This window comes from Elephas maximus, chromosome 2 (assembly GCF_024166365.1).
Source record: "Elephas maximus indicus isolate mEleMax1 chromosome 2, mEleMax1 primary haplotype, whole genome shotgun sequence".
Taxonomy (NCBI): Eukaryota; Metazoa; Chordata; class Mammalia; order Proboscidea; family Elephantidae; genus Elephas; species Elephas maximus.
Window position 1 is genome coordinate 94732856 of NC_064820.1, and position 72089 is coordinate 94804944.

Consider the following 72089-nt stretch of genomic DNA (forward strand, 5'->3'; position numbering starts at 1 on the left):
GCTAGTATTTTAAGAGATAATTCCTTAAAGCAGTTACCTGTGGAAAAAAGTGAATTCTCTATCAACTTCTGTTTCTGAAAGTGAATTTCGAAAGCACTGAAACCAAGAGGTAACACTAAAAAAAAAAAAAAAAGCTCCTGAAAACTCTGATTTGACTGTAGGGGTGCTGTGGAGAGAAAAGGTTGAAAGAGTGCGGACTGCATTTGCAGAAAGGCTGGAGGGAAATGTTTGGCCATAGAAAACTGTGATTTCAATGTGTGACGACTAGGAAAGAAAGAGAAAGTAGAATGGAATTTTTTCATTTGCTTCTCCGGGCATTTATAATAAAAGAAAGAAAATATGTTACCATGCGATGAAACCAAATGAAAGTGGCACTCAGAAAAAATAGGAAGGTCATTCCTTGTCAGGCCTAGCATGTGAGAGCAACTTCACTTTCTTGAGTATCCTGGTTATTATTAATATTATTTTTTTGGCCATAATCATGCTAAATGCATTCTCTACTTATACAGTGATTAGTATATACAGAACCCCTTAAAAGTAATATAAAATTTTACATTTTTTGTCTTTTGGGGAGTTCTCCACAGTCCTTTCTGTCAATAATTCACTCATCAATGTGCAAATTACTTACCTGTTAAACAGAATGTGATAGATTGAGGCTCCTTCCATAAATAAGTAAGGAAACACAGGAACACAGGAGCATACAGAAAAGTAAAGATAGGATGAATAGACAAGGAAAGGGGTTTATCATGTACATGCCTGATGTTTACCAGTTGAACTAAAAGAGAAAATCTTTGTGTGTGGAAAACCTAGCATCTTGTGGTGAGCAAAGGATTTTTGTGGCAGGTTGAGAATTGGCTAATGGTGTACGGTAGTAGAAATGGAAGGAGCAGAGGGGTTGTACCAATTTACAGCCTACCAGCAATGTGTGAGAGTAGTGCTGTCAGATTTTAAAAAAATTTTTATTTTGTAGTGATATCTTATTATGGTTTTAATAATATATCTGTGTTTATGAAGTGCCTATTCTTTTGCCCATTTTAAAAAACATTGAGTTGTTTGTCTTTTTCTTACAGATTTGTAATAGCGCTTTGTGTAATTTGGATATAAGTCCTTTGTGTATAGTTGTATTACATTTTTCTCCTAGTCTGTGGATTGTTTTCTTGCTCTTTGAATGGTGTCTTTGACAAAAAGCAGGTCTTAATCAGTCTCTTCATTTATGGTTTGTGCTTTTTATATTTAAGAAAGGTTTTCCTACCTTACAGTCATGAAAATATTCTTCTATGTTTTCTCCTATAAGTTTCATTGTTTTACCTGTCACATTTAGGCCTTTGATCGGTTATGAGTTACTTTAGTGTATAATGTGAGGAAAGGGCTAGGGTTCACTTTTTTAAATATAGATATCCAGTTGATCCAGAACCATTTATTCAAAAGATCATCCTTTCCCCATTGAAGTAAACCTTTATCAAAAATCACATAATTGTATTTGTGTACTGATTCCTCATATTCTTTTAAACATAATAATTGTTTGAGTACAAAAATACATTCAATTGGTAAAAAAAAAAAAAAAAGCTAAAAAAACCACTAAATAAATGAAGCTAATTTCAAAAGGGCACAAAAATGCATATGATGAAGAGTAAAAGCAAACATACACTCCACACTGTTCACCACCACTCCGTTCTTTTTTTAGAAGCAATTCCAAGAGTCAATGCCTCAATGCGTCAAACTTCTCTCTTTAGTTTTCGAGGGTCCTGATAAAGGAAAGCCCTTTTTTTATTCCAAAACGCATTCCTGATTCTAATTGTAATGCCTTTTTGAGTTAGTTCTGATACTGGGTTTCTAGGTGTGTTCCAACACAATTTTTAAAAGTCTGTTTTCTTTCAGTCTTTCAAAAAGCATGTAGCTGGATTTTTTTACAACCCAATTAGACATGCACTTTATTTGATTATGGGAATTTAACTTATTTATGTTTATTGGGACTAAATTTATCCTGCCATTTTACTTTATGTTATTTACTACACCTTTTTTTTTTTGCCTTTCTTTGTTTTCTTTCTTGTTTTAGTAGTTTATAAATTATACATCTTATTGCCCTTGATCAAGTTCGCTTCTTTTTCCTTTTTCCCCCTTACTACTTACATGTTGATTATTCCAGATATTTATCTATAATTTTAATTCCAGATTATTATTAATTTTAAGTCTAAACAATTAGTTTGTGTTAACCTGAAGTATATCTGTTTTTTTTTGCATGCAACCTCTGAAGTTATTACCCTAGAGCAAATCACCACCATTTCTGCCTGGACCACCCCAGTAATCTATAACTGGTCTTCCTATTCACTTCCATTCTTTCCCTCTGCAATTCCTCTCTAGTAAATTCTATTTGCCACGTAGAAACGAGAGTTATCCTTTTAAAATGTAAGCATCTTACCACACTTAGAGCAAAATCTTAAGTCCTTATCATGGCCTACAGGCTTTATCTGATCTCTCCTCTCTGGCTACTTCTCCAACCCCACCTACCAACCTCACCTACCATGCTTACTCTGCTTCAGCCCCTAGGACATCGTTGCTTTTTCTCAATTCAGCAAGCAAACTCCTGCCTTCGGGTCTTTGCGCTTACTCTTCCCTCTGCCTAATATGCTTTTCCCCCAGATGTGCAGTTGGCATGGTCACTGATTTATTTCAGGTTTTTTTAAATGGCATCTCCTCAAAAAGGCTTTCTCTGATCACCCTTTCAAAAACCTGCGTTAAATAAACTCTAGTTCCTCACTATATTTTATTCTTCAGGATACTTATCATTATCAGATATATATCGCCTATTTGTTTATTGGCTTGTTTCTTGTCTGTCTTCCATACAGGATTGAAAGCTCCATGAAAGCAGGGACTTTGTTTTATTCATTGTTGTATCCCTGGTGCTTAGAACAGTGCCCAGTAACTAGTAGGCACTCAGTGCATTTTGTGTAAATCAATGAATACATGAATAAGTGAATGAATGAAAAACTCCAGAGCTAATCTCAACTTTTGCAGGTGCCCTTTTTTGTGTATCAGTGTGATACTATCTGCCTTCCATTTGTTGTGTTTTTGTGGATTCTTTATATTTTCTTGTTTGCCAAGTTGTTTTCAAGTAAAGTTATGAGAATTTTTTTTCTTTTTTTACTTTATTATTTTTCAGAATTTGTGGCTTGAGAGATAGGCTGATTGATGAGCTCAATTCATCATCTTGATCTAATTTTGTGGGTATATTTAATTTAAATCATTGGTCAGGATAATTTTAACATGTTCGATTTTAGGGGTCAGAGATTTTATACTTTAACTTCCTCATGCTATAAATTTTAAAAATGAAACTTGGGGAAGTGGTTCAGATTTTCCAAACTCCCTTACAAAATACATGTCTAATTTAATACAAATTCTTTGCAACTGCCATGTCTTGTCTAGACTCACCTGTAAGGCATTCAGGAAACTCAGCAGTTGCCAGGGGATGTAAAGAGAAAGCTTGGAAATGGCAGACTAAGTCTGGGACAAATCTTATCTGTAAGAATTGACCCACAAGAAGGTAGCAGCAATTTAAATCATAATGTTTACCAAACTCAGATAGGTGTCATTATCCAAGAGGCTAGAATCTTGCATAAACTACAGCAATGGGAATCTCCAATGTGGTCATTTTTCACTCATACAAGTTCTGGGAAGTCCATCGCATGACCAGGAATTAGTGATCCAAGAGACAAGGTTTGGCCCCCAAATAAAAGCTGGCAAAGGGTTACATTATTCAATAGAGATCAAATCAGGAACTGAAGAAGAACCTGTCCATATCCTTTCAGTGGTTCCTTGTCACCTTGTCTGACTTCCCAGAGACATAATGTTAGAAGAGGGTAAGCTAATAACCCTGAAGATCTGACAAGTAGCTTTAAAGCAGGCAGCTTTCTGCTCTGAAATCTCTTAAGTTATCCATAAAATTCAGTGAATTTGGCGTTCTGCACCATAATATATTTGTGTTTGCTTAAGTATAAAAATAATATTGCATTAAATTACTTGCCATTTAGTAGAATGGATTTTCCAGCCTCATCCCATGGCTTTCTATTTGCCATGTCCTCTACAATTTGAGAACCACAAAGTGGAGACCATAAGATAATGTTCATATTCCTTGACATGCATTCAAAGCCCTCTAAGAACCAAACCCTGACTACTTCTCCAGTTTTGTTTTATGCCGCTATGAACTTTAGTAATTCTGAATTGTAACCATCAGTATGTCAATTTTTTTTGTGTCGCCTTGCTTGCTTGCTTCTTGGCTTTGTTCATACTGTTATTTCTTCCTGTGATGTACTTTTTTATCCACATCCCCTGATTGACGTACCCTGTCCTCATACTTTAAGACTTAGCTCATACTTGTTTTTCAGAGAGTTTTTCCTGCCTCCTCTTCACATCGCTCCTCTTTCCTCCTTCCCTCCTCTGCTCAGGCTAGAATAAATGCCTTTCTTGCCTGTTCTCATTGCTCTTTACTTTTTTTTTTTTTCTGTCAAGGAATTGCTACATCTTATTAAAACTGTTGGTTTATATCTGTTACAGTTATCTACTTGTTGCTTAAAATTTAATGGCTTAAAAACCAAGAGTTTATTATTATTTTTCACAAGTCTGTGAGTTGATCTTCCTGAGAATCTCGCATACAGTTGTAGTTAGACGTCATCTGAGACTGAACAACAAAGAAGGCTTCTTAACTGACATGTCTAGTGCCTCTGTAGGAACAGCTGGGGGATCATTGGCAATCTCTCTGTCTATCTGGTTTCTCCAAATGACTAGCTTAGATTTTCTCACATCATAATGGACTCAGGGTAGTCAAACGTCTTAGAGAGTGTCTGGCTAGCATTCCAAGAAGAAACAGAAGCTGTAAAACATCTTATGATATAGCCTAGGAAATGGCAGGAGATTATTCCTTTTGAATCCTATTAATCAAGAAAGTCACTAAGGCCAGTCCAAATTCAACAGGAGAAAAATTTAGAGTCTGCCTCTTGATGGTATAAGCAGCATGCTCATATAGGGAGCAAGGAAATGATAGAAGCTATCTCAGAGATCGTCTGTCACCTGTTCTATCTTCCCAAAGGCATAAATTATATTTTAAAATTATATTCAGTATTGGAACCACAATTCCTAGCATCGAGTAGGCTTTCAGTAAATGTTTGTGAAGCTAAACAATCCTATAGATTGAATGAAATCATGGGTGAGAGAGAGTAGGAAAGGCTGTAGCTCTGTAGAGGCTCAGGGCTCATATCAGCTTAAAAAACACCAGATTATCTGCAGACTTCGCCTGCTCATGTCTCTGGGTATGGTCAAATTTGAGTTAGGGGCCATATCAGGAAAACGTTGAGGGTTGAACATTCAAGTTCCCTGTGCCTCCCATACTTACTTGGCTATAAGAATTACCTAGGGCACTAATTTTCTTCTTCTCTTGGAGTTTCTGTGTCAGTAGATCTGTGGAAGCCCTGTCGTTGTTGATAGGTGCCATAGAGTCAGTTCTGACTCATAGTGACCCTGTGTACAACAGAAGGAAACTTTCACTGCCTGGTCCTGCACCATTCTTACAATCGTTGCTATGCTTGAGCCCATTGTTGCAGCCACTGTGTCAATCCATCTCGTTGAGGGTCTTCCTTTTTTTTGCTGACCCTCTACTTTACCAAGCATGATGTCCTTCTCCAGGGACTGGCCCTTTGTGATAAAATGTCCAAAGTATGTGAGACAAAGTCTCGCCATCCTCACTTCTAATGAGCATTCTGGCTGTACTTCTTCCAAGATAGATTTGTTTGTTCTTTCAAATGATCTTCAGCAAAAATTTACTTGTGTGTAATATCAATGATATTGTTCAATAATTTCTACATTCTGTTGAATCACCTTTCTTTGGCATGGGTACAAATATGGATCTCTTGCTGTTGGTTGGCCAGGTAGCATATTTTTTTCTAGATGCTCTATTAATTGCTGAGAGAGGGATGTTAAAATCTTCAACTATGTTCGTGGATTTGTCTGTTTCTACATTTAACTGTCAATTTTTACTTCACGTGTTTTGAAGTTCTGCTATTGAGTATACACACTTTTATTATTGTTATGTCCTCTTGATGAATTGACCCTTTTATATATGAATCACCCTTCTCAGTGCCTTTTAATTTCCTTTATTTCGAAACTTATTTCATCTGATATTAATATAGCCACTCCAGCCTTCTTCTGATTAATGTTTCATGGTTTACATCATTTTCCATCTTTTTACTTTCAATCTATGTCTTTATATTTAAAGTGAATCTCTTTTAGGCTGCATGTAGTTAGTTCTTGTTTTTTTTTATCCATTCTGAAAATTTCAGCATTTTAATTGCAGTTTCTAACCAATTCCACTTAATATAGCTATTATTATGATTCTATTTAATTCTACCATTTTACTCTTTGTTTTCTGTTTCTCCCATCAGCTTTTTGTTTCTGATTCTCCTTACCTGTAAATTTTAGGTTAATTGAATTTTTCTTCAAATCCACCAGCCACTCTTGGAAACCATATAGGGCAGTTCTACTCTGTCCCATAGTGTCACTATGAGTCAGAATTAACTTGCCAGCAATGGGTGGGTTTTTATTGGCTTTCTGGAGCCCCGATGGTGTTATGGTTAAGAGCTCGGCTGTTAATCCTAAAGGTCAACAGTTCAAATCCACCACTTGCTCCTGTGGGGCAGTTCTACTGTGACCTATAGAGTTGCTATGAGTCGGAATTGACTCAACAGCAATCAGTTTTTATTGGCTATTTAGCTACACATTTTTTTGCATTATTTTTAATGCTGCTTGTCATTGATTTAATGCTGCTTATCATGGTTGAATACATTCAAAAATGTGTGTATTGACTTGGTTAGGCCATGATTCCCAGTATTCTGTGGTTGTCCTTCATTTTGTGATTGTAATTTTATGTTAAAAGGGTTAGGCTGGGATTTTAACACCACCCTTACCCAGGTCAGATCCGTGATCCAATGTAAAGGGAGTTTCCTTGGGGTATGGCCTGCACCACCTTTTATCTCTCAAGAGATAAAAAGGAAAGGGAAACAAACAGAGAGTTGGGGACTTCATATCGCCAAGAAAGCAGCACCAGGAGCACAGCATGCCCTTTGGACCTGGGGTCCCTGTGCCTGAGAAGCTCCTCGACCGTGGGAAGATTGAGGACAAGGACCTTCTTCCAGAGCCAACAGAGAGAGAAAGGCTTCCCCTGGAGCTGACGCCTTGAATTTGGACTTGTAACCTACTAGACCATGAGAGAATAAATTTCCCTTTGTTAAAGCCATCCACTTGTGGTATTTCTGATATGATAGCACTAGATGACTAAGACACTGTCGTAGGTATTAAAATATGATCCGTAACTTTTCATAATCTACTTAGAAAAATGCCGCTTATTGTGAAGAACTTTGCAACCATACATGGTTTGGCAGGATTTTTTTACTTTTTTAATTATTTTAAAGATTTTGTTCCATTGTTTTGTGACCTCCATTGTTTCTGAAAATAAGTCAACTTTACTTGTTTTGTTGGTCCCCTGTATGCAATGTGTCATTTTTCTCTGACTGCTTTTAAGATTTTTCCTTTATCTTTGGCTTTCAGCAGTTTGACTACGTTGTTGTTGTTGTCGTTAGGTACCGTAGAGTTGGTTCCAAGTCATAGTGACCCTGTGTACAACAGAATGAAACACTACCTAGTCCTGCACCATCCTCACAGTCATTGTTATGCTTGAGCCCGTTGTTGCAGCCACTGTGTCAATCCATCTGGTTGAGGGTCTTCCTCTTTCTCACTGACCCCTACATTGCCAAGCATGATGTCCTTCTCCAGGGACTGGTCACTCCTGATAACATGTCCAAAGTATGTAAAACAAAGTCTCGCCATCCTTGCTTCTAAGGAGTGTTCTAACTGTACCTTTCCCAAGACAGATTTGTTCCTTTTTCTGGCACTCTGCAGTATATTTAATATTCTTTACCAATACCAAAATTTAAAGGTATCAATTCTTTTTTGGTCTTCCTTTCATTGTTTATCTTTCACGTGCGTATGAGGCAATTGACAATACCATGCCTTGAGTCAGATGCACCTTAGCACCCAAGATGACATCTTTGCTTTTTACCACTTTAAAGAGTTCTTTCCCTGCAGATTTGCCCAATACAGTGCATCATTTGATTTCTTGACTGTTGCTTCTGTGGGCTGTGATTGTGGATCCAATTAAATCCTTGACAAGCTCAATATTTTCTCCATTTATCACAATGTTGCTTATGGTCCAGTTGTGAGGATTTTTTTTTTTTTTTTTTAACTTTTATTAAGCTTCAAGTGAACGTTTACAAATCCAATCGGTCTGTCACATATAAGTTTACATACATCTCACTCCCTACTCCCACTAGCTCTCCCCTTCTTGAGTCAGCCCTTTCAGTCTCTCCTTTCGTGACAATTTTGCTGGCTTCTCTCTCTCTCTATCCTCCCATCCCCCCTCCAGACAAGAGTTGCCAACACAGTCTCAAGTGTCCACCTGATATAATTAGCTCACTCTTCATCAGCGTCTCTCTCCCCCCCGCTGACCAGTCCCTTTCATGTCTGATGAGTTGTCTTCGGGGATGGTTCCTGTCCTGTGCCAACAGAAGGTCTGGGGACCATGGCCGCCGGGATTCCTCTAGTCTCAGTCAGACCATTAAGTTTGGTCTTTTTATGAGAATTTGGGGTCTGTATCCCACTGATCTCCTGCTCCCTCAGGGATCCTCTGCTGTGCTCCCTGTCAGGGCAGTCATCGATTGTGGCCGGGCACCAACTAGTTCTTCTGGTCTCAGGATGATGTAGGTCTCTGGTTCATGTGGCCCTTTCTGTCTCTTGGGCTCTTAGTTGTCGTGTGGCCTTGGTGTTCTTCATTTTCCTTTCTCCAGGTGGGTTGAGACCAATTGATGTGTCTTAGATGGCCGCTTGTTAGCATTTAAGACCCCAGATGCCACATTTCAAAGTGGGATGCAGAATGATTTCATAATAGAATTATTTTGCCAATTGACTTAGAAGTGCCCACAAACCATGTTCCCCAGACCCCCGCCCTTGCTCTGCTGACCTTTGAAGCATTCATTTTATCCCGGAAACTTCTTTGCTTTTGGTCCAGTCCACCTGAGCTGACCTTCCATGTATTGAGTGTTGTCTTTCCCTTCACCTAAAGCATTTCTTATCTACTGATTAATCAATAAAAAACCCTCTCCCACCCTCCCTCCCTCCCCACCTCGTAACCACAAAAGTATGTGTTCTTCTCAGGTTTACTATTACTCAATATCTTATAATAGTGGTCTTATACAATATTTGTCCTTTTGCCTCTGACTAATTTCACTCAGCATAATGCCTTCCAGGTTCCTCCATGTTATGAAATGTTTCACAGATTCGTCACTGTTCTTTATCGATGCGTAGTATTCCATTGTGTGAATATACCACAATTTATTTAACCATTCATCCATTGATGGACACCTTGGTTGCTTCCAACTTTTTGCTCTTGTAAACAGAGCTGCAATAAACATGGGTGTGCATATATCTGTTTGTATGAAGGCTCTTGTATCTCTAGGGTATATTCCGAGGAGTGGGATTTCTGGGTTGTATGGTAGTTCTATTTCTAACTGTTTAAGATAACGCCAGATAGATTTCCAAAGTGGTTGTACCATTTTACATTCCCACCAGCAGTGTATAAGAGTTCCAATCTCTCCACAGCCTCTCCAACATTTATTATTTTGTGATTTTTGGATTAATGCCAGCCTTGCTGGTGTGAGATGGAATCTCATCGTAGTTTTAATTTGCATTTCTCTAATGGCTAATGTTCGAGAGCATTTTCTCATGTATCTGTTGGCTGCCTGAATATCTTCTTTAGTGAAGTGTGTGTTCATATCCTTTGCCCACTTCTTGATTCGGTTGTTTGTCTTTTTGTGGTTGAGTTTTGACAGAATCATGTAGATTTTAGAGATCAGGAGCTGGTCGGAGATGTCATAGCTGAAAATTCTTTCCCAGTCTGTAGGTGGTCTTTTTACTCTTTTGGTGAAGTCTTTAGATGAGCATAGGTGTTTGATTTTTAGGAGCTCCCAGTTATCGGGTTTCTCTTCATCATTTTTGGTAATGTTTTGTATTCTGTTTATGCCTTGTATTAGGGCTCCTAGGGTTCTCCCAATTTTTTCTTCCATGATCTTTATCGTTTTAGTCTTTATGTTTAGGTCTTTGATCCACTTGGAGTTAGTTTTTGTGCATGGTGTAAGGTATGGGTCCTGTTTCATTTTTTTGCAAATGAATATCCAGTTATGCCAGCACCATTTGTTAAAAAGGCTTTCTTTTCCCCAATTAATTGACACTGGTCCTTTGTCAAATATCAGCTGCTGATACGTGGATGGATCTATGTCTGGGTTCTCAATTCTGTTCCATTGGTCTATGTGCCTGTTGTTGTACCAGTACCAGGCTGTTTTGACTACTGTGGCTGTATAATAGCTTCTGAAATCAGGTAAAGTGAGGCCTCCCACTTTCTTCTTCTTTTTCAGTAGTGCTTTGCTTATCCGGGGCTTCTTTCCCTTCCATATGAAATTGGTGATTTGTTTCTCTATCCCCTTAAAATATGACATTGGAATTTGGATCAGAAGTGTGTTAAATGTATAGATGGCTTTTGGTAGAATAGACATTTTTACTATGTTAAGTCTTCCTATCCATGAGCAAGGTATGTTTTTCCACTTAAGTATGTCCTTTTGAATTTCTTGTAGTAGAGCTTTGTAGTTTTCTTTGTATAGGTCTTTTACATCCTTGGTGAGATTTATTCCTAAGTATCTTATCTTCTTGGGGGCTACTGTGAATGGTATTGATTTGGTTATTTCCTCTTCGGTGTTCTTTTTGTTGATGTAGAGGAATCCCAGTGATTTTTGTATGTTTATTTTATAACCTGAGACTCTCCCAAACTCTTCTATTAGTTTCAGTAGTTTTCTGGAGGATTCCTTAGGGTTTTCTGTGTATATAATCATGTCATCTGCAAATAGTGATAACTTTACTTCTTCCTTGCCAATCCGGATACCTTTTATTTCTTTGTCTAGCCTAATTGCCCTGGCTAAGACTTCCAACACGATGTTGAATAAGAGTGGTGATAAAGGGCATCCTTGTCTGGTTCCCGTTCTCAAGGGAAATGCTTTCAGGTTCTCTCCATTTAGAGTGATATTGGCTGTTGGCTTTGCATAGATGCCCTTTATTATGTTGAGGAATTTTCCTTCAATTCCTATTTTGGTAAGAGTTTTTATCATAAATGGGTTTTGGACTTTGTCGAATGCCTTTTCTGCATCAATTGATAAGATCATGTGGTTTTTGTCTTTTGTTTTATTTATGTGATGGATAACATTAATGGTTTTTCTGATATTAAACCAGCCTTGCATACCTGGTATAAATCCCACTTGATCAGGGTGAATTATTTTTTTGATGCGTTGTTGGATTCTATTGGCTAGAATTTTGTTGAGGATTTTTGCATCAATGTTCATGAGGGATATAGGTCTATAATTTTCTTTTTTTGTAATGTCTTTACCTGGTTTTGGTATCAGGGAGATGGTGGCTTCATAGAATGAGTTGGGTAGTATTCCGTCATTTTCTATGCTTTGAAGTACCTTCAGAAGTAGTGGGGTTAACTCTTCTCTGAAAGTTTGGTAGAACTCTGCAGTGAAGCCGTCCGGGCCAGGGCTTTTTTTTGTTGGGAGTTTTTTGATTACCGTTTCAATCTCTTTTTTTGTTATGGGTCTATTTAGTTGTTCTACTTCTGAATGTGTTAGTTTAGGTAGGTAGTGTTTTTCCAGGAATTCATCCATTTCTTCTAGGTTTTCAAATTTGTTAGAGTACAATTTTTCATAATAATCTGAAATGATTCTTTTAATTTCATTTGGTTCTGTTGTGATGTGGTCCTTCTCATTTCTTATTCGGGTTATTTGTTTCCTTTCCTGTATTTCTTTAGTCAGTCTAGCCAATGGTTTATCAATTTTGTTAATTTTTTCAAAGAACCAGCTTTTGGCTTTGTTAATTCTTTCAATCGTTTTTCTGTTCTCTAATTCATTTAGTTCAGCTCTAATTTTTATTATTTGTTTTCTTCTGGTGCCTGATGGATTCTTTGGTTGCTCAGTTTCCATTTGTTCAAGTTGTAGGGACAGTTCTCTGATTTTGGCTCTTTCTTCTTTTTGTATGTGTGCATTTATTGATATAAATTGGCCTCTGAGCACTGCTTTTGCTGTGTCTCAGAGGTTTTGATAGGAAGTATTTTCATTCTCGTTGCTTTCTAAGAATTTCCTTATTCCCTCCTTGATGTCTTCTATAACCCAGTCTTTTTTCAGGAGGGTATTGTCCATTTTCCAAGTATCTGATTTCTTTTCCCTTGTTTTTCTGTTATTGATCTCTAGTTTTATTGCCATGTGGTCTGAGAAGATGCTTTGTAATATTTCGATGTTTTGGACTCTGCAAAGGTTTGTTTTATGATCTAATATGTGATCTATTCTAGAGAATGTTCCATGTGAGCTAGAAAAAAAGGTATACTTTGCAGCAGTTGGGTGGAGAGTTCTGTATAAGTCAATGAGGTCAAGTTGGTTGATTGTTGTAATTAGATCTTCCGTGTCTCTATTGAGCTTCTTACTGGATGTCCTGTCCTTCTCCGAAAGTGGTGTGTTGAAGTCTCCTACTATAATTGTGGAGGTATCTATCTCGCTTTTCAATTCTGTTAAAATTTGATTTATGCACCTTGCAGCCCTGTCATTGGGTGCATAAATATTTAATATGGTTATATCTTCCTGATCAATTGTCCCTTTTATCATTATATAGTGTCCTTCTTTATCCTTTGTGGTGGATTTAAGTCTAAAGTCTATTTTGTCAGAAATTAATATTGCTACTCCTCTTCTTTTTTGCTTATTGTTTGCTTGATATATTTTTTTCCATCCTTTGAGTTTAGTTTGTTTGTGTCTCTAAGTCTAAGGTGTGTCTCTTGTAGGCAGCATATAGATGGATCGTGTTTCTTTATCCAGTCTGTGACTCTCTGTCTCTTTATTGGTTCATTTAGTCCATTTACATTCAGCGTAATTATAGATAAATAAGTTTTTAGTGCTGTCATTTTGATGCCTTTTTTTGTGTGTTGTTGACAATTTCATTTTTCCACATACTTTTTTGTGCTGAGGCGTTTTTCTTAGTAAATTGTGAGATCCTCATTTTCATAGTGTTTGACTTTATGTTAGTTGAGTCGTTACGTTTTTCTTGGTTTTTATCTTGAGTTATGGAGTTGTTATACCTTTTTGTGGTTACCTTATTATTTACCCCTATTTTTCTAAGTAAAAACCTAACTTGTATTGTTCTATATCGCCTTCTATCACTCTCCATATGGCAGTTTGGTGCCTCCTGTATTTAGTCCCTCTTTTTGATTATTTTGATCTTTTATCTATTGAGTTCCATGATTCCCTGTTATGTGTATTTTTTTTTAATTAATCTTAATTTGTTTGTTTTTCTGATTTCCCTATTTGAGTTGATATGAGGACATTCTGTTTTGTGACCTTGTGTTGTGCTGGTATCTGATATTATTGGTTCTCTGACCAAACAATATCCTTTAGTATTTCTTGTAGCTTTGGTTTGGTTTTTGCAAATTCTCTAAACTTGTGTTTATCTGTAAATATCTTAATTTCGCCTTCATATTTCAGAGAGAGTTTTGCTGGATATATGATCCTTGGCTGGCGGTTTTTCTCCTTCAGTGTTCTGTATATGTCGTCCCATTCCCTTCTTGCCTGCATGGTTTCTGCTGAGTAAACTGAACTTATTCTTATTGATTCTCCCTTGAGGGAAACCTTTCTTTTCTCCCTGGCTGCTTTTAAAATTTTCTGTTTATCTTTGGTTTTGGCGAGTTTGATGATAATATGTCTTGGTGTTTTTCTTTTTGGATCAATCTTAAATGGGGTTCGATGAGCATCTTGGATAGATATCCTTTCGTCTTTCATGATGTCAGGGAAGTTTTCTGTCAGGAGTTCTTCAACTATTTTCTCTGTGTCTTCTGTCTCCCCTCCCTGTTCTGGGACTCCAATCACCCGCAGATTATCCTTCTTGATAGAGTCCCACATGATTCTTAGGGTTTCTTAATTTTTTTTAATTCTTTTATTTGATTTTTTTTCAGCTATGTTGGTGTTGATTCCCTGGTCCTCCAGATGTCCCAGTCTGCATTCTAATTGCTGGAGTCTGCTCCTCTGACTTCCTATTGCATTGTCTAATTCTGTAATTTTATTGTTAATCTTTTGGATTTCTACATGCTGTCTCTCTATGGATTCTTGCAACTTATTAATTTTTCCACTATGTTCTTGAATAATCTTTTTGAGTTCTTCAACAGTTTTATCAGTGTGTTCCTTGGCTTTTTCTGCAGTTTGCCTTATTTCATTTGTGATGTCTTGAAGCATTCTGTAAATTAGTTTTTTATATTCTGTATCTGATAATTCCAGGATTGTATCTTCATTTGGGAAAGATTTTGATTCTTTTGTTTGGGAGTTTGGAGAAGCTGTCATGGTCTGCTTCTTTAAGTGGTTTGATATGGATTGTTGTCTCCGAGCCATCACTGGGAAACCAGTTTTTCCAGAAATTCCGCTAAAAAATAATGCAGTCAGATCCCTATCAGAGTTCTCCCTCTGGCTCAGGCTATTCGGATGTTAACAAAGCCGCCTGGGGAGGGTGGGGGAGGGAACAGAGAGATAGGAGAGTAGCACCTCAGAATATAGCCAGAGGTCCCTGTCTTGCTTGGAATGACTATTATATCTGAGATTCCCGCGAGGCGCGTTGCCTATGTGTGCTGGCTGTGTGGAGGTTGCCCCCGGGGGGTCTGGCCCGCTGGAGTCAAGGTCAGATCCTCCACTTCCAGCCCCACGCCCAGCGTCAAGGCTCCCCTAGTGGGACGGTGCACTCTCGACTCCAAAATCAGTCGCTGCCTCCCGGGGACTTCTCGTCCCTCCAGCCGCGTTGCCGTGCCGCTTCCGCGAACGAGTTGGGCCGCCTCCCGGGGTTAGTTCAGGTGGGTGGAGCAGCTCCCCGTGCTTGTGCTGTGACCGAGTGTCCCGGCTGGGACACTTTTCTCCCCACTCCAATACCAGTCGCTGCCTCCCGGGGACTTCTCCTACTGGGTGCGTCCCACGCCGCCTGCGTGACCCAACTGGGCCCCCTCCCAGGGTTAGTTCAGGGGGGTGGAGCAGCTCTCCATGTTTATGCCGTACCTGCGTCCAGTCCAAATCCCGGCGGGATGGTTCTGTGGCTGGGACCCTGCTCTCCCCGTTCCAAGACCAGTCACTGCCTCCCGGGGACTTCACCTACCGGCTGCGTCCCACGCCGCCCGCAGAACTGGCTGGTCTCCCTCCCGGGGTTAGTTCAGGGGGTGGAGCGGCTCTCTGTGCTTGTGCCGTACCTGACTGGTACGCTGGCTCCAGGCTCTGAAAACAATCGCTGCTTCCCCATATTAGTTCGTTCTCCATCTCTAAATCTGTGTTTGTTGTTCAGGGTTCGTAGATTGTTATGTATGTGATCGATTCACTTGTTTTTCCGTGTCTCTGTTGTAAGAGGGATCCGAGGTAGCGTCTGCCTAGTCCGCCATCTTGGCTCCGCTTCCTTGTGAGGATTTTTATTTTCTTTATGTTGAGGTGCAATTCATACTGAAGGCTGTGGTCCTTGATCTTTATTGGTAAGTGTTTCAAGTCCTTTTCACTTTCAGCAAGCAAGGTTGTGTCATCTGCACAACACAGGTTGTTAATGAGTCTTCCTCCAATCTTGATGCACTGTTCTTTTTCATAGGGTCCAGCTTCTCAGATTATTTGCTTGGCATACAGATTGAATAACAATGTTGATGCGTATCTTTTTTTTAACTTAAACCATACGTTACCCCCTTGTTTTGTTCAAACAACTACCTCTTGATCTATGTACAGGTTCCTCATGAGCACAATTAAGTGTTCTGGAAATCCCATTCTTCACAATGTTATCCATAATTTGTTATGATCTACACAGTCGAATGCCTCTGCATAGCCAATAAAACACAGGTACACATCTTTCTGGTATTCTCAGCTTTCAGCGTGATGCATCTGACATCAGCAGTGATATCCCTTGTACCATGTCCTCTTCTGAATCCGGTTTGACTTTCTAGCAGTTTCCTGTTGATGTACTGCTGCAACCACATTTGAATGATTGTCAGCAAAATTTTACTTATGACTGACATTAATGATTTGTCATACTGTAGTTTGTCGTACTGTAGTGGATTGTGTGTTTCTGTGGTGCTGGAAGCTTTTCCACTGGTACTTCAAATACCAGAAAAGTCAACCTTTGGTGGACAGCTGTCAACTGAGCTTCCAGACTAACATAGACTAGGAAGAAGGACTTGACAGTCTAGGTCTGAAAAATTGGTCAGTGAAAACGTTATGAATAGCAGCAGAACATTGTCTGGTACGGGGCCGACAGATGAGCCCCTCAGGTTGGAAGGCAAAAGACAACAGGGGAAAAGCTGTGTTCTCAAAGTAAAGTAGACCTTAAAGATGTGGATGGAGTCAAGCTTTTGGGAACTTCATTTGCTGACATGGTATGGCTCAAAATGGGAAGAAGCAGTCTCAAACATCCATTAATAATTGGAATGTGGAATGTACAAAGTATGAATCTAGGAAAATTGGAAGTCATTAAAAATGAAATGGAACCCATAAGCATCAATACCCTAGGCTTTAGTGAGCTGAAATGGACTGGTATTGGCCATTCTGAATCAAACAATCATGTGGTCTGCTATGTTGTGAGTGATAAATTGAGGAGCCATGATGTTGCATTAATCGTCAAAAACAACATTTCAAGATTCAACCTGAAGTACAATGCTGTCAGCAATGGGAAAAATATACATATGCCTACAAGGAAGAACATTTAATACAACTATTATTCAGAACCAACTTGATGGCACCTAACAACCAAAAAAACAATGTATTAAATTTTCAGACAAGAAGAGAGACAGAACGGGACAGAAAAATATTTAAATAAATAATGGCTAAAACTGTTTGAAAATTGGTAAAATACGTAAATTTATAGATTCCAGACACTAACATAACCACTATAAGAATGTATCATAAAACACCACATCTAGGCACAACATAGGACCCCTGGGTGGTGCAGTTTGCGCTCAACTACTAACTTAAAGGTTGGCAGTTTGAACTCACCCAGTAGCATCATGAAAGGAAGGTATAGCAATCTGTTTCTGTTAAGAATACAGTCAAGAAAACCCAATGAAGCTGTTCTACTCTTTAACACAAGGTTTTGCTATGAGTTGGAATGAATTCTATGACAGTGGCTTTGGTTTTGGTTTTAGGTATAACATAGTCAAACTGGTAAGGTCACCATTTATGTTGTTGAAAAAGGTGTTTGCAATGAAGAAATCGTTGGTCTTGCAAAATTCTATTATGCAATATCCAGAGTCATTTCTATCACCAAGCCAATATTTTTGAACTACTCATCCTTCTTCTTTGTTTCCAACTTTTGAATTCCAATCCTCTGCAATAATCAATGCATCCTGATTACATGTTTGATCAATTTCAGACTGCAGAATTCAGCAAAAATCTTTAATTTCTTCATCTTTTGCCTTAATGGTTGGTGAGCAAATTTGAATAATGTTGTTGTTGTTGTCAGGTTCTGTCAAGTCAGTTCTGACTCATAGCGACCCTGTGTACAACAGAACGAAACACTGCCCTGTCCTGTACCATCCTTACAATCATTGTTATGCTTCAGCCTGTTGTTGCAGCCACTGTATTGATCCATGTTCTTGAAGGTCTTCCTCTTTTTCACTGACCCTCTACTTTACCAAGCATGATGTCCTTCTCCAGGGACTGATCCCTCCCCATAACATGTCCAAAGTATGTGAGATGTAGCCTTGCCATCCTTGCTTCTAAGGAACATTTCTGGTTGTACTTCCTCCAAGACAGATTTGTTTTTTCTTTTGGCAATCCATGGTATATTCAATGAAACCCTGGTGGCATAGTGGTTAAGTGCTACAGCTGTTAACCAAAAGGTTGGCAGTTCAAACCCACCAAGAGCTCCTGCGAAACTCTATGGGGCAGTTCGACTCTGTCCTGTAAGTTCGCTATAGGGTTGCTATGAGTCAGGATTGACTCAACAGCAATGGGTTTTTTGGTTTGTGGGTATATTCAATATTCTTCGACAACACAATTCAAAGGCATCAATTCTTCCTTGGTCTTCCTTATTCATTGTCCTGCTTTTGTGTGCATCTGAGGCAATTGAAAACAAGCTTGGGTCAGGCACACCTTAGTCTTCAAGGTGACATCTTCGTTTTTCAACACTTTAAAGAGGTCTTTTGCAGCAGATTTGCCCAATGCGATGTGTCTTGATTCCTTGACTGCTGCTTCCATAGATGTTGATTGTGGATCCTGGTAAAATGAAATCCTTGACAACTTCAATCTTTTCTCCATTTATCGTGATGTTGCTTATTGGTCCAGTTGTGAAGGTTTTTGTTTTCTTTATGTTGACATGTAATACATACTGAAGGCTGTGGCCTTTGATCTTCAACAGTAAGTACTTCAAGTCCTCCCCACTTTCAGCAAATAAGGTTGTGTCATCCGCATAACACAGGTTGTTAATGAGTCTTCCTCCATTCCTGAAGCCCTTTTCTTCTTCATATACTCCAGACCCTTGGGTTTTGTTCAGCATACAGTTTAAATAGGTATGGTGAAAGGGTACAAGTCTGACGCACATCTTTCCTGCCTTTAAACCGTGCAGTATCCCCTTGATCTATGTACAGGTTCTTCATCAGCACAATTAAGTGTTCCAGAATTCCCATTCTCCTCAGTGTTATCCATAATATGTTATGATCCACACAGTCGAATGTCTTGCATAGTCAATAAAACATAGGTAAACATCCTTCTGGTATTATCTGTTTTCAAAGAGGATTCATCTGACATCAACAATGATATCCCTGGTTCTACATCCTCTTCTAAATCTGGCTTGAATTTCTGGCAGTTCCCTGTTGATATACTACTGCAGCCGCTTTTGAGTGATCTTCAATAAAAGTTTACTTGTATGTGATATTAATGGTATCGTTCAATAATTTCCACATTCTATTGGATCACCTTTCTTGGGAATAGGTATAAATATGGATCTCTTTTAGTCGGTTGGCCAGGAAGCTGTCTTCCAAATTTCTTGGCACAGATGAGTGAGCACTTCCAGTGCTGCATCCGTTTGTTGAAACACCTCAGTTGGTTTTCTGTCAATTCTTGGAGCCTTATTTTTTGCCAATGCCTTTAGTGCAGCTTGGATCTCTTTCTTCAGTACCATAGGTTCCTGATCATATGCTATCTCCTGAACTGGTTGAACATCGACCATTTCTTTTTGGTTCAATGACTGTATTCCTTCCTTCTTCCTTTGGTGCTTCCTGCGATGTTTAATATTTTCCCTACAGAATCCTTCAGTATTGCATCTTGAGGCTTGAATTTTTTCTTCAGTTCTTTCAGCTTGAGAAATGCCGAGCATATTCTTTTCTTTTCATTTCCTAACTCTGGCTCTCTACATGTCTTTATAATATTTTACTGTACCTTCTTGAGCCCCCTTTGAAATCTTCTGTTCAGTTCTTTTCCTTCATCATTTCTTTCATTTGCTTTAGCTACTAGACATTCAAGAGCAAGTTTCAGAGTCTCTCCTGACATCCACTTTGGTCTTTTCTGTCTTTCTTGTCTGTTTAATGACCTCTTGCTTACTTTATATATAATGTCCTCAATGTCCTTCCACAGCTTGTCTGGTCTTCAATCATTAGGGTTCAATGCATGAAATCTATTCTTGAGATGGTGTCCAAATGCAGGTGAGATGTACTCAAGGTCATACTTTGGCACTTGTGGACTTGTTCTAATCTGTTTCAGCTTTATCTTGAAGTTGCATATGAGCAATTGATGGTCTGTTCCACAGTCAGCCCACGGCCTTGTTCTGACTGATGATATTGAGCTTTTCCATTGTCTCTTTCCACAGATGTAGTTGATTTGATTCCTGTGTATTCCATCAGATGAGGTCCACGTATATAGTCACCATTTATGTTGTTGAGAAAAAGTATTTGCAATGAAGAAATCATTGGTCTTGCAAAATTCTATCATGTGGTATCTGGCGTTGTTTGTATCACCAAGGCCATATTTTCGATCTACTGATCCTTCTTCTTTGTCTCCAACTTTCACATTTCGATCACCACTAATTATAAATGCATCCTGATTGCACTGATAATTTCAGACTGCAGAAGCTGGTAAAAATCTTCAGTTTCGGACATCCATTTGCAAAAAAAAAGAAACAAGACCCATACTTCACATCACGCACAAAAACTAACTCAAAATGGATCAAAGACCTAAATATACAATCTAAAATGATAAAGATCATGGAAGAAAAAACAGGGACAATGCTAGGAGCCCTAATACATGGCATAAACAGTATACAAAACATTACTAACAATGCAGAAGAAAAACTAGATAAATGAGAGCTCCTAAAAATCAAACACCTATGTTCATCCAAAGACTTCACCAAACGAGTAAAAAGATTATGTACAGACTGGGAAAAAGTTTTTAGCTATAACATTTCCAACAAGTGTTTGATCTCTAAAATCTGCATGATACTACAAAAACAACTACAAAAAGACACATAACCCAATTAAAAAATGGACAAAAGATGTGAATGGGAACTTCACTAAAGAATACATTCAGGTAACTAACAGACACATGAGGAAATGCTCACGATCATTAGCCATTAGAGAAACACAAATCAAAACTACAATGAGATTCTATCTTACTCCAACAAGCCTGGAATTAATCCAAAAAAACACAAAACAATAAATGTTAAAGAGGTTGTGGAGAGACTGGAACACTTATACACTGCTGGTGGGAACGTAAAATGGTACAACCACTTTGGAAATCGATTTGGTGCTTCCTTTAAAAGCTAGAAATAGAACTACCATACGATCCAGCAATCCCACTCCTTGGAATATATCCTAAAGAAATAAGAACCTTTACACAAACAGATATATGCACACCCATGTTCATTGGAGCACTGTTTACAATAGCAAAAAGATGGAAGCAACCAAGGTGCCAATCAACAGATGAATGGATAAATAAATTATGGTATATTCACACAATGGAATACTACACATCAATAAAGAACAATTATGAATCCATGAAACATTTCCTAACATGGAGGAATCTGGAAGGCATTATGCTAAGTGAAATTAGTTGCAAAAGGAAAATATTATATAAGACCACTATTATGATAACAGGAGAAATAGTTTAAACAGAGAAGAAAATATTCTTTGATGGTTATGAGAGAGGGGAGGGAGGGAGGGTGGGAGAGGAGTATTTCCTAATTAGATAGTAGATAAGAACCACTTTAGGTGAAGGGAAAGACAACACACAATACAGGTGAGTTCAGCACAACTGGACTAAACCAAAAGCAAAGAAGTTTCCAGAATAAACTAAGTGCTTCAAAGGCCAGTGTAGCAGGGGCAGGGGTTTGGGGACCATGGTTTCAGGGGACATTTAAGTCAATTGGCATAATAAAATCTATTAAGAAAACATTTGGCCTCCTGCTTTGGAAAGCGGAGTCTGGGGTTTTAAACGCTAGCAAGCGGCCGTCTAAGATACATCAATTGGTCTCAATCCACCTGGAGCAAAGGCGAATGAAGAATACCAAAGACACAAGGTAATTATGAGCCCAAGAAACAGAAAGAGCCACATAAACCAGAGACTACTTCAGCATCAGACCAGAAGAACTAGATGAACAATCCAGAAACCATCAATAGACGATTGTAGGAATACACAGAGTCACTATACCAAAAAGAATTGATCAATAATCAACCATTTCAGGAGGAAAAATATGAACAAGAATATAATATTAGAAACATAAATTCACTAGATTGTCTTAAGAGAAGATAGATGACAAAAGATATTTTAAATTCAAGATAGAACAGAAATTATTTAACATGAAGAATTGGAAAAAATTTTAAGAAAAGAACAGAGTCTAACTGATACGTAGAAGAATATTAAAATATCTAATGTATTAGTTCCCTCCCAAGTGTCTATCATTTTGTCATACCGTGGGGGCTTGTGTGTTGCTGTGATGCTGGAAGCTATGCCACCGGTGTTCAAAAAAAAAAGCTTCAGTTTCTTCATTTCTGGGCTTAGTGTTTGGTGGGTAAATTTTTTTTTTTTAATTTTTATTGTGCTGTAAGTGAAAGTTTAAAAATCAAGTCAGTCTCTCATACAAAAATTTATGATGGGTAAATTTGAATAACAGTTGTGCTAACTAGTCTTCAATTCATGCATACAGACATTATCCTATTACTAACAGCATTTTACTTCACAATGAATCTTGAAATGTTATTTTTGACAATGAATGCAACACCATTCCTCTTCAAGTTATCATTCCCGGCAGAGTAGACCATATGATTGTCCGATTAAAAATTACCAACGTCGGTCTATTTTGTCTCACTAATGCCTAGGATGGAAACCCTGGCTGTGTGGTGGTTAAGTGCTACAGCTGCTAACCAAAGAGTCAGCAGTTCCAATCTTCCAGGCGCTCCTTGGAAACTCAATGGGGCAGTTCTACTCTGTCATAATTATAGGGTCACTATGAGTTGGAATCGAATTGACAGCAACGGGTTACGGGTTAATGCCTAGGATATCGATCTTTATGTGTTCCATGTAATTTTTGACGATTTCCAGTTTTTCTAGATTCATACTTCTTACATTCCACGTTTTGATTTTAATGGATGTTTGCGGATGTTTGCAGATGTTTCTTCTTATTTTGATTCATGCCACATCAGCAAATGAAGTTCCCAAAAGCTTCACTCCATCTATGTCTTTCAGGTTGACTCTACTCTGAGGAGGAAGCTCTCCCCTGTCGTCTTTTGAGTGCCTTCCAACCTGAGAGGCTCATCTTCTGGCACTATGTCAGACAATGTTTTGCTGCTATTCATAAAGTTTTCGTTGGGTAATTCTTTTCAGAAGGAGACTACTGGGTCCTTCTTCCTAGTCTGTGTTAGCCTGGAAGCTCAGCTGAAACCTGTCTGTCATGGGTGACTCTCTGCTGGTATTTGAATACCAGTGGCATAGCTTCCAGCATCACAGCAACACACAAGCCCCTACCTATGGTACAACAAACTGACAGACACTTGGGTGATCTGATATATTAGATATTTTAATATTCATCTACAGATCAGTTAGACTCTGTTCATGTCTTAAAATTTTTTCCAATTGTTCATATTAAATAATTTCTATTGTTCTGTCTTGAATTAAAAATTTTTTTTGTTATCTCCTATTTTATCTTAAAACAATCTAGTGAATTTATGTTTCTAATATTATATTCTTGTTCATATGTTTCTTCCTGAAATGGTTATTGGTCAATTCTTTTTGGTATAGTGACTCTGTGTATTCCTATGATCGTCTATTGATGGTTCCTGGATTGTTCAACATTTTGCTTATTAAAAAAAAAAAACCAAACCCAGTGCCATCGATTCGATTCCGACTCATAGTGACCCTATAGGACAGAGTAGAACTGCTCCATAGAGTTTCCAAGGAGTGCCTAGTGGATTCAAACTGCTGACCCTTTGGTTAGCAGCCGTAGCACTTAACCACTATGCCACCAGGGTTTCCAAAATCCTTTAATATTGCAACTCTGGGCTTTGATGATTTTTTCTTCAGTTCTTTCAGCTTGGGAAAGGCTGAGCGTGTTCTTCTGTTTTGGCTTTCTAACTCCAGGTCTTTGTACATGTCATTATAATACTTTGTCTTCTTGAGCCACCCTTTGAAATTTTCTGTTCAGCTCTTTTATTTCATAATTTTTTCAGTTGACTTTAGCTACTCTATGTTCAAAAGCAAGTTTCAGAGTCTCTTCTGATATCCATTTAGGTCTTTTATTTCTATCCTGTCTTTTTAGTGACCTTTTTACTTTCTTCGTGTATAATATGTCTGATGTCATCCTACAAGTGGCCTGGTCTTTGGTCATTAGTGTTCAATGCGTCAAGTCTTCTCTTAAGGTGGCTTCTAAATTCAGGGGGGATATACTCAAGATTGTATTTTTGCTCTCGTAGACTCACTATAATTTTTTTTTAACTTTGCCTTGAACTTGCATATGAGCAATTGATGGCCTGTTCCACAGTTGGCCCAGGCCTTGTTCTGACTGATGATATCAACCTTCTTCATTGTCTCTTTCAACAGATGTGGTTGATTTGATTCCTGTGTATTTCACCTGGTGAGGTCCACATGCATACTTACCATTTATGTTGTTGAAAAATGGTATTTCCAATGAATAAGTCCAATAAATAGCCATTTCAGGAGGTAACATATGTGTAAGAACTGATGATATTGAAGGAAAAAGTCCAAGCTGCACTGAAGGCATTGGTGAAAAACAATGCTCCAGGGATTGACGGAATACCATGGAGATATTTCACCATATAGAAGCAATACTGGAAGCACTTACTTGTCCATGCCAAGAATTTTGGAAGACAGCTACCTGACAAACCTACTGGAAGAGATTCATACACATGCCCATTCCAAAGAAAGGAGATCCAATGCAGTACAGAAATTATCAAACAATATCGTTAATATCACATGCAAGTAAAATTTTGCTGAAGGTAATTCAAAAGCAGTTGTAGTAGTGCATCGACAGGAAATACCCAGATATTCGAGCTGAATTCAGAAGAGGATGTGGAAGAAGAGATATCATTGCTGATGTCAGGTGGATCATGGCTGAAAGCAGAGAATACCAGAAAGATCTTTACCTGTGTTTTGTTGACTATGCAAAGGCATTCAGCCATGTGGATCATGACAAATTATGGATAATATTATGAAGAGCAGAAATTCCAGAAGACTTAATTGTGTTCATGCAGAACCCGTACAGAGAGGCCAAGAGGTAGTCATTCCTACAGAACAAGGGAATATGGCATGGTCTAAAATCAGAAAAGTTGTGTGCCAGGGTTGTATCTTTTCACCATACGTATTCAGTCTGTATGCTGAGAAAATAATCTAAGAAGCTGTACTATATGATGAAGAATGAAGCATCAAGATTGGAGGAAGATTCATTAACAACCTCTAATATGCAGATGATACAACTTTGCTTGCTGAAAGCGAAGAGGACTTGATGCACTTACTGATGAAATTCAAAGACCACAGCCTTCAGTATGGATTACACCTCAACATAAAGAAAACAAAAATCCTCACAACTGAACCAATAAGCAATATCACGATAAATGGAGAAAATACTGAAGTCGTCAAGGGCTTTATTTTACTTGGATCCACAATCAACACCCATGGAAGCAGCAGTCAAGAAATCAACGTATTGCATTGAACAAGTCTGCTGCGGAAGACCTCTTTAAAGTGTTCAAAAGCAAAGATGTCACCTTGAGGAGTAAGGTATGCCTGACCCAAGCCATGGTATTTTTAATCGCTTCATATTCATGTGAAAGCTGGAAGAAGAATTGATGCGTTTGAATTGTGGTATTGGCGAAGAATATCAAATATACCATGACTGGCAGAAGAAGGAACAAATCGTCTTGGAAGAAGTACAGCTAGAATTCTCCTTAGAAGTGAGGATGGTGAGACATCGTCTTACATACTCTGGACATGTTATCAGGAAGGACCAATCCTTTTTTTTTTTTGATAATTTTTATTGAGCTTTAAGTGAAAGTTTACAAATCAAGTCAGTCTGTCACGTATAAGCTTATATACACCTTACTCCATACTCCCAGCTACTCTCCCCCTAATGAGTCAGCCCTTCCGGTCTCTCCTTTCGTAACAATTTTGCCAGTTTCTAACCCTCTCTACCCTCCCATCTCCCCTCCAGACAGGAGATGCCAACACAGTCTCAAGTGTCCACCTGATACAAGTAGCTCACTCTTCATTAACATCTTTCTCCAACCCATTGTCCAGTCCCTTCCATGTCTGATAAGTTGTCTTTGGGAATGGTTCCTATCCTGGACCAACAGAAGGTTTGCGGACCATGACCGCCGGGATTCCTCTAGTCTCAGTCAGGTCATTAAGTCTGGTCTTTTTCTGAGAATTTGGGGTCTGCATCCCACTGATCTCCTGCTCCCTCAGGGGTTCTCTGTTGTGCTCCCTGTCAGGGCAGTCATCGGTTGTGGCCGGACACCATCTAGTTCTTCTGGTCTCAGGATGATGTAAGTCTCTGGTTCATGTGGCCCTTTCTGTCTCTTGGGCTCTTAGTTGTCGTGTGACCTTGGTGTTCTTCATTCTCCTTTGATGCAGGTGGGTTGAGACCAATTGATGCATCTTAGATGGCCGCTTGTTAGCATTTAAGACCCCAGATGCCACATTTCATAGTAGGATGCAGAATGTTTTCATAATAGTATTATTTTGCCAATTGACTTAGAAGTCCCCTTAAGCCATAGTCCCCAAACCCCCGCCCTTGCTTCGCTGACCTTTGAAGCATTCAGTTTATCCCGGAAACTTCTTTGCTTTTGGCCCAGTCCAGTTGAGCTGACCTTCTGCGTATTGAGTATTGTCCTTCCCTTCACCTAAAGTAGTTCTTATCTAATAACTAATCAGTAAAAAACCCTCTCCCACCCTCCCTCCCTCCCTTGTAACCACAAAAGTATGTGTTCTTCTCAGTTTATACTATTTCTCAAGATCTTATAATAGTGGTCTTATACAATATTTGTCCTTTTGCCTCTGACTCATTTCGCTCAGCATAATGCCTTCTAGGTTCCTCCATGTTATGAAATGTTTCATAGCTTCGTCACTGCTCTTTATCAATGCGTAGTATTCCATTGTGTGAATATACCACAATTTATTTAACCATTCATCCATTGATGGACACCTTGGTTGCTTCCAGCTTTTTGCTCTTGTAAACAGAGCTGCAATAAACATGGGTGTGCATATATCTGTTTGTGTGAAGGCTCTTATTTCTCTAGGGCATATTCTGAGGAGTGGGATTTCTGGGTTGTATGGTAGTTCTATTTCTAACTGTTTAAGATAACGCCAGATAGATTTCCAAAGTGGTTGTACCATTTTACATTCCCACCAGCAGTGTATAAGAGTTCCAATCTCTCTGCAAGCCTCTCCAACATTTATCATTTTGTGTTTTTTTGGATTAATGCCAGCCTTGTTGGAGTGACATGGAATCTCATTGTGGTTTTAATTTGCATTTCTCTAATGGCTAATGATCGGGAGCATTTTCTCATGTATCTGTTGGCTGCCTGAATATCTTCTTTAGTGAAGTGTGTGTTCATATCCTTTGCCCACTTCTTGATTGGGTTGTTTGTCTTTTTGTGGTTGAGTTTTGACAGAATCATGTAGATTTTAGAGATCAGGCGCTGGTCTGAGATGTCATAGCTGAAAATTCTTTCCCAATCTGTAGGTGGTCTTTTTACTCTTTTGGTGAAGTCTTTAGATGAGCATAGGTGTTTGATTTTTAGGAGCTCCCAGTTATCGGGTTTCTCTTCGTCATTTTTGGTAATGTTTTGTATTGTGTTTATGCCTTGTATTAGGGCTCCTAAGGTTGTCCCTATTTTTTCTTCCACGATCTTTATCGTTTTAGTCTTTATGTTTAGGTCTTTGATCCATTTGGAGTTAGTTTTTGTGCATGGTGTGAGGTATGGGTCCTGTTTCATTTTTTTGCAAATGGATATCCAGTTATGCCAGCACCATTTGTTAAAAAGACTATATTTTCCCCAATTAACTGACCCTGGGCCTTTGTCAAATATCAGCTGCTCATATGTGGATGGATTTATATCTGGGTTCTCAGTTCTGTTCCACTGGTCTATGTGTCTGTTGTACCAGTACCAGGCTGTTTTGACTACTGTGGCTGTATAATAGGTTCTGAAATCAGGTAAAGTGAGGCCTCCCACTTTGTTCTTCTTTTTCAGTAATGCTTTGCTTATCCGAGGCTTCTTTCCCTTCCGTATGAAGTTGGTGATTTGTTTCTCTATCACCTTAAAAAATGACATTGGAATTTGGATCAGAAGTGCGTTGTATGTATAGATGGCTTTTGGTAGAATAGACATTTTTACTATGTTAAGTCTTCCTATCCATGAGCAAGGTATGTGTAGTAGAGCTTTGCAGTTTTCTTTGTAAAGGTCTTTTACATCCTTGGTAAGATTTATTCCTAAGTATTTTATCTTCTTGGGGGCTACTGTGAATGGTATTGATTTGGTTATTTCCTCTTTGATGTTCTTTTTGTTGATGTAGAGGAATCCAAGTGATTTTTATATGTTTATCTTATAACCTGAGACTCTACCAAACTCTTCTATTAGTTTCAGTAGTTTTCTGGAGGATTCCTTAGGGTTTTCTGTGTATAAGATCATGTCATCTGCAAATAGAGATAATTTTACTTCCTCTTTGCCAATCTGGATGCCCTTTATTTCTTTGTCTAGCCTGATTGCTCTGGCTAGGACTTCTAGCACAATGTTGAATAAGAGCGGTGATAAAGAGCATCCTTGTCTGGTTCCCATTCTCAAGGGAAATGCTTTCAGGTTCTCTCCATTTAGAATGATATTGGCTGTTGGCTTTGCATAGATGCCCTTTATTATGTTGAGGAGTTTTCCTTCAATTCCTATTTTGGTGAGAGTTTTTATCATAAATTGGTGTTGGACTTTGTCGATTGCCTTTTCTGCATCAATTGATAAGATCATGTGGTTTTTGTCTTTTGTTTTATTTATGTGATGGATTACATTAATGGTTTTTCTGATATTAAACCAGACTTGCATATCTGGTATAAATCCCACTTGATCAGGGTGAATTATTTTTTTGATGTGTTGTTGGATTCTATTGGCTAGAATTTTGTTGAGGATTTTTGCATCTATGTTCATGAGGGATATAGGTCTGTAATTTTCTTTTTTTGTGATGTCTTTACCTGGTTTTGGTATCAGGGAGATGGTAGCTTCATAGAATGAGTTGGGTAGTATTCCGTCATTTTCTATGCTTTGAAGTACCTTTAGTAGTAGTGGTGTTAACTCTTCTCTGAAAGCTTGGTAGAACTCTGCAGTGAAGCCATCCGGGCCAGGGCTTTTTTTTGTTGGGAGTTTTTTGATTACCGTTTCAATCTCTTTTTTTGTTATGGGTCTATTTAGTTGTTCTACTTCTGAATGTGTTAGTTTAGGTAGGTAGTGTTTTTCCAGGAATTCATCCATTTCTTCTAGGTTTTCAAATTTGTTAGAGTACAATTTTTCATAATAATCTGAAATGATTCTTTTAATTTCATTTGGTTCTGTTGTGATGTGGTCCTTCTCGTTTCTTATTCAGGTTATTTGTTTCCTTTCCTGTATTTCTTTAGTCAGTCTAGCCAATGGTTTATCAATTTTGTTAATTTTTTCAAAGAACCAGCTTTTGGCTTTGTTAATTCTTTCAATCGTTTTTCTGTTCTCTAATTCATTTAGTTCAGCTCTAATTTTTATTATTTGTTTTCTTCTGGTGCCTGATGGATTCTTTTGTTGCTCACTTTCTATTTGTTCAGGTTGTAGGGACAGTTCTCTGATTTTGGCTCTTTCTTCTTTTTGTATGTGTGCATTTATTGATATAAATTGGCCTCTGAGCACTGCTTTTGCTGTGTCTCAGAGGTTTTGATAGGAAGTATTTTCATTCTCGTTGCTTTCTATGAATTTCCTTATTCCCTCCTTGATGTCTTCTATAACCCAGTCTTTTTTCAGGAGGGTGTTGTTCATTTTCCAAGTATTTGATTTCTTTTCCCTAGTTTTTCTGTTATTGATCTCTAGTTTTATTGCCATGTGGTCTGAGAAGATGCTTTGTAAAATTTCGATGTTTTGGACTCTGCAAAGGTTTGTTTTATGACCTAATATGTGGTCTATTCTAGAGAATGTTCCATGTGCGCTAGAAAAAAAAGCATACTTTGCAGCAGTTGGGTGGAGAGTTCTGTATAAGTCAATGAGGTCAAGTTGGTTGATTGTTGTAATTAGATCTTCCGTGTCTCTGTTGAGCTTCTTACTGGATGTCCTGTCCTTCTCCGAAAGTGGTGTGTTGAAGTCTCCTACTATAATTGTGGAGGTGTCTATCTCACTTTTCAGTTCTGTTAAAATTTGATTTATGTATCTTGCAGCCCTGTCATTGGGTGCATAAATATTTAATATGGTTATATCTTCCTGATCAATTGTCCCTTTTATCATTATGTAGTGTCCTTCTTTATCCTTTGTGGTGGATTTAAGTTTAAAGTCTATTTTGTCAGAAATTAATATTGCTACTCCTCTTCTTTTTTGCTTATTGTTTGCTTGATATATTTTTTTCCATCCTTTGAGTTTTAGTTTGTTTGTGTCTCTAAGTCTAAGGTGTGTCTCTTGTAGGCAGCATATAGACGGATCGTGTTTCTTTATCCAGTCCGAGACTCTCTGTCTCTTTATTGGTGCATTTAGTCCATTTACATTCAGCGTAATTATAGATAAATAAGTGCTTAGTGTTGTCATTTTGATGCCTTTTTTTGTGTGTTGTTGATAATTTCATTTTTCCACTTACTTTTTTGTGCTGAGACTTTTTCTTTGTAAATTGTGAGATCCTCATTTTCATAGTTGACTTTATGTTTGTTGAGTCGTTATTTTTCTTGGCTTTTATTTTGAGTTATGGAGTTGTTATACCTCTTTGTGGTTACCTTAATATTTACACCTATTTTTCTAAGTAAAAATCTAACTTGTATCGTCCTGTATCGCCTTGTATCACTCTCCATATGGCAGTTCTATGCCACCTGTATTTAGTCCCTCTTTTTGATTATTGTGATCTTTTATGTATTTACTTCAATGATTCCCTGTTATGAGCTTTTTTTTTTTTTTTAATTAATCTTAATTTGTTTTTGTGATTTCCCTATTTGAGTTGATATCAGGATGTTCTGTTTTGTGACCTTGTGTTGTGCTGGTATCTGATATTATTGGTTTTCTGACCAATTTCCTTTAGTATTTCTTGTAGCTTTGGTTTGGTTTTTGCAAATTCTCTAAACTTGTGTTTATCTGTAAGTATCTTAATTTCGCCTTCATATTTCAGAGAGAGTTTTGCTGGACATGTGATCCTTGGCTGGCAGTTTTTCTCCTTCAGCACTCTGTATATGTCATCCCATTGCATTCTCGCCTGCATGGTTTCTGCTGAGTAGTCTGAACTTATTCTTATTGATTCTCGCTTGAAGGAGACCTTTCTTTTCTCCCTGGCTGCTTTTAAAATTTTCTTTTTATCTTTGGTTTTGGCAAGTTTGATGATCATATGTCTTGGTGTTTTTCTTTTTGGATCAATCTTAAATGGGGTTCGATGAGCATCTTGGATAGATATCCTTTCGTCTTTCATGATGTCAGGGAAGTTTTCTGTCAGCAGATCTTCAACTATTTTCTCTGTGTTTTCTGTCCTCCCTCCCTGTTCTGGGACTCCAATCATACGCAAGCTATCCTTCTTGATAGAGTCCAACATGATTCTTAGGGTTTCTTCATTTTTTTTAAGTCTTTTATCTGTTTTTTTTTTTTTTTTCAGCTATATTGGTGTTAATTCCCTGGTCCTCCAGATGTCCCAGTCTGCATTCTAATTGCTGGAGTCTGCTCCTCTGACTTCCTATTGCATTGTCTAATTCTGTAATTTTATTGTTAATCTTTTGGATTTCTGCATGCTGTCTCTCTATGGATTCTTGCAACTTATTAAATTTTCCACTATGTTCTTGAATAATCTTTTTGAGTTCTTCAACTGTTTTATCAGTAGGACCAATCCTTTGAGAATGACACCATGCTAGGTAATGTAGAGGGTCAGCGAGAAAGAAGAAGACCCTCAACAAGATGGATTGACACAGTGACTGCAACAATGGGCTCAAACATAGCAATGATTGTGAGGCTGGTGCAGAACTGGGCATCTTTGCATTCTGTTGTACATAGGTTCACCATGAGTCGGAACTGACTCAATGGCATGCAATAACAACAACAAAGTCGTATGTTTCAATTCTAAAATTTCCATTTCTTTTTTATAATTTCTATATCTCTGTTGATATTTCCTATTTGTTTATCTATTATGAGCATATTTTCCTTTTGCATTCCATCATAGTTATAAATGTTGTTATTGTTAGCTGCTGCCAAGTAAGCGCTGACTCATAGGCACCTTATGTATAATAGAATGAAATCTTGCCTGGTCCTGAGCCATATTTATGACCATTGCTATGTTTGAGTCCATTGTTTCAACCACTGTGTCAATTCATCTCACCAAGGGCCTCCCTCACCTTTGCCAACCCTCCACTTTACCAATAGCTGCTTTAAAATCTTTGTTTTATAATTCCAAACTCTGTATCATCTTAGAGTTTATCGTCATTGATTATACTTTCTCTTGTCGATAAGTTCTATTTTACTGGGTGTTTACTTTATTTTATATTTTTGATACATCTAGCTGTTTTGATTTGTATCCTAGACATTGCAAATGATACATCATAGAAACTCTGTATTTTGTGTTCTTATGAAGAGTATGGGTTTTTTGTTTGTTTTAGCAAGGAGCTATCTTAACTGGACTCAAATTCCAAACTCTCTCTCTCTTGCACTGGACAGCAACTAAAATTTTTGTTCAATGCTTACAGATTTAGCTGGGCTTTTAATATCTGGCCTGCCCATAGGTAGTCCAGGGGTTGTCCAAAAGATTAGAAGAGTTTATATGCAGAATTTTAGCCTCCTCCTTTCAAACTCTTTCGTTTTCAGGGTTCCTCCCTCATTTTTTAGTGGTTCTGGTTGCCCCAAACTCTATCTTCTGGTTCTTTATGGCAGAAAGACTGTGAGTTTGGTTTCTCTCCAGCTTTTAGTGACACAGTATGATACTAGTTGGCAAAAAAAAAAAAAAACTGCAAAAACAGGAAACATCCTGTGTTATTAATTTTATCTAAGTGCTTACTCCCCTTCAGTTTTTACTCGCTTTTTGTTATACTCCCATGCCTTCACGTGGTTTGGTGCAGTGGTTAAGAGCTACAGCTGCTAACCATAAGGGCTGGCAGTTCGAATCTACCAGCCATCCTTTGGAAACCCTATGGGACTCTATTCTACTCCAAATTCTACTCTGTCCTATAGGGTTGCTATGAGTCAGAATTGACTCAAGGCAACAGGATTACAATGGGGGTTCACATGGTTATTTTTTTGAAATTTTATGCATTTTTATAGTTATTATCTATAGGTAACGGGAGTTACAAGAAGTGGAACCTGATTTTTAAAGCTTGCGCATAATTACTTTGCTAATGTCCCTTACTCATTTAGGAGCCATTATTCCCTGTCCTTGAGCATAGAAAATGTGACCCAGCTGGAGTTGGGTCTACAAGGCTCACAAGGACATATCAACTGGGCCTTGGGGTATAAAGACGATAGATAGGATAATCTCAGAAAATATCTTTTAGGGAACCTTGCACATAAGCCGGAACACAAAAGACTTTCCACTTTCATCTTTCTATTAACATTTAGTGAACAGAAATTTGTTGGCCCAGTGTAGAGCCTCCTGACTGTCATTACTGAAACCTGTTGAGAGAGACAATTCAAAATGTAGGATCCCAGTTTCTAGCTAATCTGTGGAAAGGTAAATCTTTCAATGGTTTTGCCCGTTTTATAGTGTTAATACATACTGATGACTCTGTAATATTCTCTAGTCTCAAACAGACATGGCTGTGGCAGTGTGCTTGTCTGTTTTCGCATTCTTCTTTATTCTGTAACATTCTCTGGACTCGGCAGACATGGCTGTGGCAGCATACTTGTCCGTTTCCCATTCTTGCTTGTACTGTAATATTTCCTTGGATTCAGGAAGCCATTAGCTCTGGCAGCATGCTTGTCCGCTTCCCACTTTTGTCTTTTTGAATATATGCTAAATAAAACTTTCTTTGTGCTTTACTAAACTTTGTGATTTTTTTACTCTACAACATTACATAGTGCCTGATGAATCTAACTGTTTAAGAGACTTCCACGAGTTTACAGCCATGACTTTCTAAAATAATTCATTAGTAGGTCCATATTTCTTAAATCGATCATTGCTAGCTCTGAAATCTATTATTGGTGGAATCATAAGACGTTTGCTAGATGACTATTTTTGTAGTATGTAGACTATTAGTATGAAAATGAATAAGCAATATCTTAAGTGTTTTTCTTTAAAAAAAAGCAATATCTTAAGTGTTTTTCTTTGGGTAGTGGAATTACAAGGTGATTTATTTTCTCATTCATACTTTTTAGAATGTTTCAGAATTTCTATAATAAACATTTTATGATTGGAATAAAGAATATTAATTCTTTTAAAATAAAAGTGATGAAACAAAAACTAACACCTCCCATGGGCTGGGTAGTGAATTAAGAGGTTTCCCATTTTAAACTTTTTTTAAAACCTGGGAAAAGTATTTTTTAAATTAACTGGTACGGTTCCCGTTGCTGTGGAGTCCATTCCAACTCATAGAGACCCTATAGGATAGAGTAGAACTTCCCCATAGAGTCTCCAAGAGTGCCTGGTGGATTTGAACACTGCCAACCTTCTGGTCAACAGCATAGTGCTTAACCACTAAACCGCTAAGCTGGAATTGACTCGACCACAATGGTTTTTTTTTTTAAGTAAAATGCAGTTTAAAAAAAAAATATTATTTTCCATCTTAATGATGCCCTTCGGGGATTTTTTGATAGGGGCTTTTTTGTGTGTTCTCCCTAGATTCACATTAGTAGATGAGCTCTAGACACACTTCAATAACTTGGATGCAATAATAGGTGAGAATAACCTACAGTCCTTCAATGTACCCAGGCATTAAATTTGACCTCTGGCACTCTTTGAAAGGGACAACTTCCCTATTGTCTTCATGATGTTCTTGTGGTATCTAAACTGTGCAGGAGCTTATTTTTTCTTCCAAGGATCAATAAACTATTTCATTCAGTTCACAAACAATAAAAACTTTCATCTAGCCTCATTTAATTTACCAGTTTAATTTTTTTTCTGCTCACTCTTCCAGGATGCTTAAGAAAAAAAGTAAGTTTCAAAATCAACTGTGTCTACAGTAGAGCAGGGTTAAGCAAAGTATAGTCTATTATATGCAAGGTATAGGAGGACAAGCAAATTCTTCAGCTCTCATTTCCGGAGGACCAAAAGCAGCTTCTCTGTTCTTGCCCTAGGGCTCACCCCTCAATGCCTTCTAGGTAAACCTGTCTTGGCTTCCCTCTCCTAATCAGGGAAAAGGTGATTGGATTGAGTCTTGTTTCCCTGAAGTACTTTGGCCCCTAATCTGAACCAGTCATTACACCTTGAGGCAGTTGTAACTAGGACTGCTGTAATGATCTGACAAAAGACCTATTCCTCCAACATTACCAGTCATTAACTGTCCAAGACAAGATGTGACATGCCACAGCCCTCAGACAGTTCATCCAGGAGGAGTCTCTTTTTGACAAATATAATCCCTCTTCACCTTTGTTCATGACAATTTTATTTCTTCCACAGTCTCAAACTACCAATTTTTCCAAGTCAGCACTCCCTAGTTGGACCAAGGGACATTTTTTTCACTTCAAAGAGAGGTGCTACTATCTTTTCACTTTTGATTGTATTTCACTTTAATCAGTTTTTCTTAGAATAGCAGTTTTAAGCATATATATTGAAAGTAGCAAAGTCTGATGCTGATACCTAGACATGTTTTCTTTTCCATTATTTTTGCTAAAAATTTTACAGTTGAAAGTATAAAAGTCTGTTTTAATAATATGCCAATACTTCACATTCAGTGTACATAATAAATAGCTTTCCCATAGATGTGATGTCAGAATGAATGAAAACCAATGACTGGGATATTTGCTTGAAAGTAAAAGAAAAGCAGAACACTTGGTATCTAGTTTTCAATTCTGAACTTTGTTTAAGTAACCTGCTACCCAGAGAATTAGAAAATAATTTCTCTTTTAAAAATGGGACCATTGCTTCAAAATATCCCTATTACTTTCCCTCCAGTGGATAAACCTATACAAAACTATAAAATGAATGTTTAGTATTAGCAATGAAATTGAGAACCAGTTTTCTCTGAAGATTGCAGTTACCCTATAGTGTCTCATTAGCCAGAATCCAGGTGCAACTATCTGCAACAGCGCGAGATTCTGAACAGAAGTAAAATGAGGCATGAATCTTTTTCAATTGACTTAAAATGTAATTAGGGAAACAGTATAGGAGTTTGTTGATGTTGAAACAGAACATGTCTGCTTGCTTTCCTTCCATAATCTTGTCTTTAACTCTATTATGGAAGACATTATATAAAACGTATTCTATTTATTACCACGTCACGTGAAAAGTGCAGGACTGTCTTCTACCAAATTTGAAGCTATGTTTGGGATCATGTGGCTGAAACTAAAGATTTGAAGGTGTTATCATCCCCTAGGGCAGCCGAAACTAAGGCACAGTAAGGGGTCCACGTGATTACTCTCTAGGAGAGGCATCCCATAGACAGGAACAGATGCAATGGACAGGAATATACCAGCAATGTTTTCTAAGGGACAGGGACTCCAAGTGGCAGTTGATTTGTAATTGATTGCTTCCCATGCGGGCAACTCTAAGTATACACTCCAGAGGAAACAGCAGCAAATTATTGATTTCTTATATGTATTTCTTTTTATGACAATGCCTTCATTATGAGGAAGTGGGCATGAGAAAAGTTACTCCGTTAAACAAATGAAAATATTTACATAACCTCAATTAATTGTAAATACAAAGCCAAAGGAAACCTGGATTTTATTACAGTTTATAAAGAAACTATTGGACCTAGCCACTGGGCTATAGCCAAGAATTCAGCCTGCTTCCTCAGCATTCTTCTTGCTTCCAGAACCTCTGCACTCCCTCCCTTCTGTCACTTCCCCCATCCTGGACAAGCAATGTAAAAGCAATGCCAGTTTTTATGTTTAACTGTGATTACTGTAGCTGATTCATGTAATAAACTGAAAAGAGCTATCCATGGAAAAAAGAAATAATACATTATAATTGAAGATGTATAACATATGCTCAATCCCTAATACAACTCCATGAGTATATGTATGTATGTTGTTTGTATGTATATACATACACACACATATACATAGAAAGATTACATATAGTTATATATAAATATATTCACTAGGTAGTCACCAGAAAGTATTTAAGGTAAGTTATATAAACAATCAAATTTTCATATAATATATTTCTATTTAATGTGTCCAAATGCTCTGATGATTAATGAATGGAAGCAAGCTCATAAGCTGTAAGCTGTCTCTAGAAAACTGAGTACTAAAACAGTATTAGAAATATTCCAGGAATAGAAGTAAACAGGTAATAATTATTAGTGTTTGCATATCTATAGTTAATATGAAATTAAAATGTACCGCATGATTTTTAAGCTTTTGATATAAAATGCTAAACAGAATTTCTTGCTTTTAAGTGTGAAGAGTACTTCCTCTAGACAGTTCTGATAATAAAACAGAACATTTAAAAGCTTAAATGTGATAGAGCCCAAATTTTCATTCACTTTTTTTTTTATTTGTCTGGATGATAAATTTGGCATCTTTCCAAAATACTAAATTTACAAAAAAGAGGTAATCATATTCTTCTTTTACGTGCTTTCAGAAAGTAAACAAACTGGTAAATTTATTAAGCATTTATTAATCTTGTTATCATCCTCACACCTTACCTCAGGCTTAATGTTAAATACATATATATATAAAATATATATTATAAATATATGTTAAATATTCATGTGTTATGAACATGTGAAAAATATTTTTTAAGTGGTGAGTAAACAGGTCTTTTCTTGAAAGACAGAAGAAATGTGGAACTAAGAAATATATGTGTTAACTTGCCATAAAATTTAGGTAGCATTTTCTCTATTAGAGAGAAGAAAGATCAATCATTTTTTCTCTCTCAATCAGGGTTTTTAAAAAAATTAGTTACTTGGAGCCAACAAGAATCCCCGGATGGTGCCAATGATTAACAAGCTCAGCTGGCTGCTAACCGAAAAGCGAGAGGTTAGGGTTCACCCAGAAGAAAGGCCTGGTGATCTACTTCTGAAAAATCAGCCATTAAAACCCTATGGAACACAGTTCTACTCTGACACAGACGAGGTCAACATCAATCAGAATTGACTCCATGACAACTGTTTTTTTTGGGAGGCTAACAAGGGGGAAGTAACAGAGACAATAGCAGAGATTTGATTGCTTAATGTTGTTGCTGTAAGACCTAATTCATCACAACACATGTGAGACATTGTCCTGGCCCCTACAGCTCTACTTAAGGCACATGGAGGCCCACAGTAGTACATGACGCTGATGCCATGTAATCAAGAAACTCAAATGCCAGGCCGTAGAGATCACCTGTGATTTGGTCTGTCAGTTTGTCGTACTGTGGGGGGTTGAGTGTTGCTGTAAAGCTGGAAGCTATGCCATTGGTAGGTATTCCAATGCCAACAGGATCACCCAGGGTGGACAGGTTTCAATAGAGCTTCCAGACTAAAAAAAACTAGGAAGAAGGACCCCAGTGGTCTACTTCTGAAAAGAAGTAGCTAGTGAAAATCTTATAAATAGCAGGGGAACATGGTCTGACATACTGCTGGAAGATGAGACCCTAAAGTTGGAAGGCACTCGAAAGATGACTGAGAAAGAGCTGCTCCTTAAAGTAGAGTTGACCTTAATGACATAGACGGAGTCAAGCTTTTGGGACCTTCATTTGCTGATGTGGCACGACTCAAAATGAGAAGAAATAGCTATAAACATCCATTAATAATTGAACCATGGAATGTACAAAATATGAATCTAGGAAAATTGGAAATAGTCAAAAATGAAACGGAACTCATAAACATGGACATCCTAGGCATTAGGGAGCTGAAATGGACTGGTATTGGCCATTGTCAATAGGATAATCAATCGTATGGCCTACTATGCCAGGAATGACAACTTGAAGAGGAACAGCATTGCATTCATCATCAAAAAGAATATTTCAAGATCCATCATGAAGTAAAACACTGTCAGTAATAGGATGATATCCCTATGTCTACAAGGAAAACCAACTAATATGACTATTACTCAAATTTACTCACCAACTACTAAGGCCAAAGATGAAGAAACTGAAGATTTTTACCAACTTCTGCAGCCTGAAATTGACTGAACATGCAATCAGGGTGCAATGATAATTACTGGTGATTCGAATGCAAAAGTTGGAAACAAAGAAGAAAGATAGGTAGTTGGAAAACATGGCCTTGGTGATAGAAACGATGCCAGAGATTGCATGATAAAATTTTGCAAGACCAATGACTTCTTCATTGCAAATACCTTTTTTCAACAACATAAATGGTGACTATACACAGGAACCAAATCAAGTACATCTGTAGAAAGACACAAAGAAAAAGCACAATATCATGAATCAGAACAAGGCCACGCGCTGACTGTGGAAGAGACCATTAATTGCTCATATGCAAAGTTCAAGTTGAAGCTGAAGAAAATTAGAACAAGTCTATAAGAGCCAAAATACGACCTTAAGTATATTCCGCCTGAATTTAGAGAGCATCTCAAGAATAGATTTGATGTGTTAAACACTAATGACTGAAGACCAGACAAGTTGTGGAATGACATCAAGGATATCATACATGAAGAAAGCAAGAGGTCATTAAAAAGAGAGAAAAGAAGAAAATGGATGTCAGAAGAGACTCTGAAACTTGCTCTTGAAAGTTGAATAGCTAAAGCAAATGGAAGAAATGACGAAGTAAAAAGCTGAACAGACGATTTCAAAGGGTTGCTGAAGAAGACAAAGTAAAGTATTATATGTGCAAAGACCTGGAGTTAGAAAACCAAAAGGGAAGAACACACTCAGCATTTCTCAAGCTGAAGAAACTGAAGAAAAAATTCAAGCCTCAGGTTGCAATATTGAAGGAATCTATGAGGAAAATATTAAATGATGCAGGAAGCATAAAAAGAAAATGGAAGGAATACACAGTCGCTATACCAAAAAGAATTGGTCGATGTTGAACTATTTCAGGCAGTAACATATGATCAGGAACTGATAGTAGTACTGAAGTAAGAGGCTGAAGTTGTACTGAAGGCATTGGTGAAAAACAAGGCTCCAGGAATCAACAGAATACCAATTAGTACCTTTCAACAAATGGGTGCAGCACTGGAAGCACTCACTCATCTGTGCTAAGAAATTTGGAAAACAGCTACCTGGCCAACCAACTGGAAGAGATCCATATTTATGCCTATTCCAAAGAAAGGTGATCCAGCAGGATGAAGAAAGTATCGAACGATATCAAGTAAAATTTAGCTGAAGATCATTCAAAAGTGGCTGTAGCAGTACACTGACTGCTAGAAATTCAAGCCGGATTCAGAAGAGGACGTGGAACAAGGAGTATCATTGCTGATGTCAGATGGATCCTGGTTGAAAGCAGAGAATACTAGAAAGATGCTTACCTGTGTCTTACTGACTATGCAAAGGCATTCGACTGTGTGGATCATAATAACTTATGGGTAACATTGCGAAGAATGGGAATTCCAGAACACTTAGTTGTGCTCGTGAGGAACCTGTACATAGATCAAGAGGCAGTTGTGCCAACAGAACAAGGGGATACTGCATGGTTTAAGGTAAAGAAAGGTGTGCATCAAGGTAGTATCCTTTCACCATACTTATTCAATCTGTATACTGAACAAGTAATCTGAGGAGCTGGACTATCTAAAGAAGAACAGGGCATCAGGATTGGAGGAAGAATCATTAACAACCTGTGATATGCAGATGACACAACCTTGCTTGCTGACAGTGAAGAGGACTTGAAGCACTTACGGATGAAGATCAAAGACTACGGCCTTCAAGTATGGATTACACCTTAACATAAAGAAACAAAAATCCTCACAACTGGACCAATAAGCAACATCTTGATAAACGGAGAAAAGATTGAAGTTATCAGGGATTTCGTTTTACTTGGATCCACCATCAACACCCATTGTCTTAGTTATCTAGTGCTGCTGTAACAGAAATACCACAAGTAGATGCCTTTAACAAAGAGAAATTTATTCTCTCACAGTCTAGCAGGTTACAAATCCAAAGTCAGAGTGTCCGCTCCAGGGGAAGGCTTTCTCTCTTTGTCAGCTCTGGAGGAAGATCCTTGTCCTCAAACTTCCCCTCGTCAAGGAGCTTCTCTGGCCCAGGGACCCCGGGTCCAAAGGACGCGCTCTGTTCCTGGTGCTGCCTTCTTGGTGGTATGAGGTCCCCAACGCTCTGCTTGTTTCTCTTTCCTTATATCTCTTGAGAGATAAAAGGTGGTGCAGGCCACACCCCAGGGAAACTCCCTTTACCTTGGATCAGGGAGGTGATCTGAGTAAGGGTGGTGTTACGATCCCACCCTAATCCTCTCAACATAAAATTACAATCACAAAATGGAGGACAACCACACAATACTAGGAATCGTGGCCTTACCAAGTTGACATTTTGGGGGGGGGACACAGTTCAATCCATGACACCCATGGAAGCAGCAGTCAAGAAATTAAATGATGACTTGCATTGGGCAAATCTGCTGCAAAAGACTTCTTTAGTGTTAAAAAGCAAAGATGTCACATTAAGAGCTAAGGTACACCTGACCCAAGCCGTGGTGTTTTCAATCACCTCATTGCATGTGAAAGCCGGACGATGACTAAGGAAAACCAAAAAAGTATTGATATCTTTGAGTTGTGGTGTTAGTGAAGAATATTGGCTATACCATGGACTGCCAAAAGAGTGAACAAATCTGTCTTGGAAGAAGTACAACCAGAATGCTCCTTAGAAGCGAGGATAGGGAGACTACATCTCATATATTTGGGACATGTTATCAGGAGGGATCAGTCTTGGTAGGACATCATGCTTGGTAAAGTAGAGGATAAGCAGAAAAGAGGAAGACCCTCGATGAGATGGATTGACACAGTGGCTGCAACGATGAGCTGAAGCATGGCAATGATTGTGAGGATGGTGCAGGACCAGGCAGTGTTTCATTCTGTTGCACATACGGTCACTATGAATTGGAACAGACTTGATGGCACCTAACAGCAACAAAGAACAACTGAGCATTTATGGGAAAGGGTGTGTTATGTGTAGCAAAATAAATTCTTGGGGAAGGACCCCAATAATTTATCAAAAGTGAAGAAATGGTAAGTAAAAGAAATTGAAATGAAGATTTCAAAAGACAGTGTCTAACTCAGGCCTGTACTAATAATTATATAACCTACGATTGGACTTTTAAAAGTGGGATTTTAACTGATATTTCAGAGACTGTTAAGGTGCAAGTGAAATCTTACATAGAGATGAGTGGGAGTGGTGACAAACCTGGCCAGTGGTTTTCAAACATTTTTCTTTTAATAGTGAGCACTTAAATTTATAATTAATACTAATTAAAAAAAAAAAAAGATCAAGCATACACAACACCTCAGTAAGACCAATGAAAGCACAGCTGCTCTGGTTGCTATATGGTTGGGGATGGGGCATGTGTTATGTCTCAGTGTGATCCCAAGGCATTTCTGCACAAGTCTAGGGCTCCGTGCAACACGAGATAACTTCTCCAATCCAAAAACACAAAATTCTTTGCTGTAGAGCCAGTTCTGACCCTAGTGACCCCATGTGTTACAGAGTAGAACTGCTCCATAGGGCTTTCTTGGCTGTAATCTTTATGGAAGCAGATTGTCAGGACTTTCTTCCGTGGTATGGTCGGGTGGGTTGGAACTGCCAATCTTTAAACAGTTAGTGCAAAGCAAACCATTTGTGCCACCCAGAGACCTGATGACTTCTTCAGATCCTTTATTTTTCCTCATCAGTGATAAATCACTGTGGCATTTATGTCCTTATGCCTTTGGAACTCTCCAGATTAGTCAATACCACTGTTATGGATTGAATTATGTGTGTCAACTTGGCTAAGCCATGATTCCCAGTATTGTGTGGTTGTCCTCCATTTTGTGATCTGATGTGATTATGCTATGTGTTGTAAATTCTAACCTCTATAATGTTAATGAGGCAGGATTAGAGGCAGTTATGTTGGTGGGGTGGGACTCAATCTACAAGATTAGGTTGTATGTTGAGTCAATCTCTTTTGAGATATAAAAGTGAGAATTAAGCTGAGAGAAAAGGGACCTCCTACCACCAAGAAAGCAGAGCTGGGGAGTGTATCTTTGGACCTGGGGCCCCTGCACTGAGAAGCTCCTAGACCAGGGGAGGATTGATGATAAAGACCTTACCCTAGAGTCAACGGAGAGAGAAAGCCATCTCCTGGAGCTGGCACCCTGAAATTGGACTTCTAGCCTCCTAAACTGTGAGAGACTGGATTTCTCTTTGTTAAAGCCATCTACTTGACGGTATTTCTGTTATAGTAGCAGTAGATAACTAAGACTACCACCAGAGGATTTAATTCATTTTCCCACAGCCTCAGTACAGCATATTATAATTTTATTAGAGTGACTACACACACAATAAGCAGAAAACTACAAAAACATCCTGAAATGACAGCGCTGGGTAATTCTGTAGGCTCGCTTGTTACCTATATGACTTGTGCCCGCACATCAATCTTGCATAATAATTAACTGTTCAGATAGAGTCCTTTGTATTGCCTTTCTATAATCTTATTTTTGGTTTAATATTGGATTTAGTATTTCTCTCTGAAATGTGCATAAGCATAATAGAAACTAAAAACACAACCCACAATTTCATTCTCAACATTAGAAACTCATAGGAAAATATTGAATGGTTTCAGGAAGTTCATGTTTTCAATTCTGTATGTCCTCTCAAGTTATTCTGAAGTCCTTGAATCTATGAAATATCAAACTTGAAGAAAGTGGTCCTGTCCATGATAAATATACACAAACACAAACACAGGCAAAGACTTTCCCTAAGGAATTCAAAAGGCTTCACAGATAATTCTTTATCATTCATGCTAATGAAGGGCGGATGATCTTCATTTTAGTTAATGGCTTTAATTTTCCACCCTGCCAATTTTTTTTACTGACCCCACTGCTAAATAATTTAAGCTTAACTTTTTCTTTCTCCCTTTGCGTTATTCTCTGAGAAAAGAATTTTTGCATAATAAAAATACAAAATCATGCAACAGATTTAGAAAGGACAAAAAAGAAATTCTGAATGGTTCATAACCTGTATAATCAATAGGTGACTACTCTATTTAATTTCATAATTCTCTTGTGAGCTAGAATGGGAAGATTCAATTTGCTAATAAGGAAACAAGCAGAAAGAATATATTCACTATGCTAATTCCACATGATTTATCCAATGTCACCCTGAGCTAAGTGTCAGCATAGAACAGAGTGATTATTGGAGATAATCTAAGCAAGACATTAGATTACTAAAGAAACACATGGATATCCTTCTCAGAAAAATTAAAAATAGGATTGGAGGGAATTCTGGGAAGATGGTGGCATAAACAAACCATCGTTCCGACCCTCTCCCTCAAATACAACAAGAAATACAACAAGGAAGTGGTGTTAGGCTTTGAGGGACTCTGAGTCAGTCAGCAGAGGAAAACAGTTTCCAGCAGAGGAAAACAGCAGGAAACTGCTGACAGGCAAGAATCAACAAATCAACAATGAGTTGCATATGGTAGGAAAATTGCTTCTCCCACTGTCCTTGCCCTTCTGCCAGCCATGTGGGCCACCAGCTGCTGTGAACTGAAGTAGTGGCCCCAGAAAAAGAGTCTGCTTCCCTAACCATCACAGCCCCTGCCTGTACAAAGAGAAAAAGCAACAAGGCAGACCTCCCCTGGGGTCAGTTTGGAGTGTGCCAGCATCTCCTCTACCCTGACACTGTCAGCTGCAAGCCTACTGCAAATTACTACAGAAGGCCCATGTCTTAAGCTGGGTTCTCTAGAGAAGTAAAACCAGCAAAATGTAAAATATATATAGAGAGAGATTTATATCAAGGAAATGGCTCATGCATTTATAGAGACTAGAATTTCCCAAGTCAGTGGGTAAGAATAGAGGCTTACCCTTAGTCATGTAGCTACAGGGGCTGGTGAATCCATGATTGGTAGACCAGACGGCAGGGCTGTTGCTCACAGGCTGCAAAGGTTGATGAATCCCAAGATCCTCAAGCAAGACGGCACGAGTGATTCAATGGAATTTAGGGGATCAGTGTCCTCAACTTCCTGCTTATCTGTCCATATGTCACCATCCCAAGTTTCAGGATCCCATTTCTTCTTAATCAATGCCCTCACTTTAACTTCAGACACCACTTGAGGTGGGGAATTGAGTTCACACTGTAATTCAGCCACTCGCACGATAAGACTCTGGGTTTGTTTTTTGGCAATACCAACTCCATTACTACAAGAAATAAGGCTTTCTTTCTAGGCACAAGTGGAAAGTTTGATGAAGCCCTGAGCTCATCTCTTTCTTTCACCACTTTTTAAAGCAAAAATAGGACCAACCAACAATCTTCCTTATACTTCTCATTATAACAAAATTGTAGAAAGGTATCAAACATATAATCACTCAGAGCCTTGCCTTTCACCAATATCTGATCTATTGGTGGTGATATTTTGCATATTTCTTTTGCCACCTCACACCATGGGTTAGCAGTGCCCTCTTTACTATTGGAAGCAGAGTCGTTATCTTTAAGACTACCAGACTTCAGAACCAATTTTAAAAACTCATCCTTACAATTTTGTTTTTCTAGACCTCATTCTCCGTTCCAAATTCTGACTTAGTTATCTAGTGCTACTATAACAGAAATACCACAAGTGGATGGCTTGAACAAAGAAATTTATTCTCTGACAGTCTAGAAGGCTAGAAATCCAATTTCAGGGTGCCAGCTCCAGCGGAAGGCTATCTCTCTCTGTTGGCTCTGGATGATGGTCCTTATCAATCTTCCCCTGGTCTAAGAGATTCTCAACACACGGACCCTGTGTCTAAAAGATACACTCAACTCCCTGTTCTGCTTCTTGGCAGTAGAAGGTTCCCCTGTCTCTCTGCTTGCTCCTCTGTTTTATATCTCAAAAGAGATTGGCTCAACATACAACCTAATTTTGTAAATTGAGTCCTGCCTCATTAACATAACTGCCTCTAATCATGCCTCACTAACATCATAGAAGTAGGATTTATAACACATAAGAAAATCACATCAGGTGACAAAATGGTGGACAATCACACAGTACTGGGGATTATAGCCTAGCCAAGTTGACATACATTTTTGAGGGACACAATTCAACCTGTAACAGCCCACACAGTGGAATTTGCTGTAACAGTTAACACGCTACCTGCCTCGTTGTGCAACCCATAGCCCAGGACTCTGAAACCAACAGGAGAGACCTACTGGAGAGTCTGTTCTGGACTATCTCCTCCTTCTTTCGGTCAGTGCTGAGGACTACAGACTGAGGCTAAGAAGGAGGCATCTTAATGTAGGCTATACTCACAGCCAATATACTCCGGGGAGCTCTGATAGCAATAAGAGGGCTCTGATAGCAATAGAGATCTGTTTGGAACATGACACCCCTCCCCCACCCAGCCACTGTCACCTACAATCCTGCTCTGAATTGTTACAAAATGGCCTTCAGTGGAGTCTGCTGCCATAGTCAGTGCTCTACCTGCCTCCCTGGGGACTCCTTAGCCCAGGCCTCTGAAACCAACAGGGCTGACCTCCCTGCTGGTCAATTAAGGTTAGTCTGCTCCCACTTCCAGTTGGTACTGAAGTCGGCTGACTGAGGCTGCTGTGTGTTAGGAAGGAGGAGACTTGAGTGGAGGCTGCACTCATAGCCAACAGTCTACCAGGGGGACTCTGATAGCAACAAGGTAGGCCTCCACGGGATCTGACCAGAGCATGACACCTGGTAATTGTTGGTTAGCAAGCTGTTGCAAACTGCTGTAGAAGGGCCCCACAGTGGAGTCTGGTCCCACAATCAGCAGTCGATCTGCCTCCCTGGGTACTCCATAGCTCAGATCTCCGAAACCAACAGGACAGACCTCCCTGGGAATTAGTTTAGGTCTGTCAGCTACCCCTTATAGTTGACACTGAGGACTGCTGACTGAGGCTGCTGTGTGCTAGGAAGCAGGCATATTGAGTGGAGGCTACATCCACAGCCAACATGCTATGAGGTGGGATTCGATAGCAACAAGGCAGACCTCCCCAGGGGTCTGTTTGGAGTGTGACTACTCCTCCCCTGACTGGTAACTGTTGTGTGCTGGTCTGATAGAAACTCCTACAGAAGGTTCCCTACAGTAGAGTCAGGAGGTGGGTCACCTAAGTGGAGACTGCTCCCCCAACCACCACAGAGCCCCTGGGACTCTGAAACCAATAAGACAGATTCCTTGGAGGTCTTTCTGGAGATTCCAGGCCCTACTCCTCCTGAAATGGAGGAAAGTCTGTCTGTGTTTCCTCTGAATGCCAGCCCATATCTAAGCATCCCCCATGAGCAGGGAAGGAAACCGCAGACAAAAATGAAGGGCAATATCCAGGCCTGAAGGGGGCTCACTAGTGTCAGTTTTCTGACTAAAAACATGATTGCAGAAACAGAGAGGTGAAGGGAATAAAAACAGAGAGGGTGGACTGTGCTCCCTAGTGAACAGATTGATAAATACATGATATCTCACCTGAGTTGCTGTGCCCACTGGTGGGCAGACTGACCACATGGTGTTCTCTAGTTTGTTTGGGAGAGACTGACAGTTGAAAAACAAGATCTGGAACTTTCAAATCCCAGTTAAACCAAGGAGGGAGAAGGAGCTATCACAGAGAGGGAGTGGAAACGGTAAGCAAAGGCTGAAGGCTCTGCCCACCTAAGCGTTTCTTGCAGAAAATAACATGGACACAAAAAAAAGTAATACTGTGGAAAACAGAAAGTTAACAGCCTAAAAAATTCTAATGCCGCAACGAAAAATCACAAGACACACAAAGAATAGGGAAACAATGGCCCATCCAGATGAGCATGACAGAGGGAGTGAAAGTGCATCTAGGGATGGCCAAATAATGAAAAAAAAAAAAAAAATGGAAGAGTATAATACAATAACATTAAACATAATTAAAGAACTAAGAGAAAGCATAGACAAGGAGCTAAAAGAAATAAGAAAAATAATGCAAGAACAAAATGAGGATCTAAAAAAAAAAAAGATATTGTAACTGAAATGAGAAACACAATAGAAGGGCTTGCCAAAATATTCAAGCAGGCAGAAGAAAGAAGCAGCAAATTAGAGGATAAAATAGTTAAAATTACAGACACTGAAGAGCAATAAGAATGGAGGCTCAAGAAGGCTGAGCATATACAACTTGATGAAGGCAAGGTCATGGAAGCTCCATAGACACATCCAAACTCCCTGAGGGACCAAATTATTGGGCTGAGGGCTGTGGAGACCATGGTCTCTGGGAACATCTAGCTCAACTGACATCATACAGTTGATAAAGAATATGTTCTACATTCTACTTTGGTGAGTAGCATCTGGGGTCTTAAAAGCTTGTGAGTGGCCATCTAAGATACTCCTCTGGTGTCACCTCATCTGGCGCAAGGGAGAATGAAGAAAACCAAAGACACAAGGAAAAGATTAGTCCAAAGAACAAATGGACCACAGCTACCACAGCCTCCACCAGACTGAGTCCAACATAAAACTAGATGGTGCCCAGCTACCACCACTGACTTGCTGTGACAGAGATCACAATAGAGGGTCCCAGATGGGGCTGGAGAAAAATGTAGAACGAAATTCTAACTCAAAAAAAAAAAAAAAAAAAACAGATTTGCTGGTCTGACAGAGACTGGAGAAACCCCAAGAGTATGATCTCCGGATACCCTTTAGCTCAGTAATGAAGTCACTCCTGAGGTTCACCCTTCAGCCAAAGATTAGATAGGCCCAAAAAACAAAACAAGGCTTTTTTCTCCATTTCTGTTTCAGAGGACCACCAGAAGTGGTTTGCCTTCAGCTGCCAAGGCCAACAATACACCTTCAGTGTCCTTCCTAAGACTATATCAGCTCTCCAGCTGTATGTCATAATTTAGTCCGCAGGGAGAGTGATCACCTTTCCTTTCCACAAGATGTCACACTGGTCTATCACATTGATGAAATTATGCTCACCCGTCCTAGTAAGGAAGAAGTGTCAATGACTCTGGACTAATAAACCATTTGCATGCTAAACCAAACCAAACCCAGTGCTGTCAAGTCGATTCCAACTCATAGCGACCCTATAGGACAGGGTAGAACTGCCCCATAGAGTTTCCAAGGACTGCCTGGCAGATTTGAACTGCAGATCCTTTGGTTAGCAGCCACAGCACTTAACCACTATGTCACCAGAGTTTCCTATTTGCATGCTAGAGGGTGGGAAATTAATCTGGCAAAAATTCAGGCGCTTTCCACTTAAGTGAAATTTCTAGGGGTTAAGTGGTGTGTGGAATTTCGGGATTTCCTTCTAAACTGAAGGATAAATTTTTTCATCTGGCCCCACCCACAGCTAAAAAGGAAGCACAATGCCTGGTGGAACTCTCTGGGTTTTGGAGGTTACATATTCCTCATTTGGGTGTGCTACTCTTGCCTCTTTATCAAGTGGCTCAAAAATCTGCTAGTTTTGAGTGGGGCTCAGAACAAGAGAGGGCTCTTTAACAGATTCAGGCTGATGTGCAAGTGGCTCTATCACTTGGTCCTTATGATCTGGCTGATCCAATGGTGCTTGAAGTGTCAGTGGCAGATAGGGATGGTGTTTGGAGTCTTTGGCAGGCCCCTATTGGTGAATCACAGTGCAGACCCTTAGGATTTGGGAGCAAAGCCCTGCCATCCTCTACAGATAACTACTCTCTTTTTGAGAAACAGTTTTTGGCTTGTTACTGGGCCTTAGTAGAGACGGAATGCTTAACCATGGGCCAATAAGTCACCTTGTGGCCTGAGCTGCCCATCATGTACTGGGTGTCCCACAGAGTCATAAAGTTGGACATGCACAGCAGCACTCCATCATTAAATGGAAGTTGTATACATGAGATTGGGCCCAAGCATGTCCTGAAGGCACAAGTTAGGTATATGAGGAAGTGGCCCAAATGCCCATGATCTCCACTCCTGTCACATTGCCTGCCCTCTCCAGTCTGCACCTATGGCCTCACGGGGAGTTCCTTATGATCAGTTGACTGAGGAAGAGAAAAATGCGTGCCTGGTTTACAGACGGTTCTGTGCAATATTCAGGTGACACTTGAAAGTAGACAGCGGCAGCACTACAGCCCCATTCTGGGACCTCCCTGAAGGACAGTGGTGAACAGAAATCCTCCCAATGGGCATAGCTGCTAGCAGCACACCTGGTAGTTCCCCTTGCTTGGAAGGAGAAATGGCTAGATGTGGGATTGTATACTGATTCATGGGCTGTGGCCAATGGTTTGGCTGGATGGTAAGGGATTTGGAAGGAATATAATTAGAAAATTGGATACAAGGAGGTATGGGGAAAGATATGTGGATACACCTGTCTGAATGGGCCAGAGAAGTGAAGATATTTGTGTTTCATGTGAATGTTCACCAAAAGATGACGTTGGTAAGGAAGGACTTTAACAATCAAAGTGGATAGGATCACATGTTCTGTGGAAAGCAGTCAACCTCTTCCCCAGCCACTCCTAGCATCGCCCAATGGTCTTATGAACAGAGTCACCACAGAGGCAAGTACATAGATTACGCATGGGCTCAGTAACATGGACTTCCACTCACCTCGGCCAACTTGCCTACGGCCACTGCTGAGTGCCCAATCTGCCAGCAGAAGAGACCAGCACTGAGTCCCCAATATGGCACCATTCCTCAAGGTGATCAGCCAGCAACCTGGTGGCAGGTTGATTACTTTGTACTGCTTCCATCATGGAAAGGGTAGCATTTTGTTCTAACTGGAATAGACAGTTACTGTGGATATGGGCTTGCCTTCCCTGCAAGCAATGCTTTTGCCAAAACTACCATCCACAGACTTACAGAATGCCTTATCCACCATCATGGTATCCAACACAGCACCTCCTGGGATCAAGGGACTCACTTCACAGCAAATAAAGTGCTGCAATAGGCCCATGCTCATGGAATTCACTAGTCTTACCATGTTCCGCATCATCCTGAAGCAGCTGGCTTGATAGAACAGTAGAATGGCCTACTGAAGATACAATTACAGCTCCAGCTAAGTGGCAATACCTTGTAGAGTTGGGGCAACATTCTCCAGCAGGCTGTATAGCTCTAAACCAGCATCCAATATATGCTGCTGTTTCTTCCATAGCCAGCATTCATGGGTCCAGGAAACAAGGGGTGGAAATGGGAGTGGCATCACTCACTATTACACCTAGTGACCCATTCATAAAATTTTTATTTCCCGTTCCAGCAGCTCTGTGTTCTGTAGGTCTAGAGGTCTTAGTTCCAAACGGAGGAATGCTCCCACCTGTAGACATATCACTGATTACATTGAACTGGAAGCTAAGAATGCCACCTGGCCACTTTTAAGCTCCTTATATCTCTCAATCAACAGGCAGAGAAGGGAGTTACCATATTGGCTGATGTAATTGATTCTGATTACCAAGAGGAAATCAGACTGATATTACAAAATGGAGGTAAAGAAGAGTATGTCTGGAATGCTAGAGATCCAATAGGGTGTCTCTTAGTACTACCATGCCCTGTGATTAAAGTGAATAGAAAACTACACCAACCGAATTCCGACATGACTACTAATGGCCCAGATCCTTCAGGAATGAAGGTTTGGATCACCCCACAAGGCAAAGAACCATGACCAGCTGAGGTACTTGCTGAAGGCAAAGGGAATATGGAATGAGAGGTGGAAGAAGGTAATTCTAATTAACGCTGGTCTGGCCTCTGGGTCTTGGGACTCGAGCTAGCTGCTTACTTGCAGTCTTGCCTGCTGATCTTGGAATTTGTTGGTCTTCGCAGAGTGTGAGCAAGAGTCCTGCTGTCTGACTTGCTTGTTCTTGGGTTTGCCAGCACCTGTGGCTATATTTATACAGAGAAGCCTCCAGTCTGACCCAAGGACTTGGGACATTCCAGCCTCTACAACCGTGTGAGCCATTTCCTTAATAAAAATCTCTTTCTGAATACATATATATATATATGTATATGGAAACCCTGGTGGCGTAGTGGTTAAGTGCTACGGCTGCTAACCAAGAGGTAAGCAGTTCAATCCACCAGGCGCTCCTTGAAAACTCTATGGGGCAGTTCTACTCTGTCCTATAGGGTCGCTATGAGTCAGAATCGACTTGATGGCAGTGGGTTTGGTTTGGGGATATATATATATCCTTTACTGGTTTTGCTTTTCTAGAAAACCCAGCCTACCTAAGAAACTTTCCAATTTGGACTCCCTTTATTTCTTTTTCTTGCCTTATTGTTCTAGCTAGGACTTCCAGCACAATGTTAAATAGGGTGGTGATAAAGAGCATCCTTATTTTGTTCCCATTCTCAGGGGAAATGCTTTCAACCTCTCTCCATTGAGAATGATGTTGGCTGTTTGTTTTGCCTTTTATTATGTTGTGGAATTTCCCTTTTATTCCTACTTTATTGAGAGTTTTTACCAGGAATGGGTGTTGTATTTATCAAACGCCTTTTCAGTATCAATTGAGATGATCATATGATTTTTTTTTTCTGCTTTTTTATTTATGTGGTTAATTACGTTGATTGATTTTCTAATGTTGAGCCATCCTTGCATAACTGGTATGAATCCCGTTTGGTTGTGGTGTGTTTCTTTTTTTATATGATGCTGAATTCTATTGGATAGAATTTTATTGAGAATTTTTGCATTTACATTCATGAGAGATATTGGTCTGTAATTTTATTTCTTTGTCGTGTCTTTACCTGGTTTTGGTATCAGGGTTATACTGGCTTCATAGAATGAATTCAGGAGTATTCCTTCCTTTTCTATGCTTGAAGTAGTTTGAGTAGTACTGGTGTGAACTGTTCTCTAAATGTTTAGTAGAATTCTCCAGTGAAGCCATCTGGGCCATGGCTTTTTTATTTGTTTGTTGGGAGGTTTTTTTTTTTTTTAACCTCTTTGAACTCTTCTCTTGCTATGGGTCTGTTCAGATTTTCTATCTCAGTTTGTGCTAGTTTAGGTAGGTAGTGTGTTTCTAGAAATTTATGCATTTCCTCTAGGTTCTCATATTTGTTGGAGTACGATTTTTCATAGTATTTTGTTATGATTGTTTTTCTTTCAGTTGGGTCTGTTGTGATGTCACCCATCTCATTTCTTATGTGGATTATTTGCTTCCTCTTCTCCTTTTCTTTTGTCAGTTTGGCCAATGGTCTGTCGATTTCGTTGATGTTTTCAAAGAATCAACTTTTGGTCTTGTTGATTCTATCATTTTTCTGTTCTCTATTTTGTTTGTTTCTGCTCTAATCTTTTTTATTTCCTTTCTTCTGGTGCCTGTGGACTTCTTTTGATGCTCTCTTTATATTTGTTCTAGCTGTAGGGCTAACATTTTTATTTTGGCCTGTCCTTTTTTGATGTGTGCCTTTACTGCTATAAATTTACCTCTGAGCACTGCCTTTGCTGCGTCCCAAAGGTTTTGGTATGGTGTGTTTTCATTCTCATTTAATTCTACGAATTTTTTTATTTCCTTTTTGAGTTCTTTTATTACCCAGTTTTTTTTTTTTTTTAAGGAAGGTGTTATTTAGCTTTCATGTAATTGATTTTTTTCCCTTGCTCTTTCTGTTATTGATTTCTGCTTTTATGGTGTGATCAGAGAGAATTCTTTGCATTTATTTCCATGTTTTGGATTTTATTGAGGGTTGCTTTGTGGCCTACAATGTGGTCTATTCTGGAGAATGTTCCGTGTTGTTGGCTAAGAATGTATACTTTGCTGATGTTGGGTGGAGTGTTCTCTAAATATCTGTAAGGTCAAATAGGTTGATCTTGGCCTTTAGATCTTCTGTACCTTTGTTGAGTTTCTTTCTAGATGTTCTGTCATTTACTGAGAGTGGTGTGTTGAAGTCTTCTACTATTATTGTGAAGCAGTCTGTTTCTCTTTTCAGTACTGTTAGGGTTTGTTTTATGTATTTTGGAGCCGTGTTGTTGGGTGCATAGATATTTATTAAGATTATGTCTTCTTGGTGGATTGTCCTTTTAATCATTATATAATGCTCTTCCGTGTTTTTTATGATTGATTTAGTTTTAAAGTCTATTTTATCTGAGATTAGTATTTCCGCTCCTGCCGTTTTTTGGTTACTGTTCACTGGATATATTTTTTCCATCCTTTGATTTTTAACATATTTAGGTCTTTTTGTCTACTATTTGTCTCTTGTGGACAGTGTATTGATGGGTCTTTTTTTTTTTTTTTTTTTTTTTTACACCCATTCTGCCACTCTCTGCCTTTTTACAGGTGCATTTAAGTCATTTACATTCAGTGTGACCCATGATAGGTATGAGTTTACTGTGTCACATTGTTGTATTTTTTTCTCATGGTGCTGACATTTTCTTTGTTCTTATTTTCCCGTGCTGAGTTCCTTTTGTTTGTGAATTTTCTTTTCTTTCATTATTGTAGATTTTGTGTTCACTGAGTCTATATTTTTCTTTTTTTTTATTCTGATGAGTAGGTTTGCTGACTTTCTTTGTGGTTACCTTGAAATTAACTCTTATCTTATCCTGAGTTTGAACCAGTCTTTTATTACTTGGCATTGTTTTGACTTCCTCTCCATTTGTAAGTTCTATACTACACCGTTTATTCCCTCTTTTATTGTTTTTCCTTTGTTGTCATTTACAGACCGATGTCTCTGTTTCCCTCTTTTAAGTCTTTTAGCTTAGTTTCAGTATTGAGAGTTTTTTATTTAGGTTGGTATCTGGGGGATTCTGCCCTGTGTCCTAGACTCTGGTTGCTGTCTGATGTTGTTCATTTTCTAATCAAAGGACTCCTTTGAATATTTATTACATGTTTGGTTTGGTTTTTATGAATTCCCTTAATTTATGATTATCTGAAAATGTCCTAATTTTGTCATCAGAGATGAGAGACTTTTGCAGGATATATTATTCTTACTTGGCAGCTTTTTTTCTTACAAGGTTTTATATTTGTCATCCCATTGACTTCTTACCTGTGTAGTTTCTGCCGAGTATTCAGAGCTTAGTCTTATTTTTCCCCTTTGTAAGTGACTTTTCATTTTTCTTCAGCTGCTCTCAGGATTCTTTCTCTGCCTTTGGTTTTTGCAAGTGTGATTTATTTATGTCTTGGTGCCTTTCTTTTGGGATCTATCCTATATGGGGTTCGTTGAGCTTCTTGGATGGTCAGCTTTTCATCTTTCATGATATTCAGGAAGTTTTCTGCCAGCAAAACTTCAACAATGTTCTTTGCATTTTCCATTTCCTTCTCCTGTTCTGGAACTCCAATCACATGCAAATTTTTGCTTTAATAATGCCCCAAGTTATTCTTAGATTTTCGCCAGTCTTGTCTCTGATTTTTCCTCAGACAAAGTGGTGTCCATGGATTTTTCTTCAATTTCACTGATTTTGTCTTTGGTTGTTTCAAATTTGCTCCTAACACCTTCTATTGAGTTCTCCATTTCTGCAATTTTGTTGCTTATCTTTTGGATTTCTAGTTTCTATTTTTGTATGATTTCTAATAGTTTATTTATTTTGGCATTTTGTTCTTGTATTATTTTCCTGAATTCTTCTATTGCTTTGTCTATGCTTTCCTTGCTTTCAGCTGTATTTTTTTTCTGTGTTTTCCATGATTTTGTCTATTTTTTCTTGGTTTTGTCTGTGCTTTCCTTGATCTCTTTCCTAATCTCTCGGGAAGGACTAAATATTAGTCTCGAATTCAATATCAGGTGGTTCCGCTGCCTTTTCTTCTACCAGAACATCATCTGATTCTTTAATTTTTTCACTTGCTGGAGCCATCTTTTTTATATGTTTTTATATTGTGTGCTGTCTCAAGGACATTAACGTGTTAGTTTATTTAAGGATTGTTCATTTGTTTTGTCTTTTGTTTTGTTTTGATATGTCAGGCAGGTGGGCCAAGGGTGCTTTGCTGCTTGCTTGTCTGTGGGCATGATAGCTCTTATCACTTTATCTGGGTGGGCAGTCAGAGCAGCAGCAGGCAGGGTGAGTCTACTTTGCTGTACACTGGTTTGGCAAGGTGGCTGATGGTGGACTGGGCAGGCACTGTCTGCCTCCTGATGTGGTCCAGTGCTAGATAGTGGGGGTATCAAACAGGGATTGGTACGGACTTGCTTTCTACTGTTCAGCAACTGGTCAAGTGGCAAGAAGTGAGGGCCAGTGTGGGCCTGGTGCAGTAGTAGGTCTGTACACTGGAGACATTCTAGCCATGGTGGCTCAGCAGGGTGCCAGCAGGTGGGGGCATTGGAATATGGTATTAGTTGGTGGGGCGGGGGGAGAAAAGACAGGAGAGAGAAAGAAAAAAATAGCTTGTAGGTGGGGGTGCAGACCTGGGGGCCAGCAGGAAGGGTTGGAAGATGGCAGATGGGGCTAGATGGAGGTAGAAAGATAAGAAAGAAAAAGAAAAAATAATAAAATAAATGGTGAACATTGGGGGTGTTGGGTGGGGGTGGGGCAGGCCCAGGATAGCAGTAGGCCGGTGTGCCAATGGCACTGTATCTGTGATGGCATGGCAGGAACCAGTGGAAGGGGTTGGAGGTGGTCTATGGGATAGGTAGGTGGGAGAAAGAAAAGGGAAAAATGGAAAAAGGGGGAAAATGGTGCAGTGGGGACCAGCGAGTGGGGGCGGGGTGGACCCAGAGTCTGGTGGGAAGAGAAGGGAGGTGGCTTATGGGGCTAAGTGAGAAGGGAAAGGAAAAGAAAGAGGGGAAAAAGATGGTGCCTTGGTGAAAGCCAGCAGGTGAGGGCAGGGCAAACCTGGGGAAGTAAGGGGATGGCAGCTCTCTAGCCGTGGCATCACAGTGGGGTCAGCAGAAAGGGGGGATGGTGGTGTACAGGCTAGGTGGGAAGGAGAAACAAAGGAAGAAAACAAAGTGTGGTGGGGGCTGGCCAGTGGGGGTGGGGTGGAACCAGGGGTTGGTGAGAAGGGACAGGAGGTGACATACTGGGTTGGTGGGACAGAGAAAGAAAAGAAACAAAAGAAAGAAGAAAGAAAGAGAAAAGAAAAGCTATTGGCAGTGCGCTGGGGTCTAGTGGAAAGGAGAAAGAAGTGGTGTACAGGGCTAGGTGGGAAAGAGAAAGAAAAGGAAGAAAGAGAGAAAAAATTAAAAGCTGGCTGTATGGTTGGGACTGGTTAGTGGGAGCAGTGCAGTCTGAGGGCCAGTGGAAAGGGAGAGGTGATGCCTTACATGGCTAGGAAGGAGAGGGAAAGGAAAGAAAGAAAATAAAGAGAAAAAAATGGTGATGGGACGGGAGCTGGTGGGTGGTGGCAAGGCAGACCTGGGGTGGGGGTGGGCCAGTGGTTATCTAGCCACAGTGGTGTGGCGCGGTCTGGTGGCTGGGGGAGAGGGGAGGTGGTATATGGGATGGGTGCTTTGTCTCTTGTTGGGAGCTCTATGAAATTGCCTTCCTGGAATACCTGCCTGGAGTCATTGCTATCTGTGTTCCAAGATAGCAATTCTGTGCTGTGTTAGTTGGCAGAGTACCTCCACCCCATATCTCTCCTCATTGTGTGTTTTCCATCAGTTTCTTCTTCCATTCAGTGTTTGATCTAGTTTTTATCCCTTCATATGATGTGTAGGGTTCCAGGATTGACATTTGTATCTGTTTTTCCTTAGTTTTTCAGGTCTTTCCTGTAGAGGGTTGGCATGGTGCATATGCCTATGGTGCCATGTTGGCATACATTTAACTTTATATTAATAAAATTTTTCTTTAAAAGGTTTCATGAAAGAAGTAGCATTGAGACAGAATTTGATTTAAAAAAAATGTATTATTTTGATAAGCCAAGAAATATGGGTAGAAATGGTAAGATCCTGACATGTAGTTGAAAAAGCCCTGGGCTGTTTAGACTCAAAGTTGTACTGCTTAGCTGGAGCATGAAGTATATACTGGGGTATAGGAAAATGAGATAAAGCTAAAAATTAAAAATTATTACTATTTTGATGACTTTGAATGTCAAATTGTGACATTTAAAGTTATTACAGTAGTTAATAGCCACTAGTGACTTCAGCAAGACTTGATTAGAGCTTTAATAATGGGGGAAAGAAAGAGACTGGAATCAAGAAGATCTGAATTAAAATTCTAGTTAAGAGAATATTACAAAGTTCAAGAGAGAGGCTATGCACTCCAGAAGAGAATAGTGACAGTAGACATGGAAAAGAGGGCACAGAAAAGAGAAGCACTTAGAGGGCGAATATTAGGACAATTGATTGAACTGTGAGGAGAGAGGGAAGACAGAGAACAGTCAAAGATAAGTTCCAGATTTTGTCTCCAGCTTGGGTGCCCAGAAGCAGGGGCATCAGGATTTGGATTGGAGAAGAAGACCAGGTAGGTTTTGGCCATGATTAGTTTGAAGGGCTCTTATGAGGACACCTGCATAGAAGTGACCAGCAGTCAGACAGAAGTGTTGTTCCTCTACGAGAGAAAACCTGGGACTTATTCACATGGAACAGATCACCGAAGCACAAAATTTCTGAGCAGTGTGGGGAGTAAAAAGAATAGAGATAAGAGGGCTGAAGATAAAATCTTAAGGAATTTAAGGGCTTAGTTAGTATGAGAAAAGAAAAAGAGCTAAAACCAGAAGAGAACTCAGATAATAATACTAACATCTTGTGTTTACTCAAGGTTGACTAACAATAAAAATGCCTGATTTAAATGACTTAAAATGATGCAAACAGTTAACGTGCTCGGCTGCTAATGGAAAAATTGGAGGTTTGAGTCCCCCCAGAAGCTTCTTGGAGGAAAGGTCTGGCAAACTAGAAATATCAGTCTATGGAATAGTTCTACTCTGATACACAGGAGTCACCATGAATCAGAGCCAACTTGACTTTTTTTTTTTTTAAACATTGAAACAAACAAAAAACACTCAAGCAAGAGTGCAACAGTGATATCCCTGATTAGACAGCTCTTTTTTTTAGCGGGAATGCAGGAATTCAGACTCCTTCTATCTTGTTCTTCTGCCCTCCTGTAGGTCTTTGGAATTGTTTTCATTCAGCGAAAGAATGGGGAAAGTAAATGGGTGATCATGGTGGATGCTTTTATGTGTCAGCCTTGGAAGTGATGTGTATCACCAGTGCCCACAAACACTGGTCAAAATGCAGTCATCTGGATGCACCCAATACAAGGCTCAACTAGTCAGTATCTGTCACTTCTTAAGTTTATATAGCATTTACAGTTTACAGAACACTTGCTTATACTTCACCATGTGGCACATTTTCATGGAAGGCAATAAAGCCCAGTAATTAAAAGTATAAGCTCTTGAGTTAAAATCACCTGAATTTGTTTCCTGGCTTCAGTATTTAGTAGCACAGATGTGACCTAGGATAAATTAACTCACCTGTCTATACCTCATCTGTAAATTGGTAATACTACATTCTAACCCACAGGGTTGTTAGGAAGATTAAATGAGTTAATAACTATAAAGTGTTTAAATAGTGCCTGGTATGTGTTTAGCACGTAGTAAGCACTCACTCAGTAAGGATTAGCCATTATTATCATATTAGGACTGTAGCTCGTTTAATGGCAGAGCAGACATTAAATAAAGTGAAATGGTGTAGAGAAGCAGCAGTTGAGGCTGGAGAAAAAGCCATTGATTTGTCCATTAAGCTGTATGAATAATTGCAGAAAATTCCTCTTTGTTAGTTTTTTAGCACCATCCAAATAAGAGTTGAAAGAGGCGGGATTCCCATTTCCCAGCAATTTTCAGTTTATATGTTTAGAACTGCAAAATAAATGACCTCTGAAAAAATCGGATGACTTTGCAGTCAAGCTATGACTCCTAGAAAGTCAAGATAGGGTCTTATTCTAAATGTTCCATATTGAGGTAAGTAAACTATGCCTTGGAGAAAGAGTGCTTATCAGTTTAAGATTCACTTTCTATCCTTCTTCCTCTGGGGGCAAGGTCTTTTAGTGAGTCACAACTGTAGGACCTGAGTCAGATAATTTCACCTGAGCAAGTACTTGACTGTACCTTATACCTAGGTTACTGTAAGCATGAATACTGCCTGTCAGTTTTTGGAAGAGTCAACTATTGCTGCCCCCAACACACATACACCAAATAATCTTGCCATTTTGTATCTTTTATAGTTTGTTAGTAAATGTGCTAACATCCTCCTCGTTTTTTTAGAATCATATTTTAAATCAAACTTTTTGTTTTGATGTGATTGTAAACTCACAAGGAATTGTAAGAGATAATTGAAAACCAGTTATCCTTTAGCCAGTTTCCCCCAAAGGTAACATCTTGCCAGTACAATATAGTATAGTACAATATCACAACTAGGATTTTGACATTGTACAGTCAAGACATAGAACATTTTCATCACCATAAGCATCACTCATGTTGCCCTTTTGTAGACACATACACTTGCCTCACGCCCTCTTTGACACCTGCCTACCTTGAATCTGTTCTCCATTTTTATAATTTTGTCATTTCAAGAATGTTATGTTGTTCTGTTGTTAGATGTCATCTAGTCGGTTCTGACCCATAGCGACCCTACACACAACAGAACGAAACACTGTCCGGTCCTGTGCCATCCTCACAATTGTTGCTGTACTTGAGCCCATTGTTGCAGCCACTGTGTCAATTCATCTCATCGAGGGTCTTCCTCTTTTTCACTGACCCTCTACTTAACAAGCATGATGTCGTTCTCCAGGGTCTGATACCTCCTGATAAGTATCTGAGACATAGTCTCCCCATCCTTGCTTCTAAGGAGCACTGTGGTTGTACTTCTTCCAAGATGGATTTGTTCATTCTTTTGGCAGTCTATGGTATATTCAATAGTCTTTGCCAACACCACAATTCAAAGGTGTCATTCCTTCTTCGGTTTGCCCTATTCATTGTCCAGCTTTCACATGCATGTGAGGCAATTGAAAACACCATAGCTTGGGTCAGGCCCACCTTAGTCATCAAAGTGTCATCTTTGCTTTTCAACACTTTAAAGAGGTCTTTTGCAGCCTATTTGCTCAATGCAATGCATCTTTTGATTTCGTGACTGCTGCTTCCTTGGGTATTGATTGTGGATCCAAGTAAAATGAAATCCTTGACAACCTCAATCTTTTCTCCATTTATCATGATGTTGTTTATTGGTCCAGTTGTGAGGATTTTTGTTTTCTGTATGCTGAGGTGTAATCCATATTGAAGGCTGTGGTTTTTATCTTCATCAGTAAGTGCTTCAAGTCCTCTTCACTTTCAGCAAGCAACGTTGTGTCAGCTGCATAAACAGATTATTAATGAGTCTTCCTCCAATCCTGATACCACGTTCTTCTTCATATAGTCCAGCTTCTCGGATTATTTGTTTATCATGCAGATTAAATAGGTATGATGAAAGAATACATCCCTGACACACACCTTTCCTGATTTTAAACCACGCAGTATCACCTTGTTCTTTTCGAACAACTGGCTCTTGATCCATGTATGGGTTTCTCATGAGCACAATTAAGTGTCCCAGAACTCCCATTCTCCACAATGTTATCCATAATTTGTTATGATCCACACAGCCAAATACTTTAGTGTAGTCAATAAATCACAGGTAAACAAATATTGGTACATTATTACTAACCAAAGTCCATGTTTTATTCAGATTTCCTTTGTTTTACCTAATGTCCTTTTTGTGTTCCAAGACCCCACCCAGGATACCATATTTCATTAAGTTGTCATGTTTCTTTAGGCTTGTCATTGCTGAGATAGATGCTCAAATTTTTTTTTTTGATGACCTTGACTGTTTTGAGTCGGAATCGACTCGATGGCAACGGGTTTGTTTTTTTTTGGTTTTGACTGTTTTGAGGCGTACTGGGCAAATATTTTGTAAGATGCTTCTCCATTGGAATTTTTCTGATATTTTTCTATTGATTACATTGAAGTAACGGATTTGGGAAGAAAGACAACACTGCCATTTTTATTACATCATATCAAGTATATGTACTGTCAACATGACTTATCACTGTTGTTACTGAAATTGATCATCTGGCTGAAGTAGTGTTTTTCAGGTTTCTCCACTGTAATGTTACTCTCTGTCCCTCCTCCATACTGTACTCTCTGTTGACTTTTAAACTATGTACATATATTACTTTGACTAAATTTAATTAAAATATGCAGATGTTTTCTATGTATACTATGTGGTATATTCCTGGAACTATGGGCAACAACCTGCAAAACTGCAAGACAAGCAGCCAATGAAGAGCCATAGTGAACATGATGGGGCATGTGCAGAGTGAGAAGCAGAGCAGCCTACGGTACGTCAGTATGAGCTAGAGAAAAATCATCATCAGGTTCAGTATTAGCTAACCAACACTGAATTGAGGTACATGGATGGATTAGAAATTGATGAGTACTGTCTAAGTGTCCAGATAGTAAGAACTGAGATAGACAAAGATGCCACAAAGCACTGAGGTGGTTTGGACAGAGACAGGTTCCCAGGCAAAGGGTTTGAGTATCAGAATGTCAAGGATCCCAGTAGGTAAAAAGACCAAGAAAAGATCAGAAGCTTAGACAAGGAATCTGAGTAACAGAGACAAAGTATTCCTGAGGATAAAAAACAGACAAAACAAAATTTGGCGTTCTAAAAACATTTTGACTCAGTGTAGGGACTATTTCTGAACCTGTCTCCTATATTATCTACCTTGAAACTTTCAACTGGAGTCCTTGAGGCTAGGTTGGACCCTTAAATGGAGTGGAGAATGAGGAAGCAGCATTTCTGATGTGGTGTAAATCATATGTTGCTGATGTATGTCATAAAGGCTCAATAAAATGACACAGTTAACATTTTATATGCATGATAAATGGAAGCTAGTATTCCTTCAATCTCCAGAAGTGTATACACCACTATTTTGAGCCAGAAGGAATTAAAAATTTTTCTTTTCCTTCTGGGAAATTTTTCTAGAACTGATGGCCTCTACAACAATAATCGAAATTGCTTTCCCATATAGTTTTATCTGGGACAAATGCAGGGTGGCAGTACTTGCTGCCAGGACTTTGTCTGATCTATTGATATTCCTTCTGGGTATGAATGTTATTTCTGTGCAGAATTACAGCAATAATCCTAATCATGGCCTCTCCCTCCACACCCCACCCCAGCTTATGCACCCAAGGAAGTGAGTGAGTGGTCAGAATGGGTTCTCAGATTAGCTGTACATCTTCACAGGGAAAAAGCTGGCTGTTAATTTAGTTAAATTATTAACTACTTACACCTTAATCGTACCTTTAAAATGTCCTACAACCTTGTGAGGCACCAGGGCTATAAGGTAAACAGGACACAGAGCCTGCCCACAAGAAGCCCATATTCAAGTGAGGAACAGCCAGGAGGCAGGATAAACATGGCATAGTCAAGGAACATGAGGCATCAGTGTGGTTGATCCTAGAAGTAGGAGACTGTTAGACAGCTACTGCAGCGGTTCAGAAAGAAATGTTCACTTGAATCAAAGACTGGTTGTCAAATTCTCAGGTAAATACTGTCCTGTAAGATGGAGTAACTGGTGGTGCAGTGGTTAAGCATGCAACTACTTACCAAATGGTCGGCGGCTCGAAGCTACCAGCTGCTCCAAGGAAAAAACATGTAGCAGCCTGTTTCCATAAAGATTTACACCCTTGGGAACTGTATGGGGCAGTTCTACTCTGTCTTGTAGAGTCACTATGAGTTAGATTGACTCAACGGCAGTGGGTTTTTTTGGTTTTGTTTTTAAAATGGAGTAAAGCACTTGTAAAGGGAAATCTAGACAAAATGAGCTATGAAACTACTGAAAAGATTTACTAAGAAGACTTAAGGGTCTCTGGGTTGTGCAAAAGGTTAAGCACTTAGCTAGTAGCCAAAAGATTGGTGGTCTGAACACAACCAGAAGTGCCTCAGAAGACAGTCCTGGCAATCTGCTTCTGGAAGGTCACAGCCTTGAAAACTTTATGGAGCACAGTTCTATTCTGACACACATGGGGTTGCCATGGTAGGAATCAACTCCTTAGCAACTATTAACAACAGTCCACCTCAGCAAAGAAAGCAGTCAAAGCAATAATCAGGTCAAGAGGGTGGGTACCAGTCAGTAATAGGATAGTTTGATCTGAAATTAGATATTAGATCTTTATATTCAGATGGCCAAGAGGAAGAACTACATAAAGAGACCCATTTTAAGCAAATGAGATAACTATGAACCCACTGTAATATGTCATATCTTACCACCATGCTTGCTTGTATTTTCTGTATCAAATAGCTTTGAATTAAGCAATGCATTCATACGACTAGTCACAGTGAAAGATTTACCCAAGTTAGTATAACCGATATTAATCTAAAACTTTAAGTGCGAGGGATCAAATGTTTTCCGTTAGACAACCTTATAGTCTTCTCAAAGGTATACTTTCATTCCCACTCCCATTACCAGGCCTGTTCTCCAGAAAAATTTTCCCTAAGCATTGTGCTGAAAAAATGAGCCTCCATCTTTCTAAAAGTACCACAAAGTCAAGGCCAAGTATTAATATTAAACTTTTAGGTTTTTTTTTTTTTTTTAACCTGTATTGGGTAAAACGAGAAACTGTCGTCTCCCTTACCATTGGGTAGATTCTGCAGATAATATGTTTCTGTTGTTGTTAGATGCCATTAAGTCAATTCTGACTCATAGTGATCCTATGTACAACAGAAGGAAACACTGCCTGGTCCTGCACCATACTCACAATCATTGCTATTTTTGAGCCCATTGTTGCAGCCACTGTGTCAATCCACCTCATTGAGGGTCTTCCACCTTTTTGCTAACCCTCTACTGTGGTCTGTGATATTAATCTTTCTTAGTAGCTGTGATGGTTAAGATTGAGTGTGAACTTGGCTGGGCCATGATTCTCAGTGTTGATATGTGATCACCTGCATGATGGGATCTGCTGTGAGTAGCCACTTAGTTGAAAGGGAATTTGGGTGTGTGGCCTGCATCTGAATATAAGCAGATGTTCTGGCTTTTGCTTGCTCTGGATCCTGCAGCGGGCTCCTCTTTGTCCGACCTTTGGTTCTTGGGACTCGAGCTAGCAGCTTACCTGCTGATCTGGGGATTCATCAATCTTCATAGCCTGTGAGAAAGAGCCTTGCTTCCTGACCTGCTGATCTTGGGTTTGCCAGCCCCTGCGGCTATGTAAATCAGGGGAAGCCTCTATCCTGATCCATGGACTTGGGATGTTCCAACTTGTACAATAGCATGAGCCGTTTCCTTCATATAAATCTCTATGTATTCACATTTATTTGCTTTACTGGTTTTGTTTCTCTAGAGAATCCAACCTTAGATAGTAGACCTCTCTTCCATTCATCTGTCCAACAGTTATTGAGTGAATGTGATATGCCATAAAATGAGCTCCAGGAATATAAAATGAATAGGACTCTGTACTCAAGAATTTCACAGTAATGATAAAGGTAAGCATCTATATAGCTATAATACATTGTATATGTATTATGTACTAATTTATTAACTACAATGTGTATACTTTCATTCTCTAAAGTCTCATTCTGCCCCTGGCTTGTTTATGTATATCTTGAAGCTAAGAATATTTTTTGCATTTCAAAGGATTGCTTATTCAAACTCTCATTCTAGATCATTGACCCTTAAATGAAGGTGTCCCTCAAAATGACTTGTGGACTGTTATTTTAAATGCATATGTTGGCATTGGTATTTTCACCAGAATTGGGTGATTCTCATGTGCACTGTAGTTGAGAATCTCTGCTTTACACACTTTCCCTACGATAGCCCCGATAACACTTACCTGGGTTTATAGGGATTCTTAGTAAAAGATTTCTGCATTAACACAGCTTACCCTATGCCTCATCGAATTCCCCTCACTTTATTTCATGTGCCTTGGTAGGATAGCCCCATATGTGCTGATGTAACCTCTTAATAATAACATTTTAAATTAGTGTAGACCTTTGAAAGGCATAAGACACATTCATACACTCACATCTATTATATAACTTGATCTCAACAATAATATGGCCTAGAATTACTACTTTACAGATAAAGAAGCTGAAGTTCAGAGAAGTCAAGTAGGTCAAGGTCATACAGGGCTTTTGACTCCTATTTCATTGTTCTTTCTCATCACTGTCTCCTACTTAAACTTCTTCCAATTCTCCATTGAAATAGACTGTGCGGTCTATTCTTAGTACCCGGTAGCAAAATTTCATTACATTCCATAAATCTGTTAGCTAAAGAATGAAATTCCTGTTTAACTTGAGAGCCTGTATGTCTTAAGGCAGACTTGTGTTCCAATAATTCCTCTAATTTGCAAGCACTTTTTCACATATATTATGTACTTGAAATAAACTAGAAGCTAACTCCTACTTGGGTATAAATGGAGAAAAAAGTATCTCTCTGGAGCATTATTCAACATAAAGCTCATGAAATAATTTGCAGAGGCGCAAGGTTCATCCTGCCTAAGCAAATTAAACAATTTTGTTAACCCCGATGTCTTCTGTTACAAGTCAAATTTATGATAACTGTATTGGCTCTGTACTACATAGCACCCAAAAGCCTTCCTTTGCTTTCAGCTAGAGCTATTTATACCCCAGAATATTAATATTCTTCTACTTAATCCAAAAGCATTTCAACTAAAAAATAAATATAAATGCTACATTCTTTTAAATATGCAAAACTAAAGCAAAGGAAAAGTAATATCAAAGATTTACTTACAGACATTTTGGATATAGTCTTACCTCTTTCCAAAAGATTTTAGTTTTGACCAATTATTACACTGAAAGGTTGTTAGAGATACAAACTTGATAAAATCCCTTGTTGAATTGTGTATATGTCCAGAGTTTCATTGAGAAATAAATTTGGATAATACTGATGGTGGAAATGAAAGAGTAACATATTTTTACCCTGTAGTGATATAGTCAAGGAGCCCTAGTGGTGCAGAGCTTAAGCGCTTGGCTAACGCATCAGCCACTCCACAGGACAAAGGTGTGGCAGTCTGCTCCCATGAAGATAAACCAAACCAAACCTAACCAAACCAAATTCATTGCCATTGAGTCAATGCCAACTCATAGCGACCCTACAGGACAGAACAGAACTGCCCCATAGGGTTTCCCATCCTGTGAATCTTTACAGAAGCAGACTGTGACATCTTCCTCCCAGGGTGGCTGGTAGGTTCCAACAACCAATCTTTTGGTTAGCAGCACAATGCATAACCACTGCATCACCAGGTCCCTCTCTGCAAAGAAAACAGCCTTGGAAACCCTATGGGTGGTTGTACTCTGTCTTATAGAGTCACTATGAGTAGGAATCATCTCATGGCAGTGAGTTTTTTAGTGGCATAGTCTGGGAGGATATTTGGTACTGCTCCAAAAACAAACCAAACCCGTTGCCATTGAGTCAATTCCAATTCATAGCAATTCTATAGGACAGAGTAGAACTGCCCCATAGGGTTTCCAAAAAGGGCTGTAATTGTTTTTTTTTTTTTTTTTATCATACTTTAGATGAAGGTTTACAGAGCAAATTAGTTTCTCCTTAAACAATTAATACACATATTGTTTTGTGACATTGGTGGCCAACCCCACAACATGTCAACACTCTCCCCTTCTCGATCTTGGGCTTCCCTTTACCAGCTTTGTTGTCCCCTCCTGCCTTCTCATTCTTGACCCTGAGCTGGTGTGCCCATTTAGTCTCATTTTGTTTTATGGGCCCATCTAATATTTGGCTGAAGGGTGAAACTCAGGAGTGACTTCGTTACTGAGCTAAAAGGGTATCAGGAGCCATAGTCTTGGAGTTTCTCCAGTCTCTACCAGACCAGTAAGTGTGGTCTTTTTTTGTGAATTAGAATTTTGTTCTACATTTTTCTCCAGCTCTATCTGGGACTCTTTATTGTGATCTGTGTCAGAGCAGTCGATGGTGGTAACCAGGCACCATCTAGTTGTGCTGGATTCAGTCTAGTGGAGGCTATGGTCCATTTGTCCTTTGGACTAATCTTTCCCTTCTGTCTTTCGTTTTCTTCATTCTCCCTTGCTCCAGACAGGGTAGGACCAATGGAATATCATAGATGGCTGCTCACAAGCTTTTAAGATACCAGACACTTCTCACCAAAGGAGGGTGTAGAACATTTTCTTTATAAACAATGTTATGTCAATCGTGCTAGATGGCCCCCAAGGTTATAGTCACTCAGGGAGTTTGGATGTGTCCATGAAGCTTCCATGACCTTGCCTTGGTCAAGTTGTGCTGTCTTCCCCAGTGTTGTATACTGTATTTCCCGTAACCAGTTACCACTTATCTATTATCTATTGTGTTTTCCCCTTTCCACCTCTCTCCTCCCTGTTGTTGTTGTTGTTAGGTGCTGTTGTTGTTCAGTTCCAACTCATAGCAACCCTATAGGACAGAGTAGAACTGCCCCATAGGGTTTCCAAGGAGTACCTGGTGGATTCGAACTGCTGACCTTTTGGCTAGCAGCCGAGCTTTTAACCGCTATACCACCAAGGCTCCTTCCCTCCCTTGTTACCATCAAAGATTGTTTCTTTCTGTGTTTAAACCTTTTGCATGAATTTTAATAATAGTGGTGTCATACAATATTTGTCCTTTTGCGATTGACTTATTTTACTCATCATAATGCCCTCCAGATTCATCCATGTTGTGAGATGTTTCACAGAATCATCATTGTTCTATATTGTTGAGTAGTATCCCTTTGTGTGTGTGTACCATAGTTTGTTTATTCATTCATCTATTGATGGGCACTTAGGTTGTTTCATCTTTTTGCTATTGTGAATAATGCTGCAATGAACATGGGTGTGTATATATCTATTCGTGTGATGGCTCTTAATTCTTTAGGATATATTCCTAGGAGTGGAATTGCTGGATCATATAGTATTTCTAAGTTCTTGCATTTTAAGGAAGCACCATATCATTTTCCAGAATGATTGTACCATTTTGCATTCCCACCAGCAGTGCATAAGAGTGCCAAGCTCTCTGCAGGCAAGGCTGTAATCTTTATGGAAGCAGATTGCCAGATCTTTCTTTGGTGGCACCACTGGGTAGGTTTGTGGTGGAGGACAAATTGTTTGCACCAGCCAGGGACCTTTTCTCCAAAAGCCAACCTTCCCTTTCTACAGTCATTTTGCCACCACAAGAAAAGTGGCTTTAGGATAAAGCTGATAATAGAGAAGGAGAGGGAAAACCTAAATAAATAAATAAACTTTGTTTTGATATCTTTGAGTCATTGAATCAAACGAGTCCTGAAGCCCACTTGATATATATTACTGTACAAGCAGGTGAGTCAGTAAATCCTCTTTATTGTTCAAGGTAGTGTCTTAGTTATCTAAACAAAACAAAAACCAATTTTTTTTTTGTTCTTTTTTTTTGTTAGTTATCTAGTGCTGCTATAATAGAAATACCACAAGTGGATGCCTTTAACAAACAGAAGTTTATTCTCTCACAGTCTAGGAGACTAGAAGTCCGAATTCAGGCACCAGCTCCAGGGGAAGGCTTTCTTCCTCTGTCAGCTCTGGAGGAAGGTCCTGGTCATTAATCTTCCCCTTGTCTAGAAGCTTCTCAGTGCAGGCACCCTGGTCCAAAGGACGTGCTTTGCTACTGGCATTACTTTCTGGGCGATATGAGGTCCCTCTGTCTCTCTGCTCACTTCTGTCTTTTATATCTCTTATATCTCAAAAGAGGTTGATTCAAGATACAACCTAATCTTGTAAATTGAGTCTTGCCTCAGCATAACTGTTGCTAATCCTGCCTCATTAACATCATAGAGGCAGGATTTGCAACACATAGGAAAATCACATCAGATAACAAAATGGTGGACAATCACAATATTGGGAATTATGGCCTAGCCAAACTGACATATATTTTTGGGGGACACAGTTCAATCCATAATAGATAGTATCTTTGGACTTTCATTGCTTGCAACATAAAGAGTTCTAAATGATGTAATAACTACATTTAAGATAATGGCATAGTTTTATTGTCCCAGTGAGTGCTTCCATCAAACATTATTATGGATGGACATCTAGACCAAGTGGATGGTTACCTGACTGTTGCAATCAAGATTCTGTAAACCAGTGGCTGACTAGGAAAGCTGCAACCCATGTGGAAATTTCTTCCCTAATCACCTTCATTTCTGTTTGAGTGTGGCGTAATGTGTTGTGCTTACACGTGGTTGTTGATTGTGTTGGGAGTGATCACTGTGCCTGAACCTCCCGTAGGAATACAATGGAAAGCCCCACTTAACCTCACAAAAATGTGTTAAAAAAGAGAGCTCATTGCCTAATACTGTTTGGTATGAAAAGTAGAAGGGAGTTTATACAGCATGATACCTTTGTGTAAAGTTAAAAACAGAATAAAATTATTCCTCAATGACTATTTATAAATACGCTACCAAAAACCAAACCCACTGCCATTGAGTCAATTCTGACTCATAGTGACCATATAGGACAGAGTAGAACTGCCCCATAGAGTTTCCAAGGGGCGCCTGGTTGATTCAAACTGCCGACCTCTTGGTTAGCAGCCATAGCACCTAACCACTACGCCACCAGGGTTTCCATAAATACACTAAGACTACATAAAAAGGAAAGCAAGGGGGCTATGAAATAGGTGTAAGTTGATGGCTATCTCTAGTTGGGGATGAATTAGTGGAGAACCAGGAAGTTAATTGTAAGTTTTCTTCATGGTCTTAATTTTTGTGTTGTGTAGCGGTTTTGCAGATGCTTATTACATTATTTAAAAAACACACTCATTAAATAACATACTTCTAAAAAACTAGAAGGTAAATTTGTGTAAAAATTATTAATTTTTTGGCTTCTCTTTTGGAATTAGACAATTTCAGAAATTAAACACAATAAAGGGGCTAAGTAGGTGACGTGTTTCCAAAGAACTTCTCATGTGACTCATTGTTTTCTGGTATAACTGTGCCTTCTTCACTAACAGTATAAAGACTATTCATTGGTCAGCCTCTCTGCTTAGGTTTGACTATGACAGGTAGTGGCTAATAATAATGTGTAATAAAGTTAGATTAGTCAAATCAAGTCTCTTGCCTTCTTCCCTGGTCTTCTGTCTTCCAGGAAGCCTAGGAATATATTTAAAGTGACTAAACTTTTGAAATTCTTTTTTTTTCCTGTTAAAATTAACTTACTTGGTCATCATAGTACTTTAAGCTACAGATTATAAAAAGCTTCTTCATATCTTCATACGCAAAGTCAGAGGACATTCTGAGAACAGTTCAGATCACAAGTTTTGACCAAACCAATCAACTCAGATTGTCTACACAGCAGATTAATCAAAATGAGAATATCTTGGTCTCTGTCAATCTGGACGCCCTGGAGATAATGGATGGGTATTGGTATTGGTGGTTGGAATGTTCTGTCCATAGTGTACAGCCTAAGAGGCAAAGACACAAATAGCAGCAGGATCTACAAAAGAGCTGCAGCCACAAACCAAACTTCACTGATCCAAATTTGCTATCAATTATAAACTAGGCCTTTCAGCCACATCCATCTGCACATAAGGATAGTAATCAATGGCAGCAATATTTACTTTTAATGTGACATATAATTGTATATGTACTTCCCCACATACACATTTATTTAATTTATTTCAAAAATTATCTTCCCTATTTCAACTAATCATTCTTTTCCTGGCACAAAAATACCAAGAATCCTTTTATATCACACCGAGGCCCAAAGAAGTTGGTGTTTTTCAAATTTTGGAAGTAAAGAAATCAATTTTTTAGAGTTGAATATTCATAAAGAAATTTCGCAGTTTAGGCAAGCAAATGGCAGACTTGGGACTTGTCTTTTGACACCCAAGTATGAAAATTACTCTCTCCATTTCATTTAAAAATGTCTACTGTTCCTCTAATGCTAAATTTTAATTTACTTATCAAAAGCAAAACCATTTTTCTTTTATGAATTAAGAATAAAGTTGTTGAGCAAAAAGTGGATTCTTGCTGAGAAATGTAGGATGTACAGAAAAGGTCTGCAGTGTGTTATGACATGGCTTAACTACTAAACACTAATACAGTTTCAACAACAACTCTCACTAGAAGGCTACATTTCTTCTGAAATAAATATGAGAGGTTTGGATATTTTCTTCTTCATATATCATTTGCATTGGTTATTTTATCTAAAAAAATATTTACAGTTCTGGTACATTCAAATCCTTTGAAATTGGTGTTTGAGAATGACAATAAGAGTTTAATTAAGTTAAAGGTAGTCTATTTTCTCACTT